Here is a 72,089-nt window from a genome sequence, read left to right as displayed (position 1 = left end):
CTTAGTGTATGTAAACTTCTGACACACTGGAATTGTGATACAGTGAACTGTAAGTGAAATAATCTGCCTGTAAACAATTGTTGGAAAAATGACTTGTATCATGCACAAAGTAGATGTCCTAACCGACTTGCCAAAACTATAGTTTGTTAACAAGAATTGTGGAGATGTTGAAAAACGGGTTTTAATGACTCCATCTTAAGTGTATGTAAACTTCGGACATCAACTGTATATGCATTTTTCATGTGACACATTGGACCCAAAACCTTAACATATTTCCAGCCACAACCTATAATTCAACCGTGACCCACCAGTGGTTGCAGACCTATCATTTGGTAAACACTGTTTCAGATGATTGACAGGTGGTAAATCAGATACAACTTGGCTTATAATGAGAAAATGAACACATTTTCAAAGCTGCTCAGTCCAGTAATAGGGTGATGAAGAGAGCTATTTAGAGGGGACTGTGGAGGGAGAGAGGTAAAAGAGGGCGAGCGATAGAGAGGAAGATGGAGAGAGATGTAAAAGAGGGGTAGTTGGTGGTGCATGCTCCTCAGCTAGGCTGACCTATATACTGCCTGATTGTTATTCCCCACAGTAGCTGGGAGAGAAGAAGGAAAAAGATGGACAGAAGAGGAAAAGAGGGAGAATGCTCCAAAACGTAATAGCTGAAAATGCACAAAACCTCTATCCTACCTTACCTGAGGTAGACGTTATTTTTGTCATGTATTACAGTCAGTCCATTAAAGTGTGCTATTTCCTATGTAGGTCTGTACATGGTAGTCTAACAGTTATTCAGTGTAGACCTATACATGGTATTCTAACAGTTATTCAGTGTAGGTCTATACATGGAATACTAACAGTTATTCAGTGTAGGTCTATACATGGATTACTAACAGTTATTCAGTGTAGACCTATACATGGAATACTAACAGTTATTCAGTGTAGGTCTATACATGGAATACTAACAGTTATTCAGTGTAGGTCTATACATGGAATAATAACAGTTATTCAGTGTAGGTCTATACATGGATTACTAACAGTTATTCAGTGTAGGTCTATACATGGATTACTAACAGTTATTCAGTGTAGACCTATACATGGAATACTAACAGTTATTCAGTGTAGGTCTATACATGGATTACTAACAGTTATTCAGTGTAGACCTATACATGGATTACTAACAGTTATTCAGTGTAGGTCTATACATGGAATACTAACAGTTATTCAGTGTAGGTCTATACATGGAATACTAACAGTTATTCAGTGTAGGTCTATACATGGAATACTAACAGTTATTCTGTGTAGGTCTATACATGGATTACTAACAGTTATTCAGTGTAGACCTACATTTCAGAGGCAGAGGCTTAACACCAGTGTAGAATCAGTGCCCTGTGGTCCACATATTAGACGGTGTAGAATATTTATATTACATTGTAAGATCTAACAAATCTAAGATCAAAGATTAGACACAGGGAGCCCAGAACGATGTAAATCAGAGAATCACTGCTATCCTTTAACACAATATTATAACACCTTGGCTGTCCACATACACTTCAAAGGCTGTTGTGTTGGACTGATTGAACTAATGAATGTATTTCCATTGACTCAGGCCCAGCAGCAGGGAGCAGGGAGGGAGGGGGCAGTCAGTGGGTAGGGAACGGAACTCATTAATAGAGCCTCCTCATCGTGTTTATTTCACAGAGATGTCTCTAATTGCTCCCCGCGAGGCTCACTTAGCGCCTCTCTCCCTCCCTGCCTGCCTGGGCTGACTGCCTCTCGCTCTCCCTCCCTGCCTCCATCCCTGGGCTGACTGCCTCCCACTCTCCCTCACTGCTTGCCTCCCTCCCGCCCTGATCGCCTCTCTGCCTATCTCTGTGTCTCCCTGCTTGTCTCTCTGTCTCCTTGCCTGCCTCCCTGCCTACCTCTATAGCCGCTCCACTAGCCTGAGTGAGAACATTGAGGGCACATCAAACATGAACTCAGTCAGATCAACAGCAGCAACATCCCACTCTAACACTGATTAATGAGGGGGATCCCACTGTAACACTGATTAATGAAGGGGATCCCACTCTAACACTGATTAATGAGGGGGATTCCACTCTTTATTTATTTTATTTTTATTTCACCTTTATTTAACCAGGTAGGCAAGTTGAGAACAAGTTCTCATTTACAATTGCGACCTGGCCAAGATAAAGCAAAGCAGTTCGACAACATACAACAACACAGAGTTACACATGGAGTAAACAACATACAGTCAATAATACAGTAGAAAAAAAAATAAGACTATATACAATGTGAGCAAATGATGTGAGATAAGGGAGGTAAAAGCAAAAAAATGCCATGGTGGCAAAGTAAATAAAGTATAGCAAGAAAAACACTGGAATGGTAGATTTGTAGTTTGAAGAAAGTTCAAAGTTCAAATATAAATAATATGGTGCAAAGGAGCAAAATAAATAAAATAAATAAATACAGTAGGGGAAGAGGTTGTAGTTTGGGCTAAATTATAGATGGGCTATGTACAGGTGCAGTGATCTGTGAGCTGCTCTGACAGCTGGTGCTTAAAGCTAGTGAGGGAGATAAGTGTTTCCAATTTCAGAGATTTTTGTAGTTCGTTCCAGTCGTTGGCAGCAGAGAACTGGAAGGAGAGACGACCAAAGGAGGAGTTGGCTTTAGGGGTGACCAGAGAGATATACCTGCTGGAGCGCGTGCTAGAGGTGGGTGCTGCTATGGTGACCAGTGAGCGGAGATAAGGGGGGACTTTACCTAGCCTGTTGAGGATCTTATCCCGATCTTATCCCGGTATTGGGATTCATTGTCATGTGACCATGGCGGGGAATTCAAAACTGCAAGAGTAATCATTTCAAATAATCAAATAATCAACTATTTTCCTCCATTTGAAAGATATATCTCCTAAATCTAACCACGCTGTCCGATTTTCAGAGGCTTTACGGAGAATGCATAAAGTTAGGTTATGTTAGGAGAGTACATTGACAATAGCTGTGTGTAATGTTTAGCCATTTCAAAGAAGGGCATCAACAGACAGAAAACTAGCTAGAATTATGCACTTACCTTTGACAATCTGCATCAGATGACACTCATAGGACATTATGTTATACAATACATGCATTTTTAGTTCCATCAAGTTCATATTTATATCCAAAAACAGCATTTACAGTCGCGGTGAAATTCAGAATTTTTTTTCGGCTCGAATGCTCCCAGTGAATCCAGCATTACAAATCACGGAATTACTATTCGAAAACATTGGTAAATTATAATATTGTCATTCAAAGAATAATATATTATCATCTCGTAATTGCTACCGAATGGCCAGATCTCAAAATAACTTTACTGGGAAATCACATTTTGCAATAAACTGGGTACTATGCTAACAACAGCAAGCTAAGCTATAAGCTAAGCTAAACAGTTAGCATTAGCATCATCTAATATCGATAATAACATTCTAAATATCCCCTTACCTTTGATTATCTCCATCAGAAGGCGCTGCCAGCGATCCCAGGTCCAGAACAAATGTGGTTTCTTTTGACAAAGTTCATAATTTATGTCCAAATAGTTAGCGTTCAGTAGGCTCCCACAAAATGAGGTGGGCAGTGTAAAGTCACGCCGAAAAGCTAAAGAAAACCTAGTAAATAATCTATTTACGTTTGTTCAAACATGTCAAACGTTGTTTAGCATTAATCTTTTGGTCCATTTTTAACGTGAAACATCAGTAAACATCAGTAATATTTTCACACAACCTATCAAGTGTCTAGAATAAACGATTATGACAAAGACACTCTTCTCAGATTTATGCACAGGCGCAAAAAAATGAAGTGATGACGTGTCAACTTGTAAGCATTCTAATTCGGTCTGTATTCATCACAGATGCTTCAAACAACTTTATAAAGATCGTTGACATCTAGTGGAAGCCTTAAGAGTTGCGAACTGAATCCTTTCTCACTATGGTATCTATAAAACAATGACACTAAATAGTACAGTCACAAAATTCAAATTTTTTTTTAAATCTATTTTTCACAGGTTTTTGCCTGCAATATGAGTTTTGTTATACTTACAGACACCATTCAAACTGTTTTAGAAAATTCAGAGTGTTTTCTATCCAAACCTGAACAATAATATGCATATTCTAGCTTCTGAGTTGGTGTAGGAGGCAGTTAAAAATGGGCACATATTGTTTTTCCAAAATTCTCAATACTGCCCCCTAGATTAAACAGGCTAGCAGGGTCTTGTAGATGACCTGGAGCCAATGTGTTTGGCGACGATTATGAAGTGAAGGCCAGCCAACGAGAGCATACAGATCGCAGTGGTGGGTTGTAATATGGGGCTTTGGTGACAAAACGGATGGCACTGTGATAGACTGCATCCAGCTTGTTGAGTAGGGTATTGGAGGCTATTTTGTAAATGACATCGCCGAAGTCGAGGATTGGTAGGATGGTCAGTTTTACGAGGGTATGTTTGGCAGCATGAGTGAAGGATGCTTTGTTGCGAAATAGGAAGCCAATTCTAGATTTCACTTTGGATTGGAGATGATTGATGTGAGTCTGGAAGGAGAGTTTACAGTCTAACCAGACACCTAGGTATTTGTAGTTGTCCACAAATTCTAAGTTAGAACCGTCCAGAGAAGTTATGCTGGATGGGCGGGCAGGTGCAGGCAGCGATCGGTTGAAGAGCATGCATTTAGCTTTACTTGTGTTTAGGAGCAGTTGGAGGCCACGGAAGGAGAGTTGAATGGCATTGAAGCTCGTCTGGAGGGTTGTTAACCTGTTATGGCTACCCCCCCCCCCTTGTCTTAATTTCCGCCTGAAGACATACCCAAATCTAACTGCCTGTAGCTCAGGCCCAGAAGCAAGGTTATGCATATTCTTGGTATCATTTGAAAGGAAACACTCTGACGTTTTTGGAAATGTAAAATTAATGTAGGAGAATATAACACAATAGATTTGGTAGAAGAAAAGACAAGGAAATAAGCATACGTTTTCTGTTCTTTTGTAGTTGTGGGTTCATTGAAATGAACAAACAATCAGACAAACATTGAGATATGATGCTGGAGATAATTTGAAATTATAACAGAAGTGGGCAACAAATTATTTCCAAAGTTTTAGACGGATACCTTCAGGAATGAGCGAGGAACATGACTTTGAGCATGAGGTCACCCAGGTGTCCCTCACAAGTTTCCCGAATGTACCCAAGTGGCCGAATTGGTACAGTGATACACTGTTGCAAATGACTATATTCAAATTACCAAAAAATCAATTCTAACACACCAGAAACTTTTTTTTTTGATTTTATTGGAAAAAAAAATTTTTTTTATTTTATTTTTTTACATTTTAGAAACATTACAAATAACATGAACTATTTACAGTTTTAGTATACAGCCTTATGTTGTGCAGACCTCAATCCTCTACACAATACCCTGCTGCTGATGCCAAAGCCCATAGCAGTCTCTTTCAGGTGTGAAACACAGGGTCACCGCGCAAGTCACACAGGTCACAGGGGACTTCTTATGGCAGAGAGCACAACGAAGCCTCCCTACTGAGCCCTTCTTGCCCTGAGGCACATCCCTGCCTGCAATTATAAACTTCAGCATGTGAAGTCCACCAGTTGCAGGAGCAGGAGGTACAGAGCCAGAGGGGACAGAAGCTGCTTCAGTGGACTTGCTGTAGCTAGCAAGCTCGCTGATGAGCAGCTCTCTAAAAGCCAGCTGTGAGATGAGGGACTGCCCACAGCTCTTTGCCATTTCCCTGTGGAGTATGAATGAGTTCACTACAGCAATATCAATAAAATGGTAGAACAATGTCTTATACCACTTTTTTGTTTTATGGAGGACATTGTAGTAGCCTATCAGTGCGTCTGATAGGTCTACACCCCCCATGCTCTTGTTATAGTCTTTTATTGCTGCAGGAATGGGGACATTCTTGGTGGTCCATGCCCCAGTAGCGCCCTTCACGCGACGGACGACGTGATCACCACTGAAGGCCTTGTGGATACTGGAGCACATGACCACCTCTCTGGTGTCCATCCACTTCACAAAAAGTAGTCCATCCTGGCGAATCCATCTCATGGCACCCCGATCAGCCCGCTTAGGCATGTCATTTACCTTTGTCTTGGGGAAGCCCACTCGATTGGACCGGATGGTGCCACAGGCCCACACCTCCAGCTTCCTGAGGTCAGCAAATAGGGTAGGGCTTGTATAAAAATTGTCCACAAACAATTTGTAGCCCTTCCCCAGGAGCTGAAAATCTAGCAACTCCATGACAGAGTCGTAGCTAAGCCCCTTACCGGTCGCACAAGTGCTCTTCCCCTCATAGACAAAAAAATTGCACGTGTATGCACACGCAGAATCGGCTAAAACAAACAGCTTGTAACCCCACTTGGTCGGCTTGTTACGCATGTACTGTTTTAGTCCAATTCTGGCCTTTGAGGCTACCATCCTCTCGTCGATGGACAGGTTCTGGGCGGGCTGAAAATAGGTCTTGCAGGCCTCAACCATACTGTGGTAGAGAGGTTTGATCTTGCAGAGCCTATCAAACCCTGCTGTGCCTCGCTTCTTCTCGTTTTCCTCATCAACTTGAGGGTCACTGATGTGAAGAGCCTGTGAGATGTTCAGGAACCTTTTACAGGAAATGACAGTGGTGGGGAAAGGCAGGTTATAAAGGGGTGCAGTTTTCCAGTAGTCTTTGAGGGTCTTCAGCTTTACAATACCCATGTAAATTACAATGGAAAAATAGCTGAACATCTGTGCCACGGAAATGGGCTTCCATGCCTCTTTCTTGCCATCCTGCTTCTTAGCACCATACTTGTTAGTATTGAAGATCAGGGAATCAACAACAGAGGTGGTAAAAAAAAGCTGGAAGAGTTGCATGGGGCTGTACTTGGAGGTCATGTCTAGCTGAGGTCCTGGTGGCCTTTTTGGTCTGAACAATGGAGGAGGTGGGGCCACATCCTCCTCTTCCACAGAGTGCCAGCACCCCTCCTCCTCTCTGCCAGCAGGTTCCACACCTCCCCTCTTCCGCCTCTTTGTCCCGGACTTCACACCTCTAGATGGCCGGGCGGGTGTGGTGCCAGAGACAGCAGGGGTCCTCCTGGAAGGACCAGCTTCAGTGGGGGATGGGCATCTTGGCACTGGGGGCTCCCAGTCAGAGTCGCTATCACTGTGAAATAATAACACACACAGAACCATTCAATAAAATAGCATTTCTAAAATATTGTTTTGATAATATACAATGTACAATGTATACAATAAAATTGCTAACATATACAGACACACAGACACAGATTCTATATAGGAGCAGGGAACAACTCTCAATTGCATTTCCAATTAGAAAAAAAAATTTTTTTTTTTTTTTTTATAAAACTCAAATAAATAATATCTTATATAATAATATAACGGTACTTACGCGTCTAATATTGCGTCTTCCCCATGAATAAACATGTCCTCAGTTTTAGAATCTATCGAGTGAAAACTATCCGAATCAAAGGTATACAATTCACTATCACTTTCCCGATCTATTTCTTCAATAATCTCTCTAACATCTCTATAATTCAATTTCGCCTTCGATTTCCCTGATTTGGCTGCCATAACTCCGGTAAAAGCAATACTAACAAGCGAAAGTCCTGTGCGTAAATAGTGTGGCTACTCCAGTTGAAATTTCAATGGCGAATGGTCTTGTCTTTACGCGTGAGTTTTAGACGTAGGATCATCTACCTGGTTCGAATCGTCCCACATCGCCGTTTACCTCAGCTCATTGGCTATCTCCCAAGCTAGATTTCAAGACGATCAGTGGTCATTGGGCCGAAATACAGTCAATCAATGAAGCAATGGCCATATCATTGGTGCGCAATGAGGTAGGAGGTTGGTGTGTTCAAATGAGTACCTATCGGTCAATAGGTCCCGGGAATGAACAAGCAAGTTTGGCTGTGCTACTAACAAACATAGTATTGCTCTGAAGCCAACCATGAATAGATAAACACAACGTTAGACTGAGAAGTTACCTCCAAAAGTTGAAGGACACCGAATTCACGACAGAAGCCGTTTACAAAATGTTTCGTTTTAGCTTATAAAAATAGATTTTATCGAACAAAACAACCATTTATTGTTTCGTCATGACCTTCTGTATTGCCAAAGAAGAAGATTTTCAAAGGTAATTCACGAATTTCATTGGTATTTGTGACTTTTGCGACTAATAATTCCTCGTTAGTAACTGTACTAAATGTTTGCTAACTGAGCGATAATGCATGGTTTGCTTTCGCAGAATTTTTTTTTTTAAATATGACACTGGGGATAGATTACCAAGAGATATAGCTTTAATTTGGAGTATTGCACTTGTGATTTTATGAAAGTTAAAATAGTTGTAATAGTTCATTTTGTGCTTCAAACTCTGCATTGTTGTCCTAACGTTCCGCTAGCGGAACGTGTAGATGTAAGAGGTTAACACAGTGTCCAAAGAAGGGCCAGAAGTATACAGAATGGTGTCGTCTGCGTAGAGGTGGATCAGAGATTCACCAGCAGCAAGAGCGACATCATTTATGTATACAGAGAAAAGAGTTGGCCCAAGAATTGAACCCTGTGGTACCCCCATAGAGACTGCCAGAGGTCCAGACAGTAGGCCCTCCGATTTGACACACTGAACTCTGTCAGAGAAGTAGTTGGTGAACCAGGCGACGCAATCGTTTGAGAAACCAAGGCTACTAAGTCTGCCGATGAGGATGTGGTGATTAACAGAGTCAAAAGCTTTGGCCAGGTCAATGAATATGGCAGCACAGTATTGTTTCTTATCGATGGCGGTTACGATGTCGTTTAGGACCTTGAGCGTGGCTGAGGTGCACCCATGACCAGCTCTGAAACCAGATTGCATAGCGGAGAGGGTGCGGTGGGATTCGAAATAGTCGGTAATCTGGTTGTTGACTTGGCTTTCGAAGACCTTAGAAAGGCAGGGTAGGATGGATATAGGTCTGTAGCAATTTGGGTCAAGAGTGTCACCTCCTTTGAAGAGGGGGATGACAGCAGCTGCTTTCCAATCTATGGGAATCTCAGACGACACGAAAGAGAGGTTGAACAGGCTAGTAATAGGGGTTGCAATCATTTCGGCAGATAATTTTAGAAAGAAAGGGTCCAGATTGTCAAGCCCAGCTGATTTGTAGGGGTCCAGATTTTGCAGCTCTTTCAGAACATCAGCTGAATGGATTTGGGAGAAGGAGAAATGGGGGAGGTTTGGGCGAGTAGCTGTGGGGGGTGCAGTGCTGTTGAATGCAGTAGGGGTAGTTAGGTGGAAAGCATGGCCAGCCGTAGAAAAATGCTTATTGAAATTCTCAATTATAGTGGGCTTATCGGTGGTGACAGAGTTTCCTATCCTCAGTGCACTGGGCAGTTGGGAGGAGGTGTTCTTATTCTCCATGGACTTTACAATGTCCCAGAACTCTAACACTGATTAATGAGGGGGATCCCACTCTAACACTGATTAATGAAGGGGATCCCACTCTAACACTGATTAATGAAGGGGATCCCACTCTAACACTGATTAATGAGGGGGATCCCACTCTAACACTGATCAATGAGGGGGATCCCACTCTAACACTGATCAATGAGGGGGATCCCACTCTCATGCTCTCCAATCAGTATCCAGTATTCATCCCATTCTTCTGTAGGGCGAGGGTTGGATAATTGGGAAAAGAGAAAGATCGAAATAGAGAGAAGTGGCATAAAGAGGAGAGTGAAAGAAAGACTGAAAGAGGGGGGAGGAGAGAGAGAGAGTGAGGGAGAGGTAGAGAGACAGAATGGTGAGGGGAGGTCACAGGCCATGGTGTTTGAGTATCAGAGATAAATCATCAAGTGGTTAACCTCTTCATGTTAATCAAGGGATGATAGGACCTGCCAGCACACACACACACACACACAACTGTCAGTATCCATTAATAGAGACATCAAGAAAAACCCTTTCAACTGGTTTAAATGCAGTCCTTTATTCTGTATTACAGTGCTATAAACAGACGTGCAGTACATCCCAGTGGAGGTTATGGTTGAGCATATATTCTCAGATGCTGTGGTGAAGTACAGTATGAGATGATGGAGCAAACGTCTATAGTCTTAACTCAGGGTTTCCCAAATGAGGGGTTGAAAATGTGGTCGTGAGAGAACATTTGCACTTGGTTCATAGAACCCGTAGCCACTAGATGCAGTTATAATAGACAGAGTGGTTTCTGTTTTCTTCCTACAAATGTGTCTCTATCTTTTGAATGTTTTATTAAGCTACAACATATTATAACTCCATCACTAAAAAGATAACTCTCAGGAACACGTGTCTTTTCTGTTTCCCTCTACAATGGCCACAAGCCGTTAGAACTGAGTGGACGAGACCAGGCACTAAATCAGACTGGGGGGAAAAGAACAGCATCAATGATCATGCAAAATTATTTCTTGCCTGATGAAGTTCTGAACATCCCAATACCTTTCTGATGCATTTCAGTCACTTCAAACCATACTGTCTTCAGATTGAATTACTTTCAAGAACACTGTCAAACTGATTTGTAAGACTGCCATAGCCCAAATAAAAAAAAACGAAACATTGGCTGTTGATTACAATTTATTTTTTTACATAGTGGGGTCACAAAACATTTTGTGTGTTCTTTGTTATGGTGTTCAGTGTAGACAAGCAGCAGCCCACAGTCCTGCAGGAACCATGATAGCTTTACTGTTTAGTTTTATTCTCCTGCAAGCAGCAATGCAATAGAGCAACTGTTTATAGATGACAATGACTGACGTGAATAAATTATGTGGAAAACAAACCAACAGAAATAAAATACTATTAAAACATTCCTATGGATATGAATGACACGGTATTTGTAAACATGACAGCTGTGGTTCTGTCTGAAATCACACCTTATTTCCTATACAGTACATTACATAGGGTATAGGATGTTATAGAAGATGTGCTGACATTGGGTCTGTGGTGGACATTTTGAGTGACCCTCTCTCTTTCCCACTGCTGTGTGTCTAAGGCTGCTATGTTATTGTTATGAAAGCAGAGGAAATGCCCAGTCCTAAATCAAACCATAGCCCGTAATTTTTGCTAGTTTTATATCAATACTGTGACTCCAAGTATCGACTTGTAAAAACGTGTATATATATATATATATATATATTATATATAATAGAAAATGTTGCTTGGTTGTTAATGTTAGCTAGCTAGCGGCTGTACATGTATTTATCAGCCTATAGCTAGTTCTCAATCTTCTTTTAAATGGTGAGTCAACATGTTTTGAGCTGACCACTTTTATATTCCAAAACATTTATATTCATGGCTTTCTCTTGTCCCTCTACAGTAGACATACAGTGAGCAATATGTTTGGAGCATCGAATTCCAATAAAATCACAGTATCGAATCGCAAAATATATGCTTCTGTGAGCTGAAACAGCCGAATGGCAAAACTGCTGGCAATTTTCGCAAATACAATAACACACACAAGCATGCACACACATGCACACACACACCTGTGCAAATGTTATAGGTTCTAAAACTATCATGCAAATGCTCAGATACATACAAGAAACACACACTGACTGTGTGATTGTAACACTGCTGTGTGTGTGTGTGTGTGTGTGTGTGTGTTGGTTGGTTCTTTTATCCTTGTGGGGACATAAAATCCCAGAAAGTCCCCACAAGGACAGTAAAACAAGGATAACTCTCCCTCTGGGGGACATTTCCCACATCCCCATGAGGACAAAGGCTATTTTAAGCTTAGGGGTTAGGCTTTGGGTTAGGGTCACAATTAGGGTTAGGGTTAGAATTAGAATTAGAGTTAGGTTAAGGGGTTAGGTTTAGGGTTAGACGTTAGAGTAACAGGTTAAGGTTAGGGATTAGGGAAAATAGGATTTTGAATGGAAATTAATTTCAGGTCCCCACGAGGATAGAAGAGCAAAACGTGTGTGATAGTCCAGTGGGTAGCTTGACAGGGATGAAAGGAGGCACACACACACACACACACACACACACACACACACACACACAGAGAGAACAAACTCCCTTCTATCCCTCTATATACCTTCATCCCTTGTTCACCCGCTTCCTCAACCACCTTATGCACTAGCTTCCTCCCCCCCTTCTCCTCTTCACAAGGAAAAGTAATCAAGCCCAGAACAGTTCTCCTGGAAGTCAGCCTCTGAGGTCAGCTCCCTACAATCTGTCTATCTGCTCTTGACAGTACACCCTGGGGGACTTCCAGTGGAGAGGGAGTCAGTCTGTGTGCTCCTCTGTGAGGTCTGTGTGTGGGAGAATAGCTTCTTAGCCCTGAGTCAGGTCAGTTCTCCACATTGGCCTTGTGTGTGTGTGGGTCGTAGTCTCTGGTCCAGCCGGTAGTCCTGGGAGGAGGCCCTGAGTCAGGTCAGTTCTCTACATTGGCCTTGTGTGTGTGTGTGTGTGTGTGTGTGTGGGGGGGGGGGGGGGGGGGGGGGGGGGGGGGGGGGGGTTGTAGTCTCTGGTGCAGCCGGTAGTCCTGGGAGGAGGCCCTGAGTCAGGTCAGTTCTCTACATTGGCCTTGTGTGTGTGTGTGTGTGTGTGTGTGGGTCGTAGTCTCTGGTGCAGCCGGTAGTCCTGGGAGGAGGCCCTGCGCAGGTTTGCCGGGGAGCAGAGCTGAGGGGCTGACAGGGCCTGGCCTGGGGTGGATGTATGGTGGGGGTGGTGAGTCCTGCCGGGGTGGGTCCTACTGTAGCTCACAGAGCGCCTGTTGGACCAGGTGCTGTTCTCAGGAAGAGATCTTCCAGGACTCCCTACTCCTCCAGCTGAGCCTCACACATCTCCAGCAGAGAGACTTGAACCTGCACTGGGCCGGGTAGAAGAAAGCCTCCACAAATGCCTGGAGACTCATGCCTGACAGGAGAAGGATAGAAGAGATGTGGTAGAGAGAGAGAGATGTGGTAGAGATGTGGTAGAGAGAGAGAGAGAGAGAGAGATGTGGTAGAGAGAGATGTGGTAGAGAGAGAGAGATGTGGTAGAGAGAGAGAGAGAGAGAGAGATGTGGTAGAGAGAGAGAGAGAGAGAGAGAGATGTGGTAGAGAGAGAGAGAGAGAGAGAGATGTGGTAGAGAGAGAGAGAGAGAGAGATGTGGTAGAGAGAGAGAGAGAGAGAGAGAGATGTGGTAGAGAGAGAGAGAGAGAGAGAGAGATGTGGTAGAGAGAGAGAGAGAGAGAGAGAGAGATGTGGTAGAGAGAGAGAGAGAGAGAGAGAGATGTGGTAGAGAGAGAGAGAGAGAGAGAGAGATGTGGTAGAGAGAGAGAGAGAGAGAGAGAGAGAGATGTGGTAGAGAGAGAGAGAGAGAGAGATGTGGTAGAGAGAGAGAGAGATGTGGTAGAGAGAGAGAGAGAGAGAGAGAGAGAGATGTGGTAGAGAGAGAGATGTGGTAGAGAGAGAGAGAGAGAGAGAGAGATGTGGTAGAGAGAGAGAGAGAGAGAGAGAGAGAGATGTGGTAGAGAGAGAGAGAGAGAGAGAGAGATGTGGTAGAGAGAGAGAGAGAGAGAGAGAGAGAGAGAGAGAGAGAGAGAGAGAGAGAGAGAGAGAGAGAGAGAGAGAGAAAGAGAGAGAGAAAATAAAATTCTCTGCATTATCATTAACAGCAGACTTGTACATTTCCTCAGTGAAAACAATGTACTGAGCAAATGTCAAATTGGCTTTTTACCAAATTATCATACAACAGACCACGTATTCACCCCACACATCCTAATTGACAAACAAACAAACCAAAACAAAGACAAAGTCTTCTAAAGCTTTGTTGATTTAAAAAAAAGCCTTCAACTCAATTTGGCATGAGGGTCTGCTATACAAATTGGTGGTGTTAGTGGAAAAACATAGGACATTATAAAATACATGTACACAAACAACAAGTCTGCGGTTAAAATTGGCAGAAAACACATTTCTTTCCACAGGGCCGTGGGGTGAGACAGGGATGCAGCTTCCACCCTCTTCAACATATATATCAACGAATTGGCAAGGGCACAGACTGCAGCACCCAGCCTCACCCTACTAGAATCTGAAGTCAAATGTCTACTGTTTGCAGATGATCTGGTGCTTCTGTCACCAACCAAGGAGGGCCTACAGCAGCACCTAGATCTTCGACACAGATCCTAGACCTGGATCCTGACAGTAAATCTCAGTAAGACCAAAAATAATGGTGTTCCAAAGAAGGCCCAGTCACCAGGACCACAAATACAAATTCCATCTAGACACTGTTGCCCTAGAGCACACAAAAAACTATACATACCTCGGCCTAAACATCAGCGCCACAGGTAACTTCCACAAAGCTGTGAACGATCTGAGAAACAAGGCAAGAAGGTCCTTCTATGTCATCAAAAGGAACATACAATTTCACATATCAAAAATACGTGAATCAGTTATAGAATCCATTGCCCTTTATGGTTGTAAGGTCTGGGGTCCGCTCACCATCCAAGAATTAACAAAATGGGACAAACACCAATTTGAGACTCAGCATGCAGATTTCTGCAAAAATATCCTCTGTGTACAATGTAAAACACCAAATAATGCATGCAGTGCAGAATTAGGCAGAAACCCGCCAATGATCAAAATCCAGAAAAGAGACGTTCAATTCTACAACCACCTAAAAGGAAGCGATTACCAAACCTTCCATAACAAGGCCATCACCTACAGAGACATGAACCTGGAGAAGAGTCCCCTAAGCAAGCTGGTCCTGGGGCTATGTCCATAAACACAAACAGACCCCACAGAGCCCCAGGACAGCAACATAATTAGACCCAACCAAATCATGACAAAACATAATTACTTGAAACAGAGCAAACTAGAATGCTATTTGGCCCTAAACAGAGAGTACACAGTGGCAGAATACCTGACCACTGTGACTGACCCAAACTAAAGGAAAGCTTTGACTATGTATAGACTCAGTGACCATAGCCTTGCTATTGAGAAAGGCCGCCATAGGCAGACCTGGCTCTCAAGAGAAGACAGGCTATGTGCACACTGCCCACAAAATGAGGTGGAAACTGATCTGCACTTCTTAACCTCCTGCCAAATGTATGACCATATTAGAGACACATATTTACCTCAGATTACACAGATCCACAAAGAATTCGAAAACAAACCCGACTTTGATAAACTCCCATATCTACTGGGTGAAATACCACAGTGTGCCATCACAGCAGAAAGATGTGTGACCTGTTGCCACAAGAAAAGGGCAACCAGTGAATAACCATTGTAAGTACAACCTATATTTATGTTTATTTACTTTCCCTTTTGTACTTTAACCATTTGCACATCGTTACAACACTGTACATATAGACATAATATGACATTTGAAATGTCTTTATTCTTTTGGAACTTCTGTGAGTGTAATGTCTACTGTTCATTTTATAATTTATTTCTCTTTTGTTTATTATCTACTTCACTTGCTTTGGCAATGTTAACATATGTTTCCCATGCCAATAAAGCTCCTTGATTTGAATTGAGAGAAAGAGAGAGAGAGAGAAAGAAAGAAAGAAAGAAAGAAAGAAAGAAAGAAAGAAAGAAAGAAAGAAAGAAAGAAAGAAAGAGAAAGACAGAAAGGTTAGATCCAAATAGACTTCTAAACACATAATAGATCATTGAAATTCATGATTCACTCTTCCAGGTGTCTGTTCATCGCTATATATCTCACTGATTCCCCCGATTATTGTCAAGTCACTCTCCAATACTGATGAACTTATAATAAACCACACTAAACCAGTAAATGACATACACACACACACAGTGCCAAGGGGATGTCTAGCTAAGGATACAAGCCTGAAGAAGGAGCTACTAGAAACTTCTGCTGAGCTGCTTTGAAAAGTTAAAGGGATTTCACATATTCTCTACATCCTTTAAGTCTTCATGTTTGGAGAGAGAGACGGCATGCAAGCAGTAGGAGCTGCTTCAATCCCTCAGCTGTCCTCCTCCTGCCTGTCCCGCTGGATGTGGATCTCATGACTCTCCCACAGATCTGACTAGTGCTTCCTAAATAAGATCTACTGAAGTGGTAAAGCTTCACACAAACCTTGAAGGCACAGCTACAGTTTAGAGCTAATGCTTCATTGGAACTAAATAAACAAACCTAACCCTTGGCTCACCAACTCAGCTCATAGACTCAGTTCATAGACTACTCTCTAGGTATCCACATCAAAATGAGGTCAATGTAATTTTAAAAAACCTATCAACTTCACCAACACACACGGCAGCTCAGACTGTCCTAACACACACCCAGAAACACACAGGTAGACTACATCTCTTTCATATAGTTACACATAATTTATTCCAGCTTCTACTCTGCTCTTTACCATGCCTTTCATTAAACTGTGCAGTGGTTCTTAATAAAACATTAGGACGAGTAAAAAACAAGGATTAAAGGGAGGGAGAGATAGTTATTTTCACAAAGTAAAGAGAGCGACGGAAAAAGGGAGGGAGAGAGAGAGACTTTCCTCTGAGGTGATAAGGGGCTTTTAGCATTCAGTTTAAGCCCTGAGGTGATAAGGGGCTTTTAGCATTCAGTTTAAGCCCTGAGGTGATAAGGGGCTTTTAGCATTCAGTTTAAGCCCTGAGGTGATAAGGGGCTTTTAGCATTCAGTTTAAGCCCTGAATCAGCATTTCTCACTTCCCAAAACACAAAACATTATTTTAATAAATAGTTGCCTTATCCCCCCCCAACACACACACACCATCCTCCCTCGCAATGTGACAATCAGTGAGAGATTGGCTCTCATCAGTGAGAGATTGGCTCTGTTTCCCTATTGCCCCCGTAGGGTTACTGACTAAATTCTCACCCCCTCATTTTGGGATAGAACCAAATATTCAGCTCACGACTCCTTGCGTTGCACGCCGCTAAAAACAGTCCCTCCATCCCAGCTGAGCCCAATGAGAGAAAACCATGGAACCACATTCAATCAACCGTACCGCTGCACCCCTCCCTTCCTCCCCCTCTGAATATTTTCAGGTCCAAGGTGAATCATTCATAGAGGGTACTCGCCCAAATGTTGTCACTGCGCTGTCAGAGGGGATTCAGAGAACTGTTCAATTCTAAAAGGTCGCAGCTAGTTCTGCCTAGTTCTGATTGGCTGGAGGATACCTGCTTCCCTGGAGTCAGGCAGCATGTTGGCCCAGCGCCTTGTTATGTCAATGTAGACGGTATCCACAGACGCCATGGAGAGGTTACTGTTGCTCAGCTTACAGTTCCTACAAACAAACAATCAATCATGAATCAAGTAATAAATCAATCAATCATATGTATTTATAATGCCCTTTTTATTTAAGTACTTGGTAGTATAGTACTGTAGTACCTGATGAAGGTTCTGAAGTTGGTGGGCCCCAGGGGCATGTTACCTTTGACCCCCAGGAACCGCAAGAAGAGGGCAGCAATGCGCTCCACGGTCCGCAGGTAGCTGAACTGCTTGGTGTACTTAGGGGACACCTGCTTCAGACACAGAGAGAGCAGGACACCCCCCCTCCTCCCCAGCCCCCCTCTTTGGTGACCCTGCCTCCATCAACATCTCTTCCTGCTGCTGCTCTGGGGGTGAGAGGGAGAGGGAGAGAGAAGTTATTAACAGGAAGTGATCTATGAGTGAATAGGAGCGGTATCCATCCTGTCTGTGAGTGACCCTGTATGCCCAGGCTGCAGGGATGAGTAATGGCTGGGCTTAATGGACATAGGAGCATAAGGCCAGACTAATGAGTCAGCTGATATACTACTGGAGAGAAGGAGGAGGTGGTAGATGAGGGAGCAGAAGGAAGAGGATGAGGATGGAGGAAGAGCGTGGAGGAGGAGGTGGTGGTGGTAGATGAGGGAGCAGGAGGAAGAGGATGAGGATGGAGGAAGAGCGTGGAGGAGGAGGAGGAGGTGGTAGATGAGGGAGCAGGAGGAAGAGGACGAGGATGGAGGAAGAGCGTGGAGGAGGTAGTTGGAGGAGGTAGTGCTGGTGGTAGATGGGGGAGCACGTTTCACTGTGCTCCTCTACACTTCTACAGGTCAACTGAGAGATAAGATCTCCCATCTATACAAGCACTGTGCTGTGGACCATCACAAGAGCAGATAACACACTCGTCTACTCTCATGCACACACAGTCACACACACACGGCGCAAATATCGCCTAAAGGTCAGCAACCAGATGGACTACAAACAAGACAGAAACCAAGTGGTGACAGGAAGATGTTAAGCTCTCCTCTCTGTTCTCTCAGGGCTGTAGCCAGACGTTTGGGCCCGTGTTAGGAGACCCAGGGAGAGGAGCAGAGAGAGAAGAGAGGGGAGGAGAAGAGAGTAAACGGAAAAAAGATAACATTCTTATGGTTCAAGGAGAAACCAAGGCAGAGGGGAGGAGGGAGGGAGAGGAAGATGGGGAGGAGAGAGGAAAGCAGGGAAGAGAGAGGGGAGCAGGGAAGAGAGAGGGGAAGCAGGGGAGGAAATAGGGGAAGCAGGGGAGGAAATAGGGGAAGCAGGGGAGGAGAGTGGGAAGCAGGGGAGGAGAGTGGGAAGCAGAAAGGAGAGTGGGAAGCAGAGAGGAGAGAAGGAGTTCATCCTTCTAGAGGTGCTCTCATATACCCAAAGAGGGAGAGCAGAAAGAGATAGAGAGATAGCAGAGAGAGAACAGAGAGAGCGAGCAGTGAGAGAACAGAGAGAGCAGAGCGAAAACAGAGAAAGAGAAGAGAAAACAGACAGAGAACAGAGAGAACAGTGAGAGAACAGAGAGAAAGAGAGAGCAGAGAGAGAACAGAGCAAGAGAGCAGACAGTGAGAGAGAGCAGAGAGAACAGAGTGAGAAAGCAGAGTGAGACAGTAGGGAGAGAACAGAGATAGAGGGAGAAAGAGAGAGACACCCCAGAGTTCTTGGACAGCAACACTATTAGACCCAACCAAATCAAAAACAAAAAGATGATTCCCTGACACATTGGAAAGAATTAACAAAAAAACTGAGCAAACTAGAATGCTATTTGGCCCTAAACAGAGAGTACACAGTGACAGAACCAAACTTAAGGAAAGCTTTGACTATGTACAGACTCAGTGACCATACAGTGGCTTGCGAAAGAATTCACACCCCTTGGCATTTTTCCTATTTTGTTGCCTTACAACCTGGAATTAAAATGGGTTTTTTGATTTCATTTGATTTAAACAACATGCCTACCACTTTGAAGATGAAAATGATTTTTTATTGTGAAACAAACAAGAAATAAGACAAAAGAACAGAAATCTTGAGCGTGCATAACTATTCACCCCCCCAAAGTCAATACTTTGTAGAGCCACCTTTTGCAGCAATTACAGCTGCAAGTCTCTTGGGGTATGTCTCTATAGCCACTGGGATTTTTGCCCATTATTCAAGGCAAAACTGCTCCAGCTCCTTCAAGCTGGTGTACCGCAATCTTTAAGTCATTCCACAGATTCTCAATTGGATTGTGGTCTGGGCTTTGACTAGGCCATTCCAAGACGTTTAAATGTTTCCCCTCAAACCACTTAAGTGTTGCTTTAGCAGTATGCTTAGGGTAATTGTCCTGCTGGAAGGTAAACCTCTGTCCCAGTCTCAAATCTCTGGAAGACTGAAACAGGTTTCCTTGAAGAATTTCCCTGTATTTAGCGCCATCCATCATTCCTTCAATTCTGACCAGTTTCCCAGTCCCTGGTATTCTCGGGGTGATGACAGGTGTTGGGTTGGCGCCAGAAATAGTGTTTTCCTTGATGGCCAAAAGCTCAATTTTAGTCTCATCTGACCAGAGTACCTTCTTCCATATGTTTGGGGAGTCTCCCACATGCCTTCTGGGAAACACTAAACGTGATTGCTTGTTTTTTTCTTCAAGCAATGGCTTTTGTTTGGCCACTCTTCCGTAAAGCCCAGCTCTGTGGAGTGTGCGGCCTATGGACATATACTCTAATCTCCGCTGTGGAGCTTTGCAGCTCTTTCAAGGTTATCTTTGGTCTCTTTGTTGCCTCTCTGATTAATGCCCTCCTTGCCTGGTCTGTGAGTTTTGGTGGGCGGCCCTCTCTTGGCAGGTTTGTTGTGGTGCCATATTCTTTCCATTTTTTAATAATGGATTTAATGGTGCTCCGTGGGATGTTAAAAGTTTTTTTATATTTTTTTATAACCCAACCCTGATCTGTACTTCTCCACAACTTTTGGAGAGCTCCTTGGTCTTCATGGTGCCGCTTGCTTGGTGGTGCTCCTTGCTTAGTGGTGTTGCAGACTCTGTGGCCTTTCAGAACAGGTGTATTTATACTGAGATCATGTGACAGATCATGTGACACTTAGATTGCACACAGGTGGACTTTATTTAACTAATTATGTCACTTCTGAAGGTAATTGGTTGCACCAGATCTTATTAGGGGCTTCATAGCAAAAGCGGTGAATACATATGCACGCACCCCTTTTCTGTTATACATTTTTATTTTTATTTTGAAATATGTTATTTTTTTAATTTCACTTCACCAACTTGGACTATTTTGTGTATGTCCATTACATGGAATCCAAATATAAATCCATTTAAATTACAGGTTGTAATGCAACAAAATAGGAAAAACGCAAAGGGGATGATTACTTTGCAACGCACTGTAGCCTTGCTATTGAGAAAGGCCGCCATAGGCAGACCTGGCTCTCAAGAGAAAGGCTATGTGCACACTGCCCACAAAATGAGGTGGAAACTGAGCTGCACTTCCTAACCTCCTGCCAAATGTATGACAATATTAGACAAACATATTTCCTCAGATTACACAGATCAACAGAGAAATCAAAAACAAAGCCAATTTTGATAAACTCCCATATCTACTGGGTGAAATACCACAGTGTGCAATCACAGCAGCAAGATGTGTGACCTGTTGCCACAAGAAAAGGGCAACCAGTGAAGAACAAACACCATTGTAAATACAACCCAAATTTATGTTTATTTATTTTCCCTTTTGTACTTTAACTATTTGCACATCGTTTTAACACTGTATATAGACATAATATGACATTTAAAATGTCTTTACTCTTTTGGAACTTCTGTGAGTGTAATGTTTACTGTACATTTTTATTGTATATTTCACCTTTGTTTATTATCTATTTCACTTGCTTTGGCAATGTTAGCATATGTTTCCCATGCCAAAAAAGCCTTTAAATTGAATTGAATTGAGAGAGCAGAGAGAGACCAGAGAGAGACCAGAGAGAGTGTAGGGGTCTCAGAGCTGTCTAGCACCATTGTCCCACTGTGGAAACTTATTATGAGACTGCACGCACGGCGAGATGCAGACGTGCAAGCACCCACACACCACATAAGCACAAGCACACACAGAGACAGGCACACACACACACACACACACACACACACACACAAGGACAAATGAAGTACAGTTGAAGTCGGAAGTTTACATACACCTTAGCCAAATACATTTAAACTCAGTTTTCACAATTCCTGACATTTAATAATAGTAAAAATTGTCTTAGGTCAGTTAGGATCACCACTTTATTTTAAGAATGTAAAATGTCAGAATAATATTAGAGAGAATTATTTATTTAAGCTTTTAATGCTTTCATCACATTCCCAGTGTTTCAGAAGTTTACATACACTCTATTAGTATTTGGTAGCATTGCCTTTAAATTGTTTAATTTGGGTCAAATGTTTCGGGTAGTCTTCCACAAGCTTCCCACAATAAGGTGGCTGAATTTTGGCCCATTCCTCCTGATAGAGCTGGTGTAAGTGAGTCAGGTTGTAGGCATCCTTGCTCGCACACACTTTTTCAGTTCTGCCCACAAATGTTCTATAGGATTGAGGTCAGGGCTTTGTGATGGCCACTCCAATACCTTCACTTTGTTGTCCTTAAGCCATTTTGCCACAACTTTGGAAGTATGCTTGGGGCCATTGTCCATTTGGAAGATCCATTTGCGACCAAGCTTTAACTTCCTGACTGATGTCTTGAGATGTTGCTTTAATTTATCCACATAATTTTCCTCACTCATGATGCCATCTATTTTGTGAAGCACACCAGTCCCTCCTGCAGCTAAGCATCCCCACAACATGATGCTGCCACCCCCGTGCTTCACGGTTGGGATGGTGTTCGTCGGCTTGCAAGCCTCCCCCTTTTTCCTCCAAACATAATGATGGTCATTATGGCCAAACAGTTCTATTTTTGTTTCATCAGACCAGAGGACATTTCTCCAAAAGGTATGATCTTTGTCCCCATGTGCAGTTGAAAACCGTAGTCTGGCTTTTATATGGCTGTTTTGGAGCAGTGGCTTCTTTCTTGCTGAGCAGCCTTCCAGGTTATGTCGATATAGGACTCGGTTTACTGTGGATATAGATACTTTCGTACCTGTTTCCTCCAGCATCTTCACAAGGTTCTCTGCTGTTGTTCTGGGATTGATTTGCGCTTTTCGCACCAAAGTACGTTAATCTCTAGGAGACAGAACGTGTCTCCTTCCTGAGCGGTATGACGGCTGCATGGTCCCATGGTGTTTATACTTGCATGCTATTGTTTGTACAGATGAACGTGGTACCTTCAGGCTTTTGGAAATTGCTCCCAAAGATGAACCAGACTTGTGGAGCTCTACAATTTTTTCTGAGGTCTTGGCTGATTTTTTTTTCTTCCCATGATGTCAAGCAAAGAGGCACTGAGTTTGAAGGTAGGCCTTGAAATACATCCACAGGTACACCTCCAATTGACTCAAATTATGTCAATTAGCCAATCAGAAGCTTCTAAAGCCATGACATCATTTTCTGGAATTTTCCAAGCTGTTGAAAGGCACAGTCAACTTAGTGTATGTAAACTTCTGACCCACTGGAATTGTGATACAGTGAATTATACATGAAATAATCTGTCTGTAAACAATTGTTGGAAAAATTACTTGTGTCGTGCACAAAGTAGATGTCCTAACTGACTTGCCAAAACTATAGTTTGTGAACAAGACATTTTTGGAGTGGTTGAATGGAGTGGAGTGGTTGAGTTTTAATTACTTCAACCTAAGTGTATGTAAACTTCTGACTTCAACTGTAGCACTCTCAGCAGTGTGGTTTAACTTGCTGTAGACTGTATCTTTATTTCTCTCCTATATAATGGCTGAATGTACTGAGGTAGGCTTGTAAACATAAACTCAAAGCCAATCTGTAAAACCAGTCACAAACACAAATGACAACAGAACAGAGCAGAGTAGAGCACGAATTTCCACAAACAAAACACTATTTTCTGAGGTGCCATTTAAGCTTACAAAGCAATCTCCAACCCTCGCTCCTCTCTCACTCTTTCTCTCCTCTCTCCCTGCATATAACCTCACCTTCATCTTGACAGGATATTGAATTCTACAGCAGCAAAGTGTAAAAAACTGTCCAATTGTTAAAAACAAAAAGAACAAATTGCTGTTCTCCTCCTTCAGTTGAAGTGGAACAATCACTCACCTGTATCTATTAGAGGAGTGGAACAGAACTCACACTTCTACAAGCTGTGTTAGAACTTTGAAAGAAGGAAGTTAAGAAAGACAGAGAGGTAGGTTGTTCAGTGCTAGCTCTGCAAGGTAATTAGGAGTTTGGGGCTGCCCTGGTTAAGACCTAAGAGAGGGTTGATGCATTCACACGTTGGAAGATGAGAGGACACTCAAACTCTCAAACTCACAAAAACACACACACATACACACACGCACCCCTCCCTCAGGCTCTGTGGGCTACCCTCTCTGAGTCATTCATAACCACGCACCCCTCCCTCAGGCTCTGTGGGCTACCCTCTCTGAGCCATTCATAACCACGCACCCCTCCCTCAGGCTCCGTGGGCTACCCTCTCTGAGCCATTCATAACCACGCACCCCTCCCTCAGGCTCCGTGGGCTACCCTCTCTGAGCCATTCATAACCACGCACCCCTCCCTCAGGCTCCGTGGGCTACCCTCTCTGAGCCATTCATAACCACGCACCCCTCCCTCAGGCTCCGTGGGCTACCCTCTCTGAGCCATTCATAACCCCGCACCCCTCCCTCAGGCTCCGTGGGCTACCCTCTCTGAGCCATTCATAACCACGCACCCCTCCCTCAGGCTCCGTGGGCTACCCTCTCTGAGCCATTCATAACCACGCACCCCTCCCTCAGGCTCCGTGGGCTACCCTCTCTGAGCCATTCATAACCACGCACCCCTCCCTCAGGCTCCGTGGGCTACCCTCTCTGAGCCATTCATAACCACGGACCCCTCCCTCAGGCTCCGTGGGCTACCCTCTCTGAGCCATTCATAACCACGCACCCCTCCCTCAGGCTCCGTGGGCTACCCTCTCTGAGCCATTCATAACCACGCACCCCTCCCTCAGGCTCCGTGGGCTACCCTCTCTGAGCCATTCATAACCACGCACCCCTCCCTCAGGCTCTGTGGGCTACCCTCTCTGAGCCATTCATAACCACGCACCCCTCCCTCAGGCTCTGTGGGCTACCCTCTCTGAGCCATTCATAACCACACAACCCTCCCTCAGGCTCTGTGGGCTACCCTCTCTGAGCCATTCATAAGCACTCAGATAGCGCTGGCTGTGGAGAGGAGTCAGTAGTGTTGAGCAGAGCTGTAGTGGCAGATTAATCATTCTCCAGTGTTTAGCTCTGAGTGGCCTGCTGCTGTTCAGAACAGATAGCACTTGACATTGGGAGGAGGGAGAGGGGAGAGAGAGAGAGAGAGAGAGAGATGGGGGAGAGAGGGGGGGGGTAGAAGAAGAAAGGTAGAGAAGGGGACAGAGAGAGAGAGAAAAAGATAGGGGAGAGAAGGAGAGGGATAGAGACAAGACACCTCATTCACATGTTCCCACAGACTAACTCAGATTAACTGTCATGTTTTAATGTCAGACTCAGTTTGACCCCTTCCTGTTTCAAGACAGTTCTAGGAATACCTTTCTATTTCAACTTTACACGTTCCATACTTTGATGAATGACAGAAGGCAGAGACAGTAGAGAAAAACATATATTCTCCCTGTGAGCTTACGAATGCTGCAGAAAACAACATGACCAATTCGCCCTCTACAACCTCTCTCATACACAAATCCTTTATCCATGCGACATCACACTCAACAGCCCACTGCTGTACCAACAAGGTCGTTTGGGCTTTATTTTCTAGAGGCTCTACAAAACAACTCAATCTGACACTGGCAGAACCGCACCAAATAAATACCAAACAATGACTTTTTGAGTAGTGACCTACTCCATCTCTCTCCACATGCACTAGTGATCTCCACTTTGGAGCTGTGAGGTTAGCATTTAAATGTGGGTCATCTTTGAGGGAAATTAAAATAAATTCCTTGCCAAAAGAAAAAGTGTTGGATGACTTTATTTCTACAAATTGGAGAGTAGATTGACTCTGGATGATTATGTGAGGGTGGTGATAAGAGGATTATGACAGGGTGATAACAGGATGATAACAGGGTGATAACAGAATGATAACAGGGTGGTAACTGAGTGGAAAAAGGGTGATAACAGGATGAAAACAGGGTGATAACAGGCTGGTATCAGGGTGGTAACAGGGTGATAACAGGATGATGATAACATGGTAATAACAGGATGAATACAGGGTGTTGATAAGAGGGTGATAACAGGATGATAACAGGGTTATAACATGGGGATGATAGCAGGGTGGTAACAGGGCAATAAGAGGCTGATAACAGTGTGATAACAGGGTGATAACAGGTTGATTATAAGACGGTGATAACAGGTTGTTGATAACAGGGTAATGATAACAGAGTGATAACATGATAACATGGTGATGATAACACAGTGATAACAGGATCATAACAGGGTGATAACAAGGTGACAACAGGATGATAAAAGGGTTGAGGTGAGAGAAAGAGTGCACAAGAATATGAGAGAGAGAGAGAGGTCTGTCCATTGGCAGGGATGACCAATAAAACCTCCTAGAGCTTAGCAACTGCTAATCAGTGAGTGAATAATGTCTTAGTTCCCAAACTTAGAGGAACAACCTCATTCCCACCCTCCATCCATACAATATCCTGTCACCCACTCCATCTCTCGCTTCATCCTCTCCTCTATGTAACGGTCGTCATACGTAGTGGACCAAGGCGCAGCGGGTTGAGTGCTCATAGTGACTTTATTTAACACTGAACAAACAAAACAAGAAAACGATTGAACGAACAGGATTGCAGGCTAAACACACAGCTATGCAACAACAACTTACCACAAAGGGACAGGTGAAAACAAGCTATCTAAGTATGACTCTCAATCAGCAACAACAATGTACAGCTGTTCCTGATTGAGAGCCATACCAGGCCAACAAAAAAATACACAACATAGACAGAGCATAGAAATACGAAATATAGAACATAACCCAAAAACCCCGGAATACTCTAACAATACACCCCTCTACATAAACACATATACTAACAAACCCCGAACCACATAAAACAAATACCCCCCTGCCACGTCCTGACCAAACTACAATAACAAATAACCCCTTTACTGGTCAGAACATGACACTCTAACCTTGCTGTGGAGGTAGCAGAGTGGCCACAGAAAGCTTTAAAGCTGCAATCAGCAGTAGCAACAATAACAAAGTGTTCTTCCCACTCCTGTTTTGGTAAAAAGCTAAGGGATGGGGCTGGAGAAATGTAACCACTCCTAAATGCATAGAGAGGGCTATGGATGTAAGGACTGACCATCCATGATATCAAAATTATAGTTTTAACCATATTTTTGATGCTATATAGTTTGTTTACATTTACTTTATTGACAAACATTGGAGTAAAACAAGTTTATATTTAGGGTTATTATGGATACGACAGTTGAACTAAACTCATGGGGCATTTCTAAGTTATATTCTTCAATAATCAATGGGGACATACAGTACCAGTCAAAATGTTGGACAAGGCACACCTGTTAATTGAAATGCATTCCAGGTGACTACCTCATGAAGCTGGTTGAGAGAATGCCAAAAGTGTGCAAAGCTGTCATCAAGGCAAAGGATAGCTACTTTGAAGAATCTAAAATATAAGATATATTTTGATTTGTTTAACACTTTTTTGATTACTACATGATTCCATATCTAATCAAAATCAAATCAAATTTGATTGGTCACTTGCACGTGTTTAGCAGATGTTATTGTGGGTGTAGCGAAATGCTTGTGTTTCCAGCTCCGACAGTGCAGTAATATCTAACAATTTCACAACATATACCAAATACACACAAATCTAAGTAAAGGAGTGGAATTAAGAATATATAAATATGTGGATGAGCAATGTTAGAGCGGCATACAGTCGTGGCCAAAAGTTTTGAGAATGACACAAATATTAATTTCCACAAAGTTTGCTGATTCTTTAGATATTTTTGTCAGATGTTACTATGGAATACTGAAGTATAATTACAAGCATTTCATAAGTGTCAAAGGCTTTTATTGACAATTACATGAAGTTGATGCAAAGAGTCAATATTTGTAGTGTTGACCCTTCTTTTTCAAGACCTCTACAATCCGCCATGGCATGCTGTCAATTAACTTCTGAGCCACATTTTGACTGATGGCAGCCCATTCTTGCATAATCAATGCTTGGAGTTTGTCAGAATTTGTGGGTTTTTGTTTGTCCACCGGCCTCTTGAGGATTGACCACAAGTTCTCAATGGGATTAAGGTCTGGGGAGTTTCCTGGCCATGGACCCAAAATATCGATGTTTTGTTCACCGAGCCACTTAGTTATCACTTTTGCCTTATGGCAAGGTGCTCCATCATGCTGGAAAAGGCATTGTTCGTCACCAAACTGTTCCTGGATGGTTGGGAGAAGTTGCTCTCGGAAGATGTATTGGTACCATTCTTTATTCATGGCTGTGTTCTTAGGCAAAATTGTGAGTGAGCCCACTCCCTTGGCTGAGAAGCAACCCCACACATGAATGGTCTCAGGATGCTTTACTGTTGGCATGGCACAGGACTGATGGTAGCGCTCACCTTGTCTTCTCCGGACAAGCTTTTTTCCGGATGTCCCAAACAATCGGAAAGGGGATTCCTCAGAGAAAATTACTTTACCCCGTCCTCAGCAGTCCAATCCCTGTACCTTTTGCAGAATATCAATCTGTCCCTGATGTTTTTCCTAGAGAGAAGTGGCTTCTTTGCTGCCCTTCTTGACACCAGGCCATCCTCCAAAAGTCTTCGCCTCACTGTGCGTGGAGATGCACTCACACCTGCCTGCTGCACTCACACCTGCCTGCTGCCATTCCTGAGCAAGCACTGTACTGGTGGTGTCCCGATCCCGAAGCTGAATCAACTTTAGGAGACGGTCCTGGCGCTTGCTGGACTTTCTTGGGCGCCCTGAAGCCTTCTTCACAACAATTGAAGCGCTCTCCTTGAAGTTCTTGATGATCCGATAAATGGTTGATTTAGGTGCAATCTTACTGGCAACAATATCCTTGCCTGTGAAGCCCTTTTTGTGCAAAGCAATGATGATGGCACGTGTTTCCTTGCAGGTAACCATGTTTGACAGAGGAAGAACAATGATTCCAAGCACCACCTTCCTTTTGAAGCTTCCAGTCTGTTATTCGAACTCAATCAGCATGACAGAGTGATCTCCAGCCTTGTCCTCGTCAACACTCACACCTGTGTTAACAAGAGAATCACTGACATGATGTCAGCTGGTCCTTTTGTGGCAGGGCTGAAATGCAGTGGAGTATATGCAAATTGCCATCATACAAACTGAGGCAGCAGACTTTGTGAAAATTAATATTTGTGTCATTCTCAAAAATTTTGGCCACGACTGTAGACTAAGATGCAGTAAAATAGTGTATAATACAGTATCTACATATGAGATGAGTAATGCAAGATATGTAAACATTATTAAAGTGACATTATTAAAGTGACTAGTGTTCCATTTATTAAAGTGGCCAATAATTAAAGTCTGTGTATATAGGCAGCAGCCTCACTGTGCTAATGATGGCTGTTTAACAGTCTGATGGCCTTGAGATAGAAGCTGTTTTTCAGTCTCTCAGTTTGCCCCCAGTGATGCGTTGTGCAGACTGCACCACCTCTGGAGAGCCCTGCGGTTGTGGGCGGTGCAGTTGCCGTACCAGGCGGTGATACAGCCAGACAGGATGCTCTCAATTGTGCATCTGTAAAAGTTTGTGAGGGCTTTAGGTGACAAGCCAAATTTCTTCAGCCTCCTAAGGTTGAAGAGGTACTGTTGCGCCTTCTTCATCACACTGTCTGTGTGGGTGAACCATTTCAGTTTGTCAGTGATGTGTACGCCGAGGAACTTAAAACCTTCCACCTTCTCCACTGCTGTCCTGTCGATATGGATAGGGGGGTGCTCCCTCTGCTGTTTCCTGAAGTCCATTTTCATCTCCATATGTGTTATTTCATAGTTTTGATGTCTTCACTATTATTCTACAATGTAGAAAATAGTAAAAATAAAGAAAACCCCTTGAATGAGTAGGTGTGTCCAAACCTTTGAGTGGTACTTTATATCATTAATTTATAACAAAATGAATGGATATAGCAACTGCTGATTGCCCCTTTAAACCTACTGTCACACTGAAGAAGGGCTTAACCAGCAGTTAGTGTTTAAAAAAACACTGCCTGCCAAGCCAAGTGGAACTAGCCAAGGAGCTAAAACAATCTATATTCCACTTTCTGCTTTCTCACAGCAACTTAGTGAATCTTCTCCCTCCAGCAACCAACCTGAATACAGAGGAGTAAGTAGCATTGATCAACGATAAACAATTTGGTTGTTGTTTACTAAAGCGTGCAGCTGACTGATTCTCTTCTTGCCTGAACCGAAGCCTTCACTGAGTGGGGAAAGGGGGATTTAAGGCTAAAATGCAGATTCAGGAGGAGAGGAGTCATTGAATCCTGATCAGAAGCTTTTTCCTGTACTGCTGCTGCTGAAGCTGCCACATTCCATTAAAGTTGAATCGGAGTGATGAGGATAGGAGTGTTGGGGATAGGAGTGATAATAATATGAGTGTTGAGGATAGGAGTGTTGAGGATAGGAATGATGAGGATAGCAGTGATGAGGATAGGAGTGATGAGGATAGGAGTGTTGAGGATAGCAGTGATGAGGATAGCAGTGATGAGGATAGCAGTGATGAGGATAGCAGTGATGAGGATAGGACTGATGAGGATAGGACTGATGAGGATAGCAGTGATGAGGAGAGCAGTGATGAGGATAGGAGTGTTGAGGACAGGAGTGTTGAGGACAGGAGTGTTGAGGATAGGAGTGTTGAGGATAGGAGTGATGAGGATAGGAGTGTTGAGGATAGGAGTGTTGAGGATAGCAGTGATGAGGATAGGAGTGATGAGGATAGGACTGATGAGGAGAGGAGTGATGAGGAGAGGAGTGATGAGGAGAGGAGTGATGAGGATAGGAGTGATGAGGATAGCAGTGATGAGGATAGCAGTGATTAGGATAGCAGTGATTAGGATAGGAGTGATTAGGATAGGAGTGATGAGGATAGGAGTGATGATGCAGGATAGTGTGAATGAGTCACTAGGCATCTAGGTTTGGCTTGATGAAAGATAGTCTTCCTTACTATCTGTCTTCTGCCAGTTGGCTCAACCTCACCTTTTCCAGGAGCTTTACTTAGAGATACAAGGCTCCTGTCTCCCAGCTCCACAAAGATGGTACTTCTGACCATCAGCGGGCATTTAGTTTCCCTTTCTCCATAAATATGGAAGCAGAGTGAATGACATCTGAATCTTTAATAGGATCAATCAGCCCCGTAATGTCACAACAAGAACACTAGAGAAGATCCAATCAGAACCACCAGAGCAAAGACACAGGAAATGCTACAAATGCTCCTCGAAATGAGGGGAATGACCAGAATTTTTTTTCATGTTCAGTTTGTAAAGGGGGCTTTAGACTCAGATAAATCTTCCTGTAGGTTGGGATGAGAGGAGGAATGTGTGTGTGAGGTAATGTTCGTGTTCCAATCTCCACCCCACCCACACACACCCCCACACACACACAGATAAATCACCCCCGCCAATGGCACAGGACACGCGACACACACCGTAACTTCCGCGACATACACCTCAGCTCAGCGTAGCTCAGTAGAACACTTTAGCTCAGCGTAACAATCTGTGCTGATGGATTAATGGTGTAGGTGAGAGTACTGCATGTCTGAGTGTGTCAGTGATACCATCAAACCTATCTATTCTACCTCTCTGTGTCTGTGGGTTGTGCAGTCATTATTCCTCCTAGCTGTCTCTCTCTCACTTCCTTCTGTCAAACCTCACCACTGTCTTTCCTTCTCTCTCTTTCCATTTTCTATACTGCCTCTATATTTTGTTTGCAACTGTCCCTTTGTTCCACTCTCCTTCCATCTCGGACACAGACATCCTTATTCATATTAGACTTAGATCTGTGTCTACTCTACCTCAATAACTACCTCCTACCTTTCTACATCCTACCTTACAACCTCCTACCTATCTACATTCACAGTGTCACCAGCAAAGCACACCCCCAGTTGTTATTTCATAGTTTGGATCTCTTCACTATTATTCTACAATGTACAAAATAGTAAAAATAAAGAAAAACCCTGGAATGAGTAGGTGTGTCCAAACTTTTGACTGGTACTGTACCTGTACCATAAGCTGATGAGTGAACAATGTCTTAGTTCCCCAAACGACGGTGGAACAGTTTGTTTTCCATGAGTTAAAAGAGTTCCGGATCAGGGTTTTAAACGCATTCTGGAACAGTAACTGTGGATAATGAGAGGTAGGATGAGAGTGAGCAGTTGTTACTCATTAATACCCAGCCAGAGCAAAGAAGAGAAAAACATCAGAAGTGGATCCATTCCAGTCCCAGTAAAACTAGGGCAAACTGCAGAGATGTTAGAGTTGTTATGGCTTTGCTGCTAACATTGTTATTGCCTGTTCTGTTGCGAGCCTCTGGGAGATAGAGTAGAGAAGCAGAGAGTTGTGAGCAGTAGAGAGACCAGTACAAGCAGCTATGGGTGGATGGAAGTAAGATCTAGGCCCGTATTCACAAAGCGTCTCAGAGATCAGTTTTGCCAGTTTTGCCTTTTAGATCATAATGAATAATATTATTAATAAGTGCTGCTGATCCAGTTTCTGCTGTTCTGCCTGCAGCTATGGAACCCTGACCTGTTCACCGGACGTGCTACCTTGTCCCGGACACGCTGTTTCGACCCCCCCCCCCCATGTTTGGCTATGAAAAGCCAACTGACATTTACTCCTGAGGTGCTGACCTCTTGCACCCTCTACAACCACTGTGATTATTATTTCGACCCTGCTGGTCATCTATGAAATTTGAACATTTTGAAGAACAATCGGGCCTTAATGGCCATGTACTCTTATAATCTTCACCCGGCACAGCCAGAAGAGGACTGGCCACCCCTCAGAGCCTGGTTCCTCTCTAAGTTTCTTCCTAGGTTCCTGCCTTTCTAGAGAGTTTTTCCTAGCCTCTGTGCTTCTACATCTGCATTGCTTGCTCTTTGGGGTTTTAGGCTGGGTATCTGTATAAGCACGTTGTGGCAACTGCTGATGTAAAAAGGGCTTTATGAATACATTTGATAGATATTATATGGACAGACCCTAGATCAAAACTCCTACTCTGAGACGCTTTGCGGATACAGGCCCTGGCCTCAGAACCACCTTCAGGGTGGGTTTGACACAGAGATGTGACCTCCCGTGTTGCATTAGTTTGCTTATTTGTTCCCTTGATGGTTCCAGAATCAAAACGTCTCACGTCCATTTTTACACTTTATTTATTTAAATTATGCAGATCATTATTGGAAATCAGACGTGTTTGGCTACTGTGGAGGGTATGGACAGGGAAGGAGGGGTGAGAGGTAGGGGGGAAAGAGCTTGTCAGCGAGGCTAGTTTAGCGTTTATCAGATGAAGCCATTATCAGAGAGTTTTGGGCTGGCTGTTGCCATAGCTGCTGGCTGTTGACATAACCATTGTTTCTTAATGATGGGTTTTTGTTCAATAGGCATAGAGTTGATCAACACAGCTCAGGACACACACACACACACACACACACACACACACACACAGTAAAGACATACACACAGTAACTCATAAAGAAGAAGAAGACATGATTAATGTCTTCTCATTTTGTCGCTGCATCACTTGGCACTGCACTGATTGTGTTTTTTAGCAAAATCAAATCTAATGGCTAAATGAATAAGCATTAGCGCTAGCTAGCTGAGGATAATTAGTTATAATTTTCCCCTATAGGCAATCATCAGACTAAGTCACACTGTGTCTGCACAGCTAACAAACATCTTCCCGCAATTCTCTGCCTGGCCAGCTGACACAAAGAAACACTCAACTTTTAGCTCCTGAATGATGGTAAGCAGGGGGAGTGTGTGTTCAAAACAATCAGTTGCTGTGTCACTTTCTACTACTGATAGGCTGCAGACTGATACACTGCAGACTGATACACTGCAATGCAGACAACTGGACTTTTAAAAAGAACTCAATACACATGTAATTTGATCTCGCCTAGCCATCAGTGAATCTGAAGAAAACAAACAGGTGGGCAAATAAAGGCAAACACGATGACAGTAGAATCCCAATGCCAACCCCTTGCCAACTAAATCAAGCCCCTAAAAGGCCACAAAACAGCTGAATCCACAGCTGTCCCTGTAGCAGTAACGCATGAGCTCATATACAGATGTAGGATCTTAATTTGAGTCAGTTTGCTACAGCAGGAAAATAATCCTGCAGCAACAGGAAATTATCATTATTATGTGGATTATAATGAATGGACATTTTTATAGGGGTTGATAAATTTTTCGTTATGGCAAATCAAGTATGACATTTCATAATGACAAAAAGTTTTCTAAAGTTAAAAACTCAAATACACTACAAGTTTGGATTTCCTGCTCTGCAGGAACATTCTCAGCAACAAAAGAGAGATCAAATTAAGATCCTACATCTGCAGGTTACAATCTCTATGGCAGTAGCTATGACACTTAGTTCAGCCTTACCGGGGAACCAATGACACACAGTAGAGGAAAAGGCTCTGGAAATCCCTCAAACGGTTGAATGGCATAGACAGGAAAGTACAAAATAGTCCCATTATTCTGTCCATTTTCAGTTATGGTAACATAAGAGAGAGCGAAAGAGCGAGAGAGAGAAGTTGATTTTAAAAAAAGCCTTTGACTCAATTTGGCATGAGGGTCTGCTATACAAATTGATGGAAAGTGGTGTTGGGGGAAAAACATACAACATTATAAAATACATGTACACAAACAACAAGTGTGCGGTTGAAATTGGCAAAAAACATGCACATTTCTTTCCACAGGGCCGTGGGGTGAGACAGGGATGCAGCTTAAGCCCCACTCACTTTAACATATATATCAACGAATTGGCGAGGGCACTAGAACAGTCTGCAGCACCTGACCTCACCCTACTAGAATATGAAGTCAAATGTCTACTGTTTACTGATGATCTGGTGCTTCTGTCCCCAACTAAGGAGGGCCTACAGCAGCACCTCGATCTTCTACACTGATTCTGCCAGATCTGGGCCCTGACAGTAAATCTCAGTAAGATTTTTTTTTAAAACGAATTCCTTCTAGACACTGTTGCCCTGGAGCAAACAAAAAACTATACATACCTCGGCCTAAACATCAGCGCCACAGGTAACTTCCACAATGCTGTGAATGATCTGAGAAACAAGGCAAGAAGGTCTTTCTATGTCATCAAAAGGAACATAAAATTCGAAATACCAATTAGGATCTGGCTAAAAATACTTTAATCATTTATAGAACCCATTGCCCTTTATGGTTGTGAAGTCTGGGGTCCGCCCACCATCCAAGAATTCACAAAATGGGACAAAAACCAAATTAAGAATCTGCATGCAGAATTCAACAAATATGTCCTCTGTGCACAACGTAGAACACCAAATAATGCATGCAGAGCAGATTTAGGCCGATATCCGCTAATTATCAAAATCCAGAAAAGAGCCATTAAATTCTACAACCACCTAAAAATAAGCGATTCCCAAACCTTCCATAACAAACCCATCACCTACAGAGAGATGAACATGGAGAAGAGTCCCCTAAGCAAGCTGGTCCTATGTCCATAAACATAAACAGACCCCACAAAGCCCCAGGACAGCAACATAATTAGACTCAACCAAATCATGACAAAACAAAAACATAATTACTTGAAACAGAGCAAACTAGAATGCTATTTGGCCCTAAACAGAGAGTACACAGTGGCAGAATACCTGACCACTGTGACTGACCCAAACTAAAGGAAAGCTTTGACTATGTATAGACTCAGTGACCATAGCCTTGCTATTGAGAAAGGCCGCCATAGCCTGTCTTCTCTTGAGAGCCGGGTCAGCCTATGTGCACACTGCCCACAAAATGAGGTGGAAACTGATCTGCACTTCCTAACCTCCTGCCAAATGTATGACCATATTAGAGACACATATTTACCTCCGATTACACAGATCCACAAAGAATTCGAAAACAAACCCGACTTTGGTAAACTCCCATATCTACTGGGTGAAATACCACAGTGTGCCATCACAGCAGAAAGATGTGTGACCTGTTGCCACAAGAAAGCAACCCAATTAGACCTAACAAAATCATGAGAAAACAAAAAGATAATTACTTGACACATTGGAAAGAAAAAAAAAGATTAAACTAGAATGCTACTTGGCCCTAAACAGAGAGTACACAGTGGTAGAATACCTGACCACCGTGACTGACCCAAAATGAAGGAAAGCTTTGACTATGTACAGACTCAGTGAGCATAGCCTTGCTATTGAGAAAGGTTGCCGTTGTCACGCCCTGCTATGTTTCACCTGTCTTTGTGATTGTCTCCACCCACCTCCAGGGGTTACCTGTCTTCCTCATTAGTCCCTGGGTACATATTCCTGTGTTCCCTGCTTGTCTCATGCTAGTTCGTCTTGTTGTCAAGTCAACCAGCGTGTTTTTTCCCGTTCTCCTGCTTTTTCCTTCTCTCTGTTTTTGCTAGTCCTCCCTGGTTTTGACCCTTGCCTGTCTGGACTCTGTACCCGCCTGCCTGAGCATTCTGCCTTCCCTGACATCGAGCATGCCTGCCACTCTGTACCTCCTGGACTCTGACATGGTTTTGATATTTTGCCTGTCCACGACCATTCTCTTGCCTACCCTTTGGATTATAATAAATATCAGAGACTCAAACCATCTGCCTCCCGTGTCTGCATCTGGGTCTCGCCTTGTGCCCTTATAGGCGTAGGCAGACCTGGCTCTCAAGAGAAGACAGGCTATGTGCACACTGCCCACAAAATGAGGTGGAAACTGAGCTGCACTTCCTAACCTCCTGCCAAATGTATGAGCAATTAGAGACACATATTTCCCTCAGATTACACAGATCCACAAAGAATTAGAAAACAAACCCAATTTTGATAAACTCCCATATCTACTGAGTGAAATACCACAGTGTTCCATCACAGCAGAAAGATTTGTGACCTGTTGCCACAAGAAAAGGGCAACCAGTGAAGAACAAATACCATTGTAAACACAATCCATATTTATGTTTATTTATTTTCCCTTTTTCTACTTTCACTATTTGCACATAATTACAACACTGTATATAGACATACAATTACATTTGAAATGTATTTATTATTTTGGAACTTCTGTGAGAGTAATGTTTACTGTTCATTTTTATTGTTTATTTCACTTTTGTTTATTATCTACTTCACTTGCTTTGGCAATGTTAACATATGTTTCCCATGCCAATAATGCCCTTAAATGTAATTTAGTTTAATTGAGAGAGAGAGAGAGAGAGAGAGAGAGAGAGAGAGAGTGTATGTGGTCACCACACAACAGGGGAGGTAGAAATGCAGTTTCTCCTTTACTGTGATAAATATTACTCACCAAGAGATTCATTATTCACAGAAATGACTACATTTATTCCACATTTAAATGTATTAAACCCAGAGGAAAAAGAATAAATACTCACAGGTTAAGGAGAAATGGCTCTTCTTGCAGCTAAATATGTATTTGACTGCCATAGCCTGAGGGACACTGAATAACAACATCTGCATAGTAAACAGTAACTTAGTTATTATAAGAATTATTGTTATTACTATTATTATTGTTGTTGTGATTATCATTCCAAATAGCAGTGGTATGGGGAGAAGGGGTGATGGTATTGATAGCAGTTTAGTGATGGTGGTGGTTGTAGTAGTAATGACGATGGTAGTGATAGCAATTTAGTGATGGTGGCAGTAGTAGTAGTAATGATGATGGTAGTGATAGCAGTTTAGCATGGCCGTTGTGGTAGTAGTAGTAATGATGATGGTAGTGATAGCAGTTTAGTGATGGTTGTGGTAGTAGTAGAAATGAGGTAGTGATAGCAGTTTAGTGATGGTGGTGGTAGTAGTAGTAATGATCATGGTAGTGATAGCAGTTTAGTGATGGTGGTGGTAGTAGTAGTAATGATCATGGTAGTGATAGCAGTTTAGTGATGGTGGTGGTGGTAGTAATGATGATGGTAGTGATAGCAGTTTAGTGATGGTGGTGGTGGAAGTAGAAGTGGTAGCAGTTTAGTGATGGTTGTGGTAGTAGTAGTAATGATGATGGTAGTGATAGCAGTTTAGTGATGGTGGTGGTAGTAGTAGTAGTAATGATGATGGTAGTGATAGCAGTTTAGTGATGGTGGTGGTAATAGTAGTAATGATGATGGTAGTGATAGCAGTTTAGTGATGGTGGTGGTAGTAGTAGTAATGATCATGGTAGTGATAGCAGTTTAGTGATGGTGGTGGTAATAGTAGTAATGATGATAGTAGTGATAGCAGTTTAGTGATGGTGGTGGTAGTAGTAGTAATGATGATGGAAGTGATAGCAGTTTAGTGATGGTGGTGGTAGTAGAAATAATGATGATGGTAGTGATAGCAGTTTAGGTATGGGGGTGGTAGTAGAAGTAATGATGATGGTAGTGATAGCAGATTAGTGATGGTAGTAGTAGTAGTAATGATGATGGTAGTGATAGCAGTTTAGTGATGGTGGTGGTGGTGGTAGCAGCAGTAATGATGATGGTAGTTATAGCAGTTTAGGTATGGTGTTGGTAGTAGTAGTAATGATGATGGAAGTAATAGCATTTTAGTGATGCAAGTGGTGGTAATAGAAATAATGATGATGGTAGTGATAGCAGTTTAGTGATGGTGGTGGTGGTGGTAGTAGCAGTAATGATGATGGTAGTTATAGCAGTTTAGGTATGGTGTTGGTAGTAGTAGTAATGATGATGGTAGTAATAGCATTTTAGTGATGCAAGTGGTGGTAATAGTAATAATGATGATGGTAGTGATACCAGTTTAGTGATGGTGGTGGTGGTAGTAGTAGAAATTATGATGGTAAGGATTCCAGTTTAGTGACGGTGTTGGTGGTAGTAGTAGTAATGATGATGGTAGTGATAGCAGTTTAGTGATGGTGGTGGTAGTAGAAGTAATGATGATGGTAGTGATAGCAGTTTAGTGATGGTGGTGGTGGTAGTAGTAGTAATGATGATGGTAGTGATAGCAGTTTAGTGATGGTGGTAATAGTAATAATGATGATGGTAGTGATAGCAGTTTAGTGATGGTGGTGGTGGTAGTAGTAGTAATGATGATAGTAGTGATAGCAGTTTAGTGATGGTGGTGGTAGTATTAGTAATGATGATGGTAGTGATGGCAGTTTAGTGATGGTGGAGGTACCAGTAGTAATGATGATGGTAGTGATAGCAGTTTAGTGATGCTGGTGGTGGTAGAAGCAGTAATGATGATGGTAGTGATAGCAGTTTAGTGGTGGTGGAAGTAGTAGTAATGATGATGGTAGTGATAACAGTTTAGTGATGTGGTGGTGGAAGTAGTAGAAATTATGATGGTAAGGATTCCAGTTTAGTGACGGTGTTGGTAGTAGTAGTAGTAATGATGATGGTAGTGATACCAGTTTAGTGACGGTGAAGGTAATAGTAATGATGATGGTAGTGACACCAGTTTAGTGGTGGTGGTAGTAGTAGTAGTAATGATGATGTAATTGATAGCAGTTTAGTGATGGTGGTGGTAGTAGAAGTAATGATGATGGTAGTGATAGCAGATTAGTGATGGTGGTAGTAGTAGTAATGATGATGGTAGTGATAGCAGTTTAGTGATGGTGGTGGTGGTGGTAGTAGCAGTAATGATGATGGTAGTTATAGCAGTTAAGTTATGGTGTTGGTAGTAGTAATAATGATGAAGGTAGTGATAGCAGTTTAGTGATGGTGGTGTTGGAGGTATTAATGATGATGGTAGTGATAGCAGTTTAGGTATGGGGGTGGTAGTAGAAGTAATGATGATGGTAGTGATAGCAGATTAGTGATGGTGGTAGTGTTAGTAGTAGTAATGATGATGGTTGTGATAGCAGTTTAGTGATGGTGATGGTGGAAGAAGTAGTAATGATGATGATAGTGATAGCATTTTAGTGAATGTGGTGGTAGTAGTAGTAATGATGATGGTATTCATAGCAGTTTAGTGATGGTGGTAGTAGTAGTAATGATGATGGTAGTGATAGCAGTGTAGTGATGGTTGTGGTAGTAGTAGTAATGATGATGGTAGTGATAGCCGTTTAGTGATGGTGGTGGTAGTAGTAGTAATGATGATGGTAGTGATAGCAGTTCAGTGATGGTGGTGGTAGTAGTAGTAATGATGATGGTAGTGATAGCAGTTCAGTGATGGTGGTGGTAGTAGTAGTAATGATGATGGTAGTGATAGCAGTTTAGTGATGGTGGTTGTAGAAGTAGTAATGATGATGGTAGTGATAGCAGTTCAGTGATGGTGGTGGTAGTAGTAGTAATAATGATGGTAGTGACAGCAGTTTAGTGATGGTGGTGGTAGTAGTTGTAATGATGATGGTAGTGACAGCATTTTAGTGATGTAGTGTTGGTAATAGTAATAATGATGATGGTAGTGATAGCAGTTTAGTGATGGTGGTGGTAGTAGTAGTAATGATGATGGTAGTGATAGCAGTTTAGTGTAGGTGGTAGCAGTAGTAATGATGATGGTAGAGATAGCAGTTTAGTGATGGTGGTGGTGGTGGTAGTAGTAGTAATGATGATGGTAGTGATAGCAGTTTAGTGATGGTGGTGGTGGTGGTAGTAGTGGTAATGATGATGGTAGTGATAGCAGTTTAGTGATGGTGTGGTAGTAGTAGTAATGATGATGGTAGTGATAGCAGTTTAGTGATGGTGGTGGTAGTAGTAGTAATGATTATGGTAGTGATAGCAGTTTAGTGTAGGTGGTAGCAGTAGTAATGATGATGGTAGAGATAGCAGTTTAGTGATGGTGGTGGTGGTGGTAGCAGTAGTAATGATGATGGTAGAGATAGCAGTTTAGTGATGGTGGTGGTGGTGGTAGTAGTAGTAATGATGATGGTAGTGATAGCAGTTTAGTGATGGTGGTGGTGGTGGAATTAGTAGTAATGATGATGGTAGTGATAGCAGTTTAGTGATGGTGGTAGTAGTAGTAATGCTGATGGTAGTGATAGCAGTTTAGTGAGGGTGGTGGTAGCAGTAGTAATGATGATGGTTGTGATAGCTGGTTAGTGATGGTGGTGGTGGTGGTAGTCGTAGTAATGATGGTAGTGATAGCAGTTTAGTGATGGTGGTGGTGGTAGTAGTAGTAATGATGATGGTATTGATAGCAGTTCAGTGATGGTGGTAGTAGTAGTATTGATGATGGTAGTGATAGCAGTTTAGTGTAGGTGGTAGCAGTAGTAATGATGATGGTAGAGATAGCAGTTTAGTGATGGTGGTGGTGGTGGTAGTAGTAGTAATGATGATGGTAGTGATAGCAGTTTAGTGATGGTGGTGGTGGTAGTAGTAGTAATGATGATGGTATTGATAGCAGTTCAGTGATGGTGGTAGTAGTAGTAATGATGATGGTAGTGATAGCAGTTTAGTGATGGTGGTGGTAGTAGTAGTAGTAATGATGATGAGAGTGACTGCAGTTTAGTGATGGTGGTAGTAGTAGTAGTAATGATGATGGTAGTGATAGCAGTTTAGTGATGTGGTGGTGGTAGTAGTAGTAACTATGATGGTAGTGATAGCAGTTAAGTGATGTGGTGGTGGTAGTAGTAGAATGGTAATGGTAGTGATAGCAGTATAGTGATGGTGGTGGTAGTAGCAGTAATGATGATGGTAGTGATAGCAGTTTAGTGATATGGTGGTAGTAGTAGTAGAATTGATGATAGTAGTGATAGCAGTTTAGTGATGGTGGATGTGGAAGTAGTAGTAATGGCGATGGTAGTGATAGCAGTTTAGTGACGGTGGTGGTGGTAGTAGTAGTAATGATGATGGTAGTGATAGCAGTTTAGTGATGGTGGAGGTAGTAGTAGTAATGATGATGGTAGTGAAAGCAGTTTAGTGATGTGGTGGTAGTAGTAGAATTGATGATGGTAGTGATAGCAGTTTAGTGACGGCTGTAGCAGTAGTAATGATGATGGCAGTTATAGCAGTTTAGTGATGGTGCTGTTGGTAGTAGTAGTAATGATGATGGTAGTGATAGCAGTTTAGTGATGGTTGTGGTAGTAGTAGTAATGATGATGGTAGTGATAGCCGTTTAGTGATGGTGGTGGTAGTAGAAGTAATATGATGGTAGTGACAGCAGCTTAGTGATGGTGCTGGTTGTAGTAGTAATGATGATGGAAGTGATAGCAGTTTAGTGATGGTGGTAGTGTTAGTAGTAGTAATGATGATGGTAGTGATAGCAGTTTAGTGAATGTGGTGGGGGTAGTAGTAGTAGTAGTAGTAATGATGATGGTAGTGATAGCAGTTTAGTGATTGTGGTGGTAGTAGCAGTAATGATGATGGTAGTGATAGCAGTTTAGTGATGGTGGTGGGGGTAGTAGTAATGACGATGGTAGTGATAGCAGTTTAGTGATGTGGTGGTGGTTGTAGAATTGATGATGGTAGTGATAGCAGTTTAGTGTAGGTGGTAGCAATAGTAATGATGATGGTAGAGATAGCAGTTTAGTGATGGTGGTGGTAGTGGTAGTAGTAGTAATGATGATGGTAGTGATAGCAGTTTGGTGGTGGTGGTAGTAGTAGTAATGATGATGGTAGTGATAGCAGTTTAGTGATGGTGTGGTAGTAGTAGTAATGATGATGGTAGTGATAGCAGTTTAGTGAGGGTGGTGGTAGTAGTAGTAATGATGATGGTTGTGATACCTGTTTAGTGATGGTGGTGGTGGCGGTAGTAGTAGTAATGATGGTAGTGATAGCAGTTTAGTGATGGTGGTGGTAGTAGTAATGATGATGGTATTGATAGCAGTTTAGTGATGGTGGTAGTAGTAGTAATGATGATGGTAGTGATAGCAGCTTAGTGATGTGGTGGTAGTAGTAGTAGAATTGATGATGGTAGTGATAGCAGTTTAGTGATGGTGGATGTGGAAGTAGTAGTAATGGCGATGGTAGTGATAGCAGTTTAGTGACGGTGGTGGTGGTAGTAGTAGTAATGATGATGGTAGTGATAGCAGTTTAGTGATGGTGGAGGTAGTAGTAGTAATGATGATGGTAGTGACAGCAGTTTAGTGATGGTGGCGGTAGAAGTAATAATGATGATGGTATTGAAAGCAGTTTAGTGACGGTAGTAGCAGTAGTAATGATGATGGCAGTTATAGCAGTTTAGTGATGGTGCTGTTGGTAGTAATAGTATTGATGATGATAGTATTAGCAGTTTAGTGATGGTTGTGGTAGTAGTAGTAATGATGATGGTAGTGATAGCCGTTTAGTGATGGTGGTGGTAGTAGAAGTAATATGATGGTAGTGACAGCAGCTTAGTGATGGTGCTGGTTGTAGTAGTAATGATGATGGAAGTGATAGCAGTTTAGTGATGGTGGTAGTGTTAGTAGTAGTAATGATGATGGTAGTGATAGCAGTTTAGTGATTGTGGTGGGGGTAGTAGTAGTAGTAGTAGTAATGATGATGGTAGTGATAGCAGTTTAGGGATTGTGGTGGTAGTAGCAGTAATGATGATGGTAGTGATAGCAGTTTAGTGATGGTGGTGGGGGTAGTAGTAATGACGATGGTAGTGATAGCAGTTTAGTGATGTGGTGGTGGTGGTAGAATTGATGATGGTAGTGATAGCAGTTTAGTGTAGGTGGTAGCAATAGTAATGATGATGGTAGAGATAGCAGTTTAGTGATGGTGGTGGTGGTGGTAGTAGTAGTAATGATGATGGTAGTGATAGCAGTTTAGTGATGGTGGTGGTGGTGGTAGTAGTAGTAATGATGATGGTAGTGATAGCAGTTTAGTGAGGGTGGTGGTAGTAGTAGTAATGATGATGGTTGTGATACCTGTTTAATGATGGTGGTGGTGGTGGTAGTAGTAGTAATGATGGTAGTTATAGCAGTTTAGTGATGGTGGTGGTGGTAGGAGTAGTAATGATGATGGTATTGACAGCAGTTTAGTGATGGTGGTAGTAGTAGTAATGATGATGGTAGTGATAGCAGTTTAGTGATGGTGGTGGTAGTAGTAGCAGTAATGATGATGAGAGTGACGGCAGTTTAGTGATGGTGGTGGTAGAAGTAGTAATGATGATGGTAGTGATAGCAGTTTAGTGATGGTTGTGGTAGTAGTAACTATGATGGTAGTGATAGCAATTTAGTGATGTGGTGGTGGTAGTAGTAGAATGGTAATGGTAGTGATAGCAGTATATTGATGGTGGTGGTAGTGGCAGTAATGATGATGGTAGTGATAGCAGTTTAGTGATATGGTGGTAGTAGTAGTAGAATTGATGATAGTAGTGATAGCAGTTTAGTGATGGTGGATGTGGAAGTAGTAGTAATGGCGATGGTAGTGATAGCAGTTTAGTGACGGTGGTGGTGGTAGTAGTAGTAATGATGATGGTAGTGATAGCAGTTTAGTGATGGTGGAGGTAGTAGTAGTAATGATGATGGTAGTGACAGCAGTTTAGTGATGGTGGCGGTAGAAGTAATAATGATGATGGTATTGAAAGCAGTTTAGTGATGTGGTTGTAGTAGTAGAATTGATGATGGTAGTGATAGCAGTTTAGTGACGGTGGTAGCAGTAGTAATGATGATGGCAGTTATAGCAGTTTAGTGATGGTGCTGTTGGTAGTAGTAGTAATGATGATGGTAGTGATAGCAGTTTAGTGATGGTTGTGGTAGTAGTAGTAATGATGATGGTAGTGATAGCCGTTTAGTGATGGTGGTGGTAGTAGAAGTAATATGATGGTAGTGACAGCAGCTTAGTGATGGTGCTGGTTGTAGTAGTAATGATGATTGAAGTGATAGCAGTTTAGTGATGGTGGTAGTGTTAGTAGTTGTAATGATGATGGTAGTGATAGCAGTTTAGTGATTGTGGTGGGGGTAGTAGTAGTAGTAGTAGTAATGATGATGGTAGTGATAGCAGTTTAGGGATTGTGGTGGTAGTAGCAGTAATGATGATGGTAGTGATAGCAGTTTAGTGATGGTGGTGGGGGTAGTAGTAATGACGATGGTAGTGATAGCAGTTTAGTGATGTGGTGGTGGTGGTAGAATTGATGATGGTAGTGATAGCAGTTTAGTGTAGGTGGTAGCAATAGTAATGATGATGGTAGAGATAGCAGTTTAGTGATGGTGGTGGTGGTGGTAGTAGTAGTAATGATGATGGTAGTGATAACAGTTTAGTGATGGTGGTGGTGGTGGTAGTAGTAGTAATGATGATGGTAGTGATAGCAGTTTAGTGATGGTTTAGTAGTAGTAGTAATGATGATGGTTGTGATACCTGTTTAGTGATGGTGGTGGTGGTGGTAGTAGTAGTAATGATGGTAGTGATAGCAGTTTAGTGATGGTGGTGGTGGAAGAAGTAGTAATGATGATGGTAGTGATAGCAGTTTAGTGATGGTGGTAGTAGTAGTAATGATGATGGTAGTGATAGCAGTTTAGTGATGGTGGTGGTAGTAGTAGCAGTAATGATGAGTAGTAATGACGATGGTAGTGATAGCAGTTTAGTGATGTGGTGGTGGTGGTAGAATTGATGATGGTAGTGATAGCAGTTTAGTGTAGGTGGTAGCAATAGTAATGATGATGGTAGAGATAGCAGTTTAGTGATGGTGGTGGTGGTGGTAGTAGTAGTAATGATGATGGTAGTGATAGCAGTTTAGTGATGGTGGTGGTGGTGGTAGTAGTAGTAATGATGATGGTAGTGATAGCAGTTTAGTGATGGTGGTGGTAGTAGTAGTAATGATGATGGTTGTGATACCTGTTTAGTGATGGTGGTGGTGGTGGTAGTAGTAGTAATGATGGTAGTTATAGCAGTTTAGTGATGTGGTGGTGGTAGGAGTAGTAATGATGATGGTATTGACAGCAGTTTAGTGATGGTGGTAGTAGTAGTAATGATGATGGTAGTGATAGCAGTTTAGTGATGGTGGTGGTAGTAGTAGCAGTAATGATGAGTAGTAATGACGATGGTAGTGATAGCAGTTTAGTGATGTGGTGGTGGTGGTAGAATTGATGATGGTAGTGATAGCAGTTTAGTGTAGGTGGTAGCAATAGTAATGATGATGGTAGAGATAGCAGTCTAGTGATGGTGGTGGTGGTGGTAGTAGTAGGAATGATGATGGTAGTGATAGCAGTTTAGTGATGGTGGTGGTGGTGGTAGTAGTAGTAATGATGATGGTAGTGATAGCAGTTTAGTGATGGTGGTGGTAGTAGTAGTAATGATGATGGTTGTGATACCTGTTTAGTGATGGTGGTGGTGGTGGTAGTAGTAGTAATGATGGTAGTTATAGCAGTTTAGTGATGGTGGTGGTGGTAGGAGTAGTAATGATGATGGTATTGACAGCAGTTTAGTGATGGTGGTGGTAAAAGTAATAATGATGATGGAAGTGAAAGCAGTTTAGTGATGGTGGTAGTAGTAGTAATGATGATGGTAGTGATAGCAGTTTAGTGATGTGGTGGTGGTAGTAGTAGAATGGTAATGGTAGTGATAGCAGTATAGTGATGGTGGTGGTAGTAGCAGTAATGATGATGGTAGTGATAGCAGTTTAGTGATGTGGTGGTAGTAGTAGTAGAATTGATGATGGTAGTGATAGCAGTTTAGTGATGGTGGATGTGGAAGTAGTAGTAATGGCGATGGTAGTGATAGCAGTTTAGTGACGGTGGTGGTGGTAGTAGTAGTAATGATGATGGTAGTGACAGCAGTTTAGTGATGGTGGCGGTAGAAGTAATAATGATGATGGTAGTGAAAGCAGTTTAGTGATGTGGTGGTAGTAGTAGAATTGATGATGGTAGTGATAGCAGTTTAGTGACGGTGGTAGCAGTAGTAATGATGATGGCAGTTATTGCAGTTTAGTGATGGTGCTGTTGGTAGTAGTAGTAATGATGATGGTAGTGATAGCAGTTTAGTGATGGTTGTGGTAGTAGTAGTAATGATAATGGTAGTGATAGCCGTTTAGTGATGGTGGTGGTAGTAGAAGTAATATGATGGTAGTGACAGCAGCTTAGTGATGGTGCTGGTTGTAGTTGTAATGATGATGGAAGTGATAGCAGTTTAGTGATGGTGGTAGTGTTAGTAGTAGTAATGATGATGGTAGTGATAGCAGTTTAGAGATTGTGGTGTTGGTAGTAGTAGTAGTAGTAGTAGTAATGATGATGGTAGTGATAGCAGTTTAGTGATTGTGGTGGTAGTAGCAGTAATGATGATGGTAGTGATAGCAGTTTAGTGATGGTAGTTGGGGTAGTAGTAATGATGATGGTAGTGATAGCAGTTTAGTGATGTGGTGTTGGTGGTAGTAGTAGTAATGAGGATTGTAGTGATAGCAGTTTAGTGATGGTGGTGGTGGTAGTAGTTGTAATGATGATGGTAGTGACAGCAGTTTATTGATGATGGTGGTGGTAATAGCAGTAATGATGATGGTAGTGATAGCAGTTTAGTGATGGTGGTGGTAGTAGAAGTAATGATGACGGTAGTGAAAGCAGTTTAGTGATGATGGTGGTGGTAGTGGTAGTAATGATGATGGTAGTGATAGCAGTTTAGGTATGGGGGTGGTAGTAGTAGTAATGATGATGGTAGTGATAGCAGTTTAGTGATGGTTTTGGTAGTAGTAGTAATGATGATGGTAGTGATAGCATTTTAGTGATGGAAGTGGTGGTAATAGTAATAATGATGATAGTAGTGATAGCAGTATAGTGATGGTGGTGGTAGTTGTAGTAATGATGATGGTAGATATAGTAGTTTAGTGTTGGTGGTGGTGGTAATAGTAGTAATGATGATGGTAGTGATAGCAGTTTAGTGATGGTCGTGGTGGTGGTAGTAGTAGTAATGATGGCAGTGATAGCAGTTTAGTGATGATGGAGGAGGTAATAGCAGTAATGATGATGGTAGTGATAGCAGTTTAGTGATGGTGGTGGTGGTAGTAGTAGTAATGATGATGGTAGTGATAGCAGTTTAGTGATGGTGGTGGTGGTAGTAGTAGAAACAAAGAGATCTTCTGTTGAATCTGACAATTAATCTGGATGGTTGTACAGTCGTCTCAAATAAAACTGTGAAGGACCTCGGCGTTACTCTGGACCCTGATCTCTCTTTTGAAGAACATATCAAGACTGCTTCAAGGACAGCTTTTTTCCATCTACGTAACATTGCAAAAATCAGAAACTTTCTGTCCAAAAATGACGCAGAAAAATTAATCCATGCTTTTGTTACTTCTAGGCTCGACTACTGCAATGCTCTACTTTCCGGCTACCCGGATAAAGCACTAAACAAACTTCAGTTAGTGCTAAATACGGCTGCTAGAATCCTGACTAGAACCAAAAAATTTGATCATATTACTCCAGTGCTAGCTTCCCTACACTGGCTTCCTGTTAAGGCAAGGGCTGATTTCAAGGTTTTACTGCTAACCTACAAAGCATTACATGGGCTTGCTCCTACCTATCTTTCCGATTTGGTCCTGCCGTACATACCTACACGTACGCTACGGTCACAAGACGCAGGCCTCCTAATTGTCCCTAGAATTTCTAAGCAAACGGCTGGAGGTAGGGCTTTCTCCTATAGAGCTCCATTTTTATGGAATGGTCTGCCTACCCATGTGAGAGACGCAGACTCAGTCTCAACCTTTAAGTCTTTACTGAAGACTTATCTCTTCAGTAGGTCCTATGATTAAGTATAGTCTGGCCCAGGAGTGTGAAGGTGAACGGAAAGGCTGGAGCAACGAACCGCCCTTGCTGTCTCTGCCTTGTCGGTTCCCCTCTTCCCACTGGGATTCTCTGCCTCTAACCCTTTTACAGGGGCTGAGTCACTGACTTACTGGTGTTCTTCCATGCCGTCCATGGGAGGGGTGCGTCACTTGAGTAGGTTGAGCCACTGACGTGGTCTTCCTGTCTGGGTTGGCGCCCCCCCTTGGGTTGTGCCGTGGCGGACATCTTTGTGGGCTATACTCGGCCTTGTCTTCGGACGGTAAGTTGGTGGTTGTAGATATCCCTCTAGTGGTGTGGGGGCTGTGCTTTGGCAAAGTGGGTGGGGTTATATCCTGCCTGTTTGGCCCTGTCCGGGGGTATCATCGGATGGGGCCACAGTGTCTTCTGATCCCTCCTGTCTCAGCCTCCAGTATTTATGCTGCAGTAGTTTATGTGTCGGGGGGCTAGGGTCAGTCTGTTACATCTGGAGTATTCTCTTGTCTTATCCGGTGTCCTGTGTGAATGTAAATATGCTCTCTCTAATTCTCTCTTTCTTTCTTTCTTTCTTTCTTTCTCTCGGAGGACCTGAGCCCTAGGACTACCTGGCATGATGACTCCTTGCTGTCCCCAGTCCACCTGGCCATGCTGCTGCTCCAGTTTCAACTGTTCTGCCTGTGGCTACGGAACCCTGACCTGTTCACCGGACGTGCTTGTTGCACCCTCGACAATTACTATGATTATTATTATTTGACCATGCTGGTCATTTACGAACATTTTAACATCTTGACCATGTTCTGTTATAATATCCACCCGGCACAGCCAGAAGAGGACTGGCCACCCCTCATAGCCTGGTTCCTCTCTAGGTTTCTTCCTAGGTTTTTGGCCTTTCTCAGGAGTTTTTCCTAGGGAGTTTTTCCCAGCCACCGTGCTTCTTTCACATGCATTGCTTGCTGTTTGGGGTTTTAGGCTGGGTTTCTGTACAGCACTTTGAGATTTCAGCTGATGTACGAAGGGCTATATAAATAAATTTGATTTGATTTGATTTGATTTGATTTAGTAATGATGATGGTATTGATAGCAGTTCAGTGATGGTGGTAGTAGTAGTAATGATGATGGTAGTGATAGCAGTTTAGTGATGGTGGTGGTAGTAGTAGTAGTAATGATGATGAGAGTGACTGCAGTTTAGTGATGGTGGTAGTAGTAGTAGTAATGATGATGGTAGTGATAGCAGTTTAGTGATGGTGGTGGTGGTAGTAGTAGTAATGATGATGGTAGTGATAGCAGTTTAGTGATGTGGTGGTGGTAGTAGTAGAATGGTAATGGTAGTGATAGCAGTATAGTGATGGTGGTGGTAGTAGCAGTAATGATGATGGTAGTGATAGCAGTTTAGTGATGGTAGTGGTAGTAGTAGTAGTAATGATGATGGTAATGATAGCAGTTTAGTGATGGTGGTGGTGGTGGTAGTAGTAGTAGTAGTAGTAGTAGTAGTAATGATGATGGTAGTGATAGCAGTTTAGTGATGGTGGTGGTAGTAGTAGAATTGATGATGGTAGTGATAGTATTTTAGTGATGGTGGTAGTAGTAGTAATGATGATGGTAGTGATAGCAGTTAGTGATGGTGGTGGTGGTGGTAGTAGTAGTAGTAGTAGTAGTAGTAATGATGATGGTAGTGATAGCAGTTTAGTGATGGTGGTGGTAGTAGTAGTAATGATGATGGTAGTGATAGATGTTTATTGATGGTGGTGGTGGTGGTAGTAGTAGTAATGATGATGGTAGTGATAGCAGTTTAGTGATGGTGATGGTGGTAGTAGTAGTAATGATGATGGTAGTGACAGCAGTTTAGTGATGGTAGTATTAGTAATGATGATGGTATTGATAGCAGTTCAGTGATGTTGGAAGTAGTAGTAATGATGATGGTAGTGATAGCAGTTAAGTGATGGTGGTGGTGGTAGTAGTAGTAACGATGATGGTAGTGATAGCATTTTTGTGATGGTGGTGGTAGTAGTAGTAATGATGATGTTAGTGATAGCAGTTTAGTGATGTGGTGGTAGTATTAGAATTGATGATGGTAGTGATAGCAGTTTAGTGATGGTGGTAGCAGTAGTAATGATGATGGCAGAGATAGCAGTTTAGTGATGGTGGTGGTGGTGGTAGTAATGATGATGGTAGTGATAGCAGTTTAGTGATGGTGGTGGTAGTAGTACTAATGATGATGGTATTGATAGCAGTTTAGTGGTGGTGGTGGTGGTGGTGGTAGTAGTAGTAATGATGATGGTAGTGATAGCAGTTTAGTGATGGTGGTGGTAGTAGTAGTAATGATGATGGTAGTGACAGCATTTTAGTGATGGTAGTGGTGGTAATAGTAATAATGATGATGGTAGTGATAGCAGTTTAGTGATGGTGGTGGTAGTAGTAGAATGATGATGGTAGTGATAGCAGTTTAGTGATGGTGGTGGTAGCAGTAGTAGAATGATGATGGTAGTGATAGCAGTTTAGTGATGGTGGTGTTAGTAGTAGTAATGATGATGGTAGTGATAGCATTTTAGTGATGGTAGTGGTGGTAATAGTAATAATGATGATGGTAGTGATAGCAGTTTAGTGATGTGGTGGTAGTAGTAGAATTGATGATGGCAGTGATAGCAGTTAAGTGATGGTGGTGGTGGTGGTAGTAGTAGTAATGATGATGGTAGTGATAGCAGTTTAGTGATGGTGGTGGTAGTAGTAGTAATGATGATGGTATTGATAGCAGTTTAGTGATGGTGGTGGTGGTAGTAGTAATAATGATGATGGTAGTGATAGCAGTTTAGTGTTGGTGATGGTAGTAGTAGTAATGATGATGGTAGTGATATCAGTTTAGTGATGGTGGTGGTAGTAGTAGAATTAACTAAGATGGTAGTGATAGCAGTTTAGTGATGGTGGTGGTAGTAGTAGTAATGATGATGGTAGTGATAGCAGTTTAGTGATGGTGGTGGTAGTAGTAGTATAATGATCATGGTAGTGCTACCATTTTAGTGATGGTGGTGGTAGTAGTAGTAATGATGATGGTAGTGATAGCAGTTTAGTGATGGTGATGGTTATAGTAGTAATGATGATGGTAGTGATATCAGTTTAGTGATGGTGGTGGTAGTAGTAGAATTAACTAAGATGGTAGTAATAGCAGTTTAGTGATGGTGTTGGTAATAGTAGTAATGATGATGGTAGTGATAGCAGTTTAGTCATGGTGGTGGTAATAGTAGTAATGATGATGGTATTGATAGCAGTTTAGTGATGGTGGTGTTGGTAGTAGTAGTAATGATGATGGCAGTGATAGCAGTTTAGTGATGGTTGTGGTAGTAGTAGAATTAACTAAGATGGTAGTGATAGCAGTTTAGTGATGATGGTGGTGGTAGTAGTAGTAGAATGATGATGATGGTAGTGATAGCAGTTTAGTGATGGTGGTATTAGTAGTAGTAATGATGATGGTAGTAATAGTGGTTTAGTGATGTGGTGGTAGTAGTAGAACGATGATGGTAGTGATAGCAGTTTAGTGATGGTGGTGGTAGTAGTAGTAATGATGATGGTAGTAATAGTGGTTTAGTGATGTGGTGGTAGTAGTAGCAATGATGATGGTAGTGATAGCAGTTTAGTGATGATGATGGCAGTGATAGCAGTTTAGTGATGGTTGTGGTAGTAGTAGAATTAACTAAGATGGTAGTGATAGCAGTTTAGTGATGATGGTGGTGGTAGTAGTAGTAGAATGATGATGATGGTAGTGATAGCAGTTTAGTGATGGTGGTATTAGTAGTAGTAATGATGATGGTAGTAATAGTGGTTTAGTGATGTGGTGGTAGTAGTAGAACGATGATGGTAGTGATAGCAGTTTAGTGATGGTGGTGGTAGTAGTAGTAATGATGATGGTAGTAATAGTGGTTTAGTGATGTGGTGGTAGTAGTAGCAATGATGATGGTAGTGATAGCAGTTTAGTGATGGGGGTGGTAGTAGTAGTAATGATGATGGTAGTGATAGCAGTTTAGTGATGGTGGTGGTAGTAGTAGTAATGATGATGGTAGTGATAGCAGTTTAGTGATGGTGGTGGTAGTAGTAGTAATGATGATGGTATTGATAGCGGTTTAGTGATGGTATTGGTTGTAGTATTAATAATGATGATGGTAGTGATAGCAGTTTAGTGTTGGTGATGGTAGTAGTAGTAATGATGATGGTAGTGATATCAGTTTAGTGATGGTGGTGGTAGTAGTAGAATTAACTAAGATGGTAGTGATAGCAGTTTAGTGATGGTGGTGGTAGTAGTAGTAATGATGATGGTAGTGATAGCAGTTTAGTGATGGTGGTGGTAGTAGTAGTATAATGATCATGGTAGTGCTACCATTTTAGTGATGGTGGTGGTAGTAGTAGTAATGATGATGGTAGTGATAGCAGTTTAGTGATGATGGTAGTGATAGCAGTTTAGTGATGGTGATGGTTATAGTAGTAATGATGATGGTAGTGATATCAGTTTAGTGATGGTGGTGGTAGTAGTAGAATTAACTAAGATGGTAGTAATAGCAGTTTAGTGATGGTGTTGGTAATAGTAGTAATGATGATGGTAGTGATAGCAGTTTAGTCATGGTGGTGGTAATAGTAGTAATGATGATGGTATTGATAGCAGTTTAGTGATGGTGGTGTTGGTAGTAGTAGTAATGATGATGGCAGTGATAGCAGTTTAGTGATGGTTGTGGTAGTAGTAGAATTAACTAAGATGGTAGTGATAGCAGTTTAGTGATGATGGTGGTGGTAGTAGTAGTAGAATGATGATGATGGTAGTGATAGCAGTTTAGTGATGGTGGTATTAGTAGTAGTAATGATGATGGTAGTAATAGTGGTTTAGTGATGTGGTGGTAGTAGTAGAACGATGATGGTAGTGATAGCAGTTTAGTGATGGTGGTGGTAGTAGTAGTAATGATGATGGTAGTAATAGTGGTTTAGTGATGTGGTGGTAGTAGTAGCAATGATGATGGTAGTGATAGCAGTTTAGTGATGATGATGGCAGTGATAGCAGTTTAGTGATGGTTGTGGTAGTAGTAGAATTAACTAAGATGGTAGTGATAGCAGTTTAGTGATGATGGTGGTGGTAGTAGTAGTAGAATGATGATGATGGTAGTGATAGCAGTTTAGTGATGGTGGTATTAGTAGTAGTAATGATGATGGTAGTAATAGTGGTTTAGTGATGTGGTGGTAGTAGTAGAACGATGATGGTAGTGATAGCAGTTTAGTGTTGGTGGTGGTAGTAGTAGTAATGAAGATGGTAGTAATAGTCGTTTAGTGATGTGGTGGTTGTAGTAGCAATGATGATGGTAGTGATAGCAGTTTAGTGATGGTGGTGTTAGTAGTAGTAATGATGATGGTAGTGATAGCAGTTTAGTGATGGTGGTGGTAGTAGTAGTAATGATGATGGTAGTGATAGCAGTTTAGTGATGGTGGTGGTAGTAGTAGTAATGATGATGGTTGTGATAGCATTTTAGTGATGGTAGTGGTGGTAATAGTAATAATGATGATGGTAGTGATAGCAGTTTGGTGTTGGTGGTGGTTGTAGTAGTAATGATGATGGTAGTGATAGCAGTTTAGTGATGGTGGTGGTAGAAGTAGTAATGATGATGGTAGTGATACGAGTTTAGTGATGGTGTTAGTGGTAGTACAGGGGCTGAGTCACCCTATTACAGGGGCTGAGTCACTGGCTTATTGGTGTTCTTCCATGCCGTCCCATGCTGGTCATTTATGAGCATTTTAACATCTTGGCCATGTTCTGTTATAATCTCCACCCGGCACAGCCAGAAGAGGACTGGCCACCCCTCATAGCCTGGTTCCTCTCTAGGTTTCTTCCTAGGTTTTGGCCTTTCTAGGGAGTTTTTCCTAACCACCGTGCTTCTACACCTGCATTGCTTGATGTTTGGGGTTTTACGCTGGGTTTCTGAACAGCACTTTGAGATATCAGCTGATGTAAGAAAGGCTACATAAAAAAATGTGATTTGATTAGTAGTAGAATGATGATGGTAGTGATAGCAGTTTAGTGATGGTGGTGGTAGTAGTAGTAATGATGATGGTAGCAATAGCAGTTTAGTGATGTGGTGGTAGTAGTAGTAATGATGATGGTAGTGATAGCAGTTTAGTGATGGTGGTGGTAGTAGTAGTAGAATGTTGATGGTAGTGATAGCAGTTAAGTGATGGTGGTAGTTGTAGTAATGATGATGGGAGTGATAGCAATTTAGTGATGGTAGTGGTGGTAGTAGTAGTAATGATGATGGTAGTAATAGCAGTTTAGTGATGGTGGTGGTAGTAGTAGAATTAACGAAGATGGTAGTGATAGCAGTTTAGTGATGGGGTGGTAGTAGTAGTAATGATGATGGTAGTGATAGCAGTTTAGTGATGGTGGTGGTAGTTGTAGAATTAACTAAGATGGTAGTGATAGCAGTTTAGTGATGGTTGTGGTAGTAGTAGTAGAATGCTGATGGTAGTGATAGCAGTTTAGTGATGGTGGTGTTAGTAGTAGTAATGATGATGGTAGTGACAGCAGTTTAGTGATGGTGGTGGTGGTAGTAGTAGAATGATGATGGTAGTGATAGCAGTTTAGTGATGGTGGTGGTAGTAGTAGTAATGATGATGGTAGTGATAGAAGTTTAGTGATGGTGGTGGTAGTAGTAATGATGATGGTAGTGATAGCAGTTTAGTGATGGTGGTGGTGGTAGTAGTAGTAATGATGATGGTAGTGATAGCAGTTTAGTGATGGTGGTGATAGCAGTTTAGTGATGTGGTGGTGGTAGTAATAGTAATGATGATGGTATTGATAGCAGTTTAGTGATGGTTGTGGTGGTAGTAGTAGTAATGATGATGGCAGTGATAGCAGTTTAGTGATGGTTGTGGTAGTAGTAGAATGATGATGGTAGTGATAGCAGTTTAGTGATGGTGGTGGTAGTAGTTGTAGTGATGATGGTAGTGATAACAGTTTAGTGATGGTGGTGGTAGTAGTAGTAATGATGATGGTAGTGATAGCTTTTTAGTGATGGAGTGGTGGTAATAGTAATAATGATGATGGTAGTAATAGCAGTTTAGTGATGGTGGTTATAGTAATAGCAATGATGATGGTAGTGACAGCAGTTTAGTGATGGTGGTGGTGGTAATAGTAAAAATGATGATGGTAGTGATAGCAGTTTAGTGATGGTAGTGGTGGTAATAGTAAAAATGATGATGGTAGTGATAGCAGTTTAGTTATGGTGGTGGTAGTAGTACTAATGACGATGGTAGTGATAGCAGTTTAGTGATGAGGTGGTAGTAGTAGAATTGATGATGGTAATGATAGCAGTTTAGTGATGGTGGTGGTAGTAGTAGAATTAACTAAGATGGTAGTAATAGCAGTTTAGTGATGGTGGTGGTAATAGTAGTAATGATGATGGTAGTGACAGCAGTTTAGTCATGGTGGTGTTAGTAGTAGTAATGATGATGGTAGTGATAGCAGTTTAGTGATGGTGGTGGTAGCAGTAGTAATGATGATGGTAGTGATAGCAGTTTAGTCATGGTGGTGGTAGTAGTAGTAATGATGATGGTAGTGATAGCTATTTAGTGATGGTGGTTGTAGTAGTAGTAATGATGATGGTAGTGATATCAGTTTAGTGATGGTGATGGTAGTAGTAGTAATGATGGTAGTGATATAAGTTTAGTGATGGTGGTGGAGGTGGTAGTAGTAGTAATGATGCTAGTATTGATAGCAGATTAGTGATGGTGGTAGTGATAGCAGTTTAGTGATGGATGATGGTGGTAGTAGTAGTAATGATGATGGTAGTGATAGCAGTTTAGTGATGGTGGTGGTAGTAGTAGTAATGATAATGGAAGTGATAGCAGTTTAGTGATGGTGGTGGTAGTAGTAGTAGTGATGATGGTAGTGATAGCAGTTTAGTGATGGTGGTAGTAGTAGTAATGATGATGGTAGTGATAGCAGTTTAGTGACGGTGGTGGTGGTAGTAGTAGTAATGATGGTGGTATTGATAGCAGTTTAGTGATGGTGGTGGTGGTGGTAGTAGTAGTAATGATGATGGTAGTGATAGCAGTTTAGTGATGGTGGTGGTAGTAGTAATGATGATGGTAGTGATAGCAGTTTAGTGATGGTGGTGGTAGTAGTAGTAATGATGATGGTAGTGATAGCAGTTTAGTGATGATGGTGGTAGTAGTAGCCAACTATTACCGACGAGCAGCACTGTAGAAACTAAATACATTACAAAGGAACGTCTTGATTAGTGTTATGTGAGCTAGCTACAAAGTTGCTTTTGTATCATGACAAGGTGTAGTACTGAAACTATCGAGGTTACCTAGCCAGCTACACGTTCTAACAAAGTCAACAACGCAGCCACTGCTAGCTAGCCTACTCCACCAGCCAGCAGTACTGTATCATTTTCGTCATTTTAGTCAATAAGATTTTTGCAACGTAAGCTTAACTTTCTGAACATTCGAGACGTGTAGTCCACTTGTCATTCCATTCTCCTTTGCATTAGCGTAGCCTCTTCTGTAGCTTGTCAACTATGTGTCTGTCTATCCCTGTTCTCTCCCCTCTGCACAGGCCATACAAACGCTTCACACCGCGTGGCCGCTACCACTCTAACCTGGTGGTCCCAGCGCGCACGACCCACGTGGAGTTCCAGGTCTCCGGCAGCCTCTGGAACTGCCGGTCTGCGGCCAACAAGGCTGAGTTCATCTCAGCCTATGCTACCCTCCAGTCCCTAGACTTCCTGGCGCTGACGGAAACATGGATTACCACAGATAACACTGCTACTCCTACTGTTCTCTCCTCTTCAGCCCACGTGTTCTCGCATACCCCTAGAGCATCGAGCCAGCGGGGTGGTGGCACTGGAATCCTCATCTCTCCCAAGTGGACATTCTCTCTTTCTCCCCTGACCCATCTGTCTATCTCCTCATTTGAATTCCATGCTGTCACAGTTACCAGCCATTTCAAGCTTAACATCCTTATCATTTATCGCCCTCCAGGTTCCCTTGGAGAGTTCATCAATGAGCTTGACGCCTTGATAAGTTCCTTTCCTGAGGATGGCTCACCTCTCACAGTTCTGGGTGACTTTAACCTCCCCACGTCTACCTTTGACTCATTCCTCTCTGCCTCCTTCTTTCCACTCCTCTCCTCTTTTGACCTCACCCTCTCACCTTCCCCCCCTACTCACAAGGCAGGCAATACGCTTGACCTTATCTTTACTAGATGCTGTTCTTCCACTAATCTCATTGCAACTCCCCTCCAAGTCTCCGACCACTACCTTGTATCCTTTTCCCTCTCGCTCTCATCCAACACTTCTCACTCTGCCCCTACTCGGATGGTATTGCGCCGTCCCAACCTTCGCTCTCTCTCTCCCGCTACTCTCTCCTCTTCCATCCTATCATCTCTTCCCTCTGCTCAAACCTTCTCCAACCTATCTCCTGATTCTGCCTCCTCAACCCTCCTCTCCTCCCTTTCTGCATCCTTTGATTTTCTCTGTCCCCTATCCTCCAGGCCGGCTCGGTCCTCCCCTCCTGCTCCGTGGCTCGACGACTCACTGCGAGCTCACAGAACAGGGCTCCGGGCAGCCGAGCGGAAATGGAGGAAAACTCGCCTCCCTGCGGACCTGGCATCCTTTCACTCCCTCCTCTCTACATTCTCCTCTTCTGTCTCTGCTGCTAAAGCCACTTTCTACCACTCTAAATTCCAAGCATCTGCCTCTAACCCTAGGAAGCTCTTTGCTACCTTCTCCTCCCTCCTGAATCCTCCTCCCCCCCTCCTCCCTCTGCGGATGACTTCGTCAACCATTTTGAAAAGAAGGTTGACGATATCCGATCCTCGTTTGCTAAGTCAAACGACACCGCTGGTCCTGCTCACACTGCCCTACCCTGTGCTTTGACCTCTTTCTCCCCTCTCTCTCCAGATGAAATCTCGCGTCTTGTGAAGGCCGGCCGCCCAACAACCTGCCCACTTGACCCTATCCCCTCCTCTCTTCTCCAGACCATTTCCGGAGACCTTCTCCCCTACCTCACCTCGCTCATCAACTCATCCTTGACCGCTGGCTACGTCCCTTCCGTCTTCAAGAGAGCGAGAGTTGCACCCCTTCTGAAAAAACCTACACTCGATCCCTCCAATGTCAACAACTACAGACCAGTATCCCTTCTTTCTTTTCTCTCCAAAACTCTTGAACGTGCCGTCCTTGGCCAGCTCTCCTGCTATCTCTCTCAGAATGACCTTCTTGATCCTAATCAGTCAGGTTTCAAGACTGGGCATTCAACTGAGACTGCTCTTCTCTGTGTCACGGAGGCTCTCCGCACTGCTAAAGCTAACTCTCTCTCCTCTGCTCTCATCCTTCTAGACCTATCTGCTGCCTTTGATACTGTGAACCATCAGATCCTCCTCTCCACCCTCTCCGAGTTGGGCATCTCCGGCGCGGCCCACGCTTGGATTGCGTCCTACCTGACAGGTCGCTCCTACCAGGTGGCGTGGCGAGAATCTGTCTCCGCACCACGCGCTCTCACCACTGGTGTCCCCCAGGGCTCTGTTCTAAGTCCTCTCCTATTCTCGCTATACACCAAGTCACTTGGCTCTGTCATATCCTCACATGGTCTCTCCTATCATTGCTATGCAGACGACACACAATTCATCTTCTCCTTTCCCCCTTCTGATAACCAGGCGGCGAATCGCATCTCTGCATGTCTGGCAGACATATCAGTGTGGATGACGGATCACCACCTCAAGCTGAACCTCGGCAAGACGGAGCTGCTCTTCCTCCCGGGGAAGGACTGCCCGTTCCATGATCTCGCCATCACGGTTGACAACTCCCTTGTGTCCTCCTCCCAGAGTGCTAAGAACCTTGGCGTGATCCTGGACAACACCCTGTCGTTCTCCACTAACATCAAGGCGGTGACCCGATCCTGTAGGTTCATGCTCTACAACATTCGCAGAGTACGACCCTGCCTCACACAGGAAGCGGCGCAGGTCCTAATCCAGGCACTTGTCATCTCCCGTCTGGATTACTGCAACTCGCTGTTGGCTGGGCTCCCTGCCTGTGCCATTAAACCCCTACAACTCATCCAGAACGCCGCAGCCCGTCTGGTGTTCAACCTTCCCAAGTTCTCTCACGTCACCCCGCTCCTCCGCTCTCTCCACTGGCTTCCAGTTGAAGCTCGCATCCGCTACAAGACCATGGTGCTTGCCTACGGAGCTGTGAGGGGAACGGCACCTCCGTACCTTCAGGCTCTGATCAGGCCCTACACCCAAACAAGGGCACTGCGTTCATCCACCTCTGGCCTGCTCGCCTCCCTACCTCTGAGGAAGCACAGTTCCCGCTCAGCCCAGTCAAAACTGTTTGCTGCTCTGGCACCCCAAAGGTGGAACAAGCTCCCTCACGACGCCAGGACAGCGGAGTCAATCACCACCTTCCGGAGACACCTGAAACCCCACCTCTTTAAGGAATACCTGGGATAGGATAAAGTAATCCTTCTAACCCCCCCCCCCTTAAAAGATTTAGATGCACTATTGTAAAGTGGTTGTTCCACTGGATATCATAAGGTGAATGCACCAATTTGTAAGTCGCTCTGAATAAGAGCGTCTGCTAAATGACTTAAATGTAAATGTAAATGTAATGATGATGGTAGTAATAGCAGTTTAGTGATGGTGGTGGTAGTAGTAGTAATGATGATGGTATTGATAGCAGTTTAGTGATGTGGTGGTGGTAGTAGTAGTAATGATGATGGTATTGATAGCAGTTTAGTGATGGTTGTGGTAGTAGTAGTAATGATGATGGTAGTGATAGATGTTTAGTGATGGTGGTGGTAGTAGTAATGATGATGGTAGTGATAGCAGTTTAGTGATGGTGGTGGTAGTAGTAGTGATGATGGTAGTGATAGCAGTTTAGTGATGGTGGTGGTGGTAGTAGTAGTAATGATGATGGTAGTGATAGCAGTTTAGTGATGGTGGTGGTAGTAGTAGTAGTAATGATGATGGTAGTGATAGCAGTTTAGTGATGGTTGTGGTAGTAGTAGAATGATGATGGTAGTGATAGCAGTTTAGTGATGGTGGTGGTGGTAGTAGTAGTAATGATGATGGTTGTGATAACAGTTTAGTGATGGTGGTGGTAGTAGTAGTAATGATGATGGTAGTGATAGCTTTTTAGTGATGGAGTGGTGGTAGTAGAATGATGATGGTAGTGATAGCAGTTTAGTGATGGTGGTGGTGGTAGTAGTAGTAATGATGATGGTTGTGATAACAGTTTAGTGATGGTGGTGGTAGTAGTAGTAATGATGATGGTAGTGATAGCTTTTTAGTGATGGAGTGGTGGTAATAGTAATAATGATGATGGTAGTGATAGCAGTTTAGTGATGGTGGTTATAGTAGTAGCAATGATGATGGTAGTGACAGCAGTTTAGTGATGGTGGTGGTAGAAGTAGTAATGATGATGGTAGTGATAGCTATTTAGTGATGGTGGTTGTAGTAGTAGTAATGATGATGGTAGTGATAGCAGTTTAGTGATGTGATGGTAGTAGTAGTAATGATGGAAGTGATATAAGTTTAGTGATGGTGGTGGTAGTAGTAGTAATGATGATGGTAGTGATAGCTTTTTAGTGATGGAGTGGTGGTAATAGTAATAATGATGATGGTAGTGATAGCAGTTTAGTGATGGTGGTTATAGTAGTAGCAATGATGATGGTAGTGACAGCAGTTTAGTGATGGTGGTGCTAGAAGTAGTAATGATGATGGTAGTGATAGCTATTTAGTGATGGTGGTTGTAGTAGTAGCAATGATGATGGTAGTGATAGCAGTTTAGTGATGTGATGGTAGTAGTAGTAATGATGGTAGTGATATAAGTTTAGTGATGGTGGTGGTAGTAGTAGTAGTAATGATGCTAGTATTGATAGCAGATTAGTGATGGTGGTAGTGATAGCAGTTTAGTGATTGTGGTGGTGGTGGTAGTAGTAATGATGATGGTAGTGATAGCAGTTTAGTGATGGTGGTGGTAGTAGTAATGATGATGGTAGTGATAGCTATTTAGTGATGGTGGTTGTCGTAGTAGTAATGATGATGGTAGTGATATCAGTTTAGTGATGGTGGTGGTAGTAGTAGTAATAATGATGGTAGTTGTAGTACTGATGTAATGGTGAAGATGACAGTTAGTTAGTTATATTTTCCTTGTTTAGCTTTTTATATTTATTATATTTCTACTATTGACTGTTACCATTTTATTGTTGTTATAATTAATTTAATTTTTTGATTATTATATTTTACTACCATTTTATATTATTATTTGTTATTCTTTAATATTTGATTACAATGTATATTGTATACATTGTTGCTTTGGCAATATTGACGCAATGTTTTTCATGCCAATAAAGCAGCTTGAATTTGAATTTGAGAGAGAGAGAGAGAGAGAGAGAGACGGTGTAAGGCTTGGGTGTAGTGGGTGAGGAGTCATGCGCAGGAAGTAGAGAATACAGGGTAGTGTTTTTTAATGAACACAACAGCAAACACACGCCACCCCACAGCGATCCAGAGCGCACACAAAACCAAAGTGCCCCAAACACAGGGGACAGAAAATAGTCGGCGCAAAACACGCACTAGCACCATAAACACAATGAGCGTGTACATAAGCAAAACACAGATCAATAATCCCGCACACACAGAGCAGGCGGGCCTACTGGCTAAAATAGCCCAGCTAATCAGCCCAACACAAAAACAGGTGCAAACAATAAATGGAAAGGGGCGGGGAAAGGGAATCAGTGGCAGCTAGTAGGCCGGTGACAACGACCGCCGAGCGCCACCCGAGCAGGAAGGGGAGCTACCTTCGGTAGGAGTCGTGACAGTACCCCCCCCCCCCCTGACGCGCGGCTCCCGCAGTGCGCCGACACCGGCCCCGAGGGCGACCCGGAGGGTGAGGCGCAGGGCGATCCGGGTGGAGGCGATGGAAATCCCTCAACAGGGACGGGTCTAAGACGTCCTCCACCGGTACCCAGCACCTCTCCTCCGGGCCGTACCCCTCCCAGTCCACGAGGTACTGCAGGCCCCTCGCCCGGCTTCTCGAGTCCAGAATGGCCCGTATGGTGTACGCCGGGGACCCCCCGATGTCCAGAGGGGGCGGAGGGACCTCCGGCACCTCACCTTCTTGCAGGGGACCAGCTACCACCGGCCTGAGGAGAGACACATGAAACAAGGGGTTAATACGGTAAAAGGAAGGGAGTTGTAACCTATAACACACCTAATTTATCCTCCTCAGGACTTTGAAAGGCCCCACACACTGCGGCCCCAGCTTCCGGCAGGGCAAGCGGAGGTGCAGGTTCCGGGTCGAGAGCCAGACCCTGTCCCCCGGTACGAACACGGGGGCCTCACTGCGGTGGCGGTAAGCACTCCTCTTTTGCCATCCACCGGCTTGCTTCAGGGATTCCTGGACGGCTCTCCAGGTCTCCTTGGAGCGCTGCACCCACTCCTCCACCGCAGGAGCCTCGGTCTGACTCTGGTGCCATGGTGCCAGGACCGGCTGGTAACCCAAAACACACTGAAAGGGTGACAGGTTAGTAGAGGAGTGACGGAGTGAGTTCTGGGCCAACTCTGCCCATGGAATGTACCTCGCCCACTCCCCTGGCCGGTCCTGGCAATACGACCTCAGAAACCTGCCCACCTCCTGGTTCACCCTCTCCGCCTGCCCATCACTCTCGGGGTGATAACCAGAGGTCAAGCTGACCGAGACCCCCAGACGCGCCATAAACGCCTTCCATACCCTGGACGTTAACTGGGAACCTCGATCAGAGACAATGTCCTCCGGCACCCCGTAGTGCCGTAAGACGTGGGTAAATAGGGCCTCCGCAGTCTGTAGGGCCGTAGGGAGACCAGGCAATGGGAGGAGACGGCAGGACTTAGAAAACCGATCCACAACAACCAGGGCAGTAGTGTTCCCCTGAGACGGGGGAGATCGGTCAGGAAGTCCACTGACAGGTGAGACCATGGCCATTGTGGAACGGGGAGGGGCTGTAACTTCGCTCTCGGAAGGTGCCTAGGAGCCTTACTCTGGGCGCTTACCGAACAGGAAGAGATGTAGAACCTAACGTCCTTAGCCAAGGTGGGCCACCAGTACTTCCCCCTGAGACCCCGCACTGTCCTCACCACACCAGGATGACCCGAAGAGGGTAGTGTGTGGGCCCACCGAATCAATTGATCACGGACACCAAGCGGCACGTACATGCAACCCGTGGGACACTGTGAAGGCGCAGGTTCCACCCGTAACGCCCGCTTGATGTCCGAGTCCACCTCCCATACCACCGGTGCCACCAGCCTAGATGCTGGAATGATGGGAGTAGGATCAATGGGCCATAGAGACGGGACAGCGCATCGGCCTTCGTGTTCAGGGAGCCTGGTCTATAGGAAATGGTGAACCTGAATCGGGTGAAGAACATGGCCCACCTTGCCTGACACGGATTCAGTCTCCTAGCTGCCCGGATATAATCCAGATTCTGGTAGTCGGTCCAGATGAGAAAGGGGTGCTTAGCCCCCTCAAGCCAGTGTCTCCACACCCTCAGGGCTTTTACCACCGCTAACAACTCCCGGTCCCCCACATCATAGTTGTGCTCCGCCGGACTGAGCATCTTCGAAAAGAAAGCGCAGGGGCGGAGTTTCGGTGGCGTACCCGAGCGCTGTGATAGCATGGCACCCACCCCAGCCTCGGATGTGTCCACCTCCACCATGAATGCTAGAGAGGGGTCCGGGTGCGCCAACACGGGTGCCTCGGTGAACAGCACCTTCAACCTCTTGAAGGCTCTGTCCGCCTCAGTCGACCACCGCAAACGCACCGGCCCCCCCTTCAGCAGTGAGGTAATGGGAGCCGCTACCTGGCCAAAACCCCGGATAAACCTCCGGTAGTAATTGGCAAACCCTAAGAACCGCTGCACCTCCTTCACTGTGGTTGGAGTCGGTCAATTACACACGGCCTAAATGCGGACACACTCCATCACCACCCCTGTGGTGGAAATGCGATAACCGTAGAAGGAGACGGCTCGTTTGGAGAACACACACTTCTCAGCCTTGACGTATAGGTCATGCTCCAGCAATCTCTCAAGCACCTTGCGCACCAGAGACACATGCGCGGCGTGGGTGGCGGAATATATCATCGATATAGACAAGCACGCCTTGCCCGTGCAGGTCCTTGAGAATCTCGTCTACAAAGGTTGAAAGACGTCTGGAGCATTCTTTAACCCATACGGCATGACAAGGTACTCATAATGGCCCGATGTGGTACTAAATGCGGTTTTCCACTCGTCTCCATCCCGAATATGCACCAGGTTATACTCGCTCCTGAGGTCCAGTTTTGTGAAGAACCTTGCTCTGTGAAATGATTCTACCGCCGTAGCGATGAGAGGTAGCGGGTAACTAAACCCCACCATGATAGCATTTAGACCTCTGTAATCAATGCACGGACGCAGACCTCCCTCCTTTTTCTTCACAAAAAGAAACTCAAGGAGACGGGTGAAATGGAGGGCCGAATGTACCCCTGTCCCAGAGATTCCGTGACATATGTCTCCATAGCCAACGTGTCCTCCTGTGACAATGGGTGCACGTGACTCTTGGGAAGCGCAGCGTTTACCTGGAGATCTATCGCACAATCCCCCTGTCGATGAGGTGGTAATTTGGTCGCCCTCTTCTTACAGAAAGCGATCGCCAAATCGGCGTATTCAGGGGGAATGCGCACAGTGGAAACCTGGTCTGGACTCTTCACCGACGTGGCACCTATGGAAACTCCCATACACCTCCCTGAACACTCCTCTGACCACCCCTGGAGAACCCCCTGTCTCCACGAAATTCGGGGATTGTGACTAGCCAGCCAGGGAACCCCCACCACCACCGGAAACGCAGGCGATTCGATAAGGAAGAGACTAATCCATTCCTTATGATTCCCCTGTGTTACCATGTCCAGTGGAACCGTGGCCTCCCTGACCAACCCTGACCCTAATGGCCGGCTATCTAAGGAGTGTACGGGGAAGGGGGGATCTAGCGGAATGCCCAGCTTGATGGCGAGTCCGCGATCCATAAAGTTCCCAGCTGCGCCTAAATCGACTAGCGCCTTATGCTGGGAAGAGGGAGAAAAGTCAGAAAAAAAATTAATACGAACATGTGACCAACAGGGGGTTCTGGGTGAGTTTGGTGCTGACTCACCTGGGGTGACCGAGAAGTGTTCTACCTGCCCACTCGACTCCCAGACTGGCTCCTCCAGCACCGGTCGGCCGTGTGTCCTCTCTGACCACAGCTGGTGCAGGAGGAGCCTCCTCCTACGGTACCCCTCGGCACGGCCCCCCCTAACTCCATGGGAATAGGGGCGGGAGTGCACGGAGGTGGAACAGACAGGACCCTTTCCGAACGCCCGCGGGCAGCCAGCAGATTGTCTAGTCGGATAGACATGTCTATAAGCTCATCGAAAGAGAGAGCGGTGTCCTGACAAGCTAGCTCCCTGCGGACGTCCGCCCGGAGGCTACACCGGTAATGGTCTATCAGGGCCCTGTCGTTCCACCCCGCCCCAGCGGCCAAGGTCCAGAACTCCAGCGCGAAGTCCTGTGCGCTCCTCGTCTCCTGCCTGAGGTGGAATAGCCGCTCATCCGCCGCTCGTCCCTCCGGAGGGTGGTCGAATACGGCCCGAAAGCGGCGGGTGAACTCAGAATAGTGATTCCTCGCCGAGTCCGGACCATTCCAGACTGCGTTAGCCCACTCCAGAGCTCGGCCCGTCAGGCAGGAAACGAGGACACTCACACTCTCCTCCCCCGAGGGAGTAGGTCTCACGGTAGCCAGGTACAGCTCGAGCTGGAGCAGAAATCCCTGGCACCCAGCCGCTGCTCCATCATACTCCCTCGGGAGCGCAAGACGAAGCGCGCCGGAGCTGGACGCAGGGGGAGGAGGAGGTGGATGAGTCGGAGGAGCCGGAGGTGGAGAGAGGAGACCACTCCTCTCCCATCGGTCCATCCTCTCCATCATCTGTTCCATCGCCGATCCGATCCGATGGAGAACTGAGGTGTGATGAAGAACGCGTTCCTCCATCGAGGGAAGGGGGTTGGCAGCTGCTCCTGCTGATTCTTGGTGCGGGATTCTGTAAGGCTTGGGTGTAGTGGGTGAGGAGTCAGGCGCAGGAAGCAGAGAATACAGGGTAGTGTTTTTTAATGAACACAACGGCGAACACACGCAACCCCACAGCGATCCAGAGCGCACACAAAACCAAAGTGCCCCAAACACAGGGGACAGAAAATAGTCGGCGCAAAACACGCACTAGCACCATAAACACAATGAGCGTGTACATAAGCAACACACAGATCAATAATCCCGCACACACAGAGCAGGCGGGCCTACTGGCTAAAATAGCCCAGCTAATCAGCCCAACACAAAAACAGGTGCAAACAATAAACGGAAAGGGGGGAAAGGGAATCAGTGGCAGCTAGTTGGCCGGTGACGACGACCGCCAAGCGCCACCCGAGCAGGAGGGGGAGATACCTTCGGTAGGAGTCGTGACAGACGGGAGCAATAGAAGAGAAAGCAGAGACAGAAAGAAAGAGAAAGACTGAGAAAGTTATTACTTCTGATAACCCAGGGAAAGAAAGGGAGAGAGAGAGTGAGAGAGAGAGAGAGAGAGAGAGAGAGAGAGAGAGAGAGAGAGAGAGAGGGATAGATCAAAAGGGAAAACTAGGGGATGAGAGTGATAGAAATGGCAGAGAAAGTCAGAGAGAGACTGACAGATACAAAAGGGAGCAGAGAACGACAGAGAGACTGACAGATGCAGAGGGAACAGAGAAAGAAAGAGAGAGACTGACAGATAGAGGGAGCAGAGAAAGACAGAGAGACTGACAGATACAGGAGCAGAGAAAGACAGATAGACTGACAGATACAGAGGGAGCAGAGAAAGACAGAGAGAGACTGACAGATACAGAGGGAGAGAGAAAGACAGAGAGAGACTGGCAGATACAGAGGGAGCAGAGAAAGACAGAGAGAGACTGACAGATACAGAGGGAGAGAGAATATACAAGGGGAGGTTAGTGGTGGCCACCCCATGGGCCGTAGAGCTGCCTACCACACACACACACACACACACACACACACACACACACACACACACACACACACACACACACACACACACACACACACACATGGCACAGTCTTGTGTGAAATTCCATCACCGCTGGGCTGGAATTTAATGTCTCCCTTTAACAGGCTTATGGCGAGCTGTTAACTGGGGTGTTGTCTAAAGATGGCTGGCCAGAGAGACCAGAGATCAGAGGGAGACAGACAGGCTTTCCCATATCAGCAATCCCCAGGCCCAGTCCAGAGCCCAGACACACCGGCTGGCTAATACCACCATCACCACACACAAACACAGGATGAACTCTGCCAAGATGGAGGGAGGGAGGGAGGGAGGGAGGGAGGGACTGAAATGACTGTTCGCTGCCTCCTTCTATGGTCCTGGGGGTAATGAAGCAGCTTAATGTCCACATCCCAGTTCAACCCTAATCCTAGCTTCATGCCCACATCCTGGTTTAACACTAACCCTAACTTCATGTCCACATCCTGATTTAACCCTAACCCTAACTTCATGTCCACACCCAGGTTCAACACTAATCCTAGCTTCATGTCCACACCCAGGTTCAACAATAACCCTAGCTTCATGCCCACATCCTGGTTTAACACTAACCCTCAGCCTAGCTTCATGTCCACATCCTGGTTTAACACTAACCCTAACCCTAGCTCATGTCCACATCCCAGTTCAACCCTAACCCTAATCATAGCTTCATGTCCACATCCTGGTTTAACACTACCCCTCAGCCTAGCTTCATGTCCACATCCTGGTTTAACACTACCCCTCAGCCTAGCTTCATGTCCACATCCTGGTTTAACACTACCCCTCAGCCTAGCTTCATGTCCACATCCTGGTTTAACACTACCCCTCAGCCTAGCTTCATGTCCACATCCTGGTTTAACACTAACCCTAGCTTCATGTCCACATCTTGATTTAACACTAACCCTCTCCCTAGCTTCATGTCCACAACCTGGTTTAACACTAACCCTAGCCTAGCTTCATGTCCACATCCTTGTTTAACACTAACCCTAGCCTCATGTCCACATCCTTGTTTAACACTAACCCTAGCCTCATGACCCCATCCTGGTTCAGCATTAACCCTAACCCTAGCTTCATGTCCACATCCTGGTTTAACACTAACCCTAACCCTAGCTTCACGTCCATCGGTGTGTGTGTGTGTGTGTGTGTGTGTGTGTGTGTGTGTGTGTGTGTGTGTGTGTGTGTGTGTGTGTTAAGACTCACGTTGGTGATTTCTCCTGAGCAGGGTTCATGAGATGTAATGTGTCTCTAATGACCCCCACCTTCACCTCCTCATCTACTGGGCTGGGGACGTACTCACACACCCCGGGGGACACCTGGAACACACACACACACACACACAGACACACACACACACACACACAGACAGACACACAGACAGACACACACACACACACACACACACACACACACACACACAGACAGACAGACAGACAGACAGACAGACAGACAGACAGACAGACAGACACGATAGACACACACACACACACGACAGACACACACACACACGACAGACACACACACACACACGGCAGACACACACACCACACCACACACACCACACACACACCACACACGCACCACACACCACACACACACCACACACAGACACACACAGACACACACACACACTCTCCTCATCTCTCTGTACCTGGAAGCAGGTGGGTCCTGGTTTGCCAGGCAGTATGTCACCCAGGTAGTAGACCTTGAGCTCAGGGACCAGAGCGATGACCGTCTTGATGACCAGAGAGATGATGTCTGACCACACCTTCTTGATGTCCACTCCTTTAGAGGCCAGGCGGTAGAGCACGCTGGAGAAGGTGCGCTTGTTTCCCGACGAAAGGCTGTCAGAGTGGACGAAGTTCCCGCTCTGGACGTTGAGGGAGTAGTTGGTCAGGTGCATGAGGACATGGCTCAGGTTCTTCTGACGGGGTTCTGTTGGGGTGCCAGGGACATGGGAGAACAGAGATGTTAGAATGCTATATTTAAACATTGAAACAAGTCAAGAAAGTCAATGTTTAAATGCTAGTAGAATCCTTTATGACAAAATGGAAGATAAAATATATTGTGTAGTGATTATGAGTGCTGTATGTATGTGTTATGAATGCATTATGTCTTCAGATAAAGTGTTCCTACCATTCCTACCTGGTATTGCTCGGTACAGAATGTGTTATGAATGGGTTATGAACATGTTATAAAGTCCCTTTGTAAATTCCAACCTGGTATGGCTCGGTACAGAATGTGTTATGAATGGGTTATGAACATGTTATAAAGTCCCTTTGTAAATTCCAACCTGGTATGGCTCGGTACAGAATGTGTTATGAATGGGTTATGAACATGTTATAAAGTCCCTTTGTAAATTCCAACCTGGTATGGCTCGGTACAGAATGTGTTATGAATGGGTTATGAACATGTTATAAAGTCCCTTTGTAAATTCCAACCTGGTATGGCTCGGTACAGAATATTCTTATAAATGTAGCATATATGTATTATGAGCATGTTATAACATCCTTATCTATGTTCCTAGCTGGTTTGGCTCGGTGCAGAAGCGTAACAGCCCCTCTTTAGCGATATAGATCTCCAGCGGCTCCAGGAACTTGACCAGCACGTAGAGACGGATGTCCAATTTCAACTTGTCGATAAGAAGAGGCTTGTGGATGAACTCCTGGACCACAGACTGCCTTGTCTGTGATCCCGCTATAACCCTGAGGTCGCTGGGGTCGCGGATCAGGTAGACTTACTTGTTAGATATTACTGCACGGTCGGAACTAGAAGAACAAGCATTTCGCTACACTCGCATTAACATCTGCTAACCATGTGTATGTGACCAATAAAATTTGATTTGACTTTATTTCACTGACTGGAAAAATATAAACAATGACCATCCATAGGTCTAAATGGGTGAAGATATTGGTTCAATCAAGCTCTGGTCTTTAAACTTTAAATCATCATCAATGACCAAGGCTGGTGTAGAGGACTGTGATTCCAGTCCTCCTGGTTGGTATGAGTGAAACACAAGGAGCTGTCATGCTCAGATTAGTAACAGGGGAACTGAGACTTAAGAGACCAAATCAGCTTGTTTGTAAAGGAGCCACTCCTTAAGAGTTAGGGCTGGGCGATACAGTGGTACAATACAAAATATTCTATCACAGTATTTTTAAACAAATTGACAGTATGACGGTATTTGGCAGTATTTTATGTTTTTTAATAATAAAAGTTGTAAATTTGCTTCATGAGTAGTGTGTGACCCTAGGGTGGCAACACATACATACTAAATTATTTCAATGGGTCTTTCTCCATTCTGATTGGTTTATACTGTTCAATTCAACTTCAACTGCAAAAAAGTCATCATTTTCATCAATTTCTGTATTTGAGATCATTTCCACACTGCCACGTAGGGTTGCACGATATGGGCAAGTAATCTGGGCCTTATTTTTAACCAAATGTTGCAATTTGACTTGCGATTTAGAGCAAAACACTTGGGTTAACTGTTGGAATCATGGGAATATAATGTCTATTCTAATTATATAGTTAGAATATAATAGCGGGCACTTTTAATACAGTGATGTTTGACATGACAACGAATGAGAATTCCGGGAAGGAGTTATTGTGACTGGGTAGGAACTAATGTGTTGATAGGTGTTTCCTAGGGGACCCTATAATCTTTGGCTTCACGTAGCTAACATATTCTTGCTTTGCGTTTACCTCTTTAATTTAGAAGACACTGTTGCACAAACAACATGCTGATTTAGGTCTACACAATCACTGGTATTATCAGTATCAGCTGTATAGCTAATTACGCTTGCTCTTACTCAGTACATTTATTATCTAGCTAGCTAGCTAGCGATTAGCAGCTAACAAGATTTAGGAATAACTTGCTAAGAAAAGACAAACAAGCTATTTGCAGATGTAAGAAACACAAGCTAATAGTGTAATTATAGAATGCTAGTAGATTTATATTAAGAAGCAAAGTGACAACTGCATCGTTGTCATCAACAGTGTTGCATATGCTGCATTGACCATGCAGACTGAACGCAAGTGTCTCGAAGTTGAGGAACATCAAATGCGCTCCTTGAGTGACAGGGACATAGAGAGAGTGGAGAGAAATGACTTAAGCAAAGTAAAATATAAAAATGGACGTTACACACTGTGTATCACATTTAACAAACCAAACATTCAAATACCGGTAAAGTAAAAATCCAAACCGGTCAGTGCATCAATACCGGTATATTGCAAAAAACGGTATACCACCCAGCCCTACTCTGAGTCAAATCACAGTACATTAAGGCTGTGTTTACACAGCCAGCCCAATTCTGATCTTTTTTCCACTAATTTCACTTTTGACCAATCAGATCAGCTCTGAAAATGATCTGATGTGATCGGTCAAAAGACCTAATAGTGGAAAAAATATCAGAATTGGGCTGCCTGTGTAAACGCAGCCTTAGTGCTGCAGTATGTGGTAGCGAACTACACACTTAGAAAAAAAGGTTCCAAAAGGGTTCTTCGGCTGTCCCCATAGGAGAACGCTTTTTGGTTCCATGTAGAACCCTCTGTGGAAAGGGTTCTACCTCGAACCAAAAGGGTTCTACCTGGAAACAAAAAGGGTTCTCCTATGGGGACAGCCAAAGAACCCTTTTAGGTACTATACAGCACTTTTCTTTCTAAGAGTGTACCTGTTATCACCTAATGTAACCTAAGTGACACAGTGATAGAGCGATATTTAGCTACCCGCTTTGCCTAGACATTTCAAGTTCAAGTTTCAAGTTTTATTAGTAGTATGTACAGGATACACATGGTATACACCGTCCAACAAAATGCTTACTTGCTTATCTTACTCTTGTTCACTTTCTCATGAATGAACTTCAGTGTCTCGTCACTGCCCCTAGAGTATTTTGCACCATTCAACACCACATCCCAAGGCGAAATATTGAGAT

At 43.8% G+C, this 72,089-nt stretch overlaps 2 protein-coding genes across 2 annotated transcripts; both read right to left on the bottom strand.

Moving 5' to 3' along the window:
- Positions 1-5,416: 5,416 nt before the first annotated feature.
- Positions 5,417-6,898, bottom strand: LOC115160299 (piggyBac transposable element-derived protein 4-like). The gene has a single exon (XM_029710660.1). The coding sequence runs from the start codon at positions 6,896-6,898 to the stop codon at positions 5,417-5,419; it is 1,482 nt and encodes a 493-aa protein (XP_029566520.1).
- A 5,855-nt stretch (positions 6,899-12,753) lies between these two features.
- On the bottom strand, positions 12,754-68,532 carry LOC115160298 (tubulin polyglutamylase TTLL11-like). Its single transcript, XM_029710659.1, has 4 exons — positions 68,359-68,532; positions 17,321-17,542; positions 17,110-17,216; positions 12,754-12,878 (listed from the first exon to the last, which is right to left on the bottom strand). The coding sequence occupies exons 2-4, from the start codon at positions 17,356-17,358 to the stop codon at positions 12,754-12,756; spliced, it is 270 nt and encodes an 89-aa protein (XP_029566519.1). The 5' UTR covers positions 17,359-17,542; positions 68,359-68,532.
- Positions 68,533-72,089: the final 3,557 nt, after the last annotated feature.

This window comes from Salmo trutta, chromosome 23 (genome assembly GCF_901001165.1).
Source record: "Salmo trutta chromosome 23, fSalTru1.1, whole genome shotgun sequence".
Taxonomy (NCBI): Eukaryota; Metazoa; Chordata; class Actinopteri; order Salmoniformes; family Salmonidae; genus Salmo; species Salmo trutta.
This window is presented reverse-complemented; position numbering and strand designations above follow the sequence as displayed.

Coding starts and splice junctions, on each gene's coding strand:
- LOC115160299 (XM_029710660.1), bottom strand. CDS start 6,898: ATGACCTCCAAGTACAGCCCCATGCAACTCTTCCAGCTTTTTTTTACC.
- LOC115160298 (XM_029710659.1), bottom strand. CDS start 17,358: ATGCCCCTGGGGCCCACCAACTTCAGAACCTTCATCAG. Junction 17,217..17,320: donor AACTTCAGAACCTTCATCAG/GTACTACAGTAC, acceptor GTTTGTTTGTAG/GAACTGTAAGCTGAGCAACA. Junction 12,879..17,109: donor GCCTGACTCCAGGGAAGCAG/GTATCCTCCAGC, acceptor TTCTCCTGTCAG/GCATGAGTCTCCAGGCATTT.